The 72,089-nt window shown below is 44.8% G+C and overlaps 2 long non-coding RNA genes across 2 annotated transcripts; both read right to left on the reverse strand.

The window, feature by feature from the left end:
- Positions 1–31,218: 31,218 nt before the first annotated feature.
- On the reverse strand, positions 31,219–33,908 carry LOC121143780. Its single transcript, XR_005881104.1, has 3 exons — positions 33,208–33,908; positions 31,933–32,185; positions 31,219–31,465 (listed from the first exon to the last, which is right to left on the reverse strand). It is a non-coding gene; the product is annotated as an uncharacterized LOC121143780 (long non-coding RNA).
- An 8,484-nt stretch (positions 33,909–42,392) lies between these two features.
- Positions 42,393–43,765, reverse strand: LOC121143781. The gene is made up of 2 exons (XR_005881105.1): positions 43,637–43,765; positions 42,393–43,125 (listed from the first exon to the last, which is right to left on the reverse strand). It is a non-coding gene; the product is annotated as an uncharacterized LOC121143781 (long non-coding RNA).
- Between the last annotated feature and the right edge of the window lie 28,324 nt (positions 43,766–72,089).

Consider the following 72,089-nt stretch of genomic DNA (forward strand, 5'->3'; position numbering starts at 1 on the left):
TTCCTCCTGATTCAACCCACGGTCATTTAATACGAGGCCAAGTCTGCTGAGCAGACCCCTCCTGCGGTGGCTTCCCAGATGAAAGGCTATTTTCTTTGGGTTATAATGATGCACGCCTCCAGGCAAGGCTGGCTGCTTTGCTGTTCCCGGGCTCCCTTCCCTCCTCAGCTGTACTTGATCTGGTACATTATCCTGGTAGCAGGAAAATCCACCCACTCCTTTAATCTGCAGCATCACAGAGGCGTGCGCCTTAAAAATCCCATCATTTCCTTTTCATCTGTAGTCCCCATTTTAACCACTTCATTTGCCGAGTTCCTGTGAGCTTCCTATTGATAATTGATAGATTGTTTCTTCCTTCTCAATTTCCTCTATTAGTTATTCCAGGAAGTTGATTTGTGTGTTGCGTGTAACCCAATAGTTTGGTGAATACTGGCTCTCTCATAGGCCTGTGTAAATCAATCCTGTCCAGCAGGCCCTGGGTCCAGGAAGCTATCAGGTTGCACCCTGGCAGGCTCCTCTCTGCTGAAGGAGCCTATAGGGAAGCCTGGGGACTTCCTCTTGCATTAATGGCTAGGAGTGGCCATCTGGAGAGGACATTGATGCCAGGCCTGGCTCCTCCTTCCAGTTGGGAACTCTCCCCATTTAATAGGCATCATTAGTTCTTCTGAACATTTGTTTCTTTTTTCAAGAACTCTTTTTTAAAATGCATTTTATGCATTTATTTTGTGTGTGTTGACAGTAGAGGGTGTTCATGTCATAACACACATGTGGCAGTTAGAAAACTACTTTCAGGAGTCAGTTTTTCCTTCCACCAGGTGTGCTCTAGGGACAGAACTCCAGACCTCAGGCTTGAGTGCAAGCATCTTTATCTGCTGACAGGTGGGAACTCTTAATGACAGAGCAGGTGCAACTGAGTCAGACACAGTGACACAGTGTCTAATCTGCCGAGCAGCTGAAAATAACCAGATTAGCAAAAAGTGGAAAGTCACATTTAAAATATTTTGCATCTTTTGTTTTTTGGTTTTTTGTTTGTTTGTTTGTTTTTCCGAGGCAGGGTTTCTCTGTGTAGCTTTTGGAGCCTGTCCTGGCACTCTCTCTGAAGACCAGGCTGGTATCGGACTCACAGAGATCTGCCTGCCTTTCTCTCCCAAGTGCTGGGATTAAAGGCATGCATCACCACCACCCAAATGATTTTGCATCTTTTAAAAGAGTATGTATTTTAACCAGGCTTGGTGATGCACTTAATCCTTTAATCCCAGCTCTCAGGAGGCAGAGGCAGGTGGGTGTCTGTGAGCTCGAGGCCAGCCTGGTATAGGCAGTGAATTTCAGGCTAACCAGAGCTACATTGTGAGACACTGTCTCAAAAAAAGTATTTATTTGTATTTGCATAAGTGTATATGATGCATTGAACATCTTCCCAACAACCCTTTTCTCACTCCTCCCTCAATAGTCCCTGTTGGTTCCCCAGAAAGTTTTACTTCTATGTTGCAGGAATAATAAAAACCCAGAGACAGATGTTGGGGTTCAAACTGAAGATCAGAAAAGCAAAGTGGCCAGCCACTAGCTCTTACCTCTACCAAAGACGGAAAGGGCGATCCTGTCTTCACGAATCCTCAGATTGAATCTGACTGCATCTGTCTCCACCAAATCTCAGAATCCTTCTGCCTAGACTGCATGAGCTCCTGTCTCCTCCCACCTTATATTCCTCTCTGCCCAGCCATATCACTCCTGGCTCCACCGCCCTAGTGCTGGGATTAAAGGTGTGAACTCTGTTTCTCTTTTAGTGATTCACTCTCATGTAGCCCAGGGTGGCTTTGAATTCATAGAAATCCATTGCCTCTGTCTCCCGGGTGCTGGGATTAAAGGGTGTACCACCACCCCTGAACAGTCTCTATGTCTAGGTGGTGTGGCTAGCTTTGCACTCTGATCTTCAGGCAAGCTTTGTTAGATCATAAACAAAATATCACCACATTTCCCCTTTTTTGTCTATTAAAAAAAGTTATAACTAGTATAAGAAAACTACATACAATAAGTACAATAACTACATAAAATATATACAGGTAATAAATAAATGAACAATGCCTGATCTATTTGCATTGGACAAATTCAGAAAAATACTCCATATCTATCCTATCTTAGTGAGTCCAAAGGCTGTATCTAATTCATTTTCTATTCTAATTTGCATTATCAAATTATCTTTTAATGTCTCTCAACCTTTTGCACTTTACACCTCTTTAGTGAGTTTTTTCTATATCATCACACTTCTATAGTCATATTATATCACCATATATGTAGTCATAATACATCGCCATACTTCTGTAGTCATACATACATACATACATACATACATACATACATACATACATGATTTTTGTATCTGTGTAAGATCTAGGAACCATAAATGAGAGACAATGAATAGTATTTTCCTTTTGGGACTGGCTTAGTTCATTTGGTATGATTTTGGCCAGCAGTATCCACTTCCTGATAGGGTGTAACTTGATGGGGTGTTTTCCTAATTGGTCTGTATATGTTCAGAATTGTAAAGTTCTCTCCTTAGAAAATAATAATTTTAAAATTACACTCCGCTGGGTGGTGGTGGCGCACACCTTTAATCCCAGCACTCGGGAGGCAGAGGCAGGTGGATCTCTGTGAGTTCGAGGCCGGGCTGGACCGATAGCCTCCGAAACAATACAGAGAAACCCTGTCTCGTAAAAACCAAAAAAAAATTACACTGTATTTGTGTGTGTGTGTGTGTGTGTGTGCGCGTGTGTGTGTTCCACAGCATACGTGTTGAGGACAGTTTTTGGGAGTCAGTTCTCTTCTTTCTTCACTTGGGATGGAGGATTGATCTGGATCACCCTGCCTGGTGGCAGTCTCTTTAATGTAACAGCACCATCTTCCCAGCCTGTAATACCGTCCTGATGGGGCATTTATTTAATGAATAGTAACTGACTGTCTGTGTTGGGGAAGTTTGATTTTAAGTCTGTTTTTAGCAGATATTAGACCAGTGACTCCTGCTCCCTCTGCTTGTAACACCCTTCCACACTCTTTCTTCTGAAGGCTGTGTTGTTCTTTTACAGTGGGGTCCGAGGAAGCCCTTGGTGTAGTAGGAGCTTGAGAGATGGCCCAGTGGGTAAGTGTGCCTACACTCCTTCTCTAGCTCAGGTAAGAGAGTCTAGCTAAGCTCCGTCCACAAAAGGACAGCAAGAAACTAAGAGGGGACTGCTGAGAAGAAGGCTGAGAGGGAGGCAGGGGTGTGGAAGTGACAAACATCCGTTACACAAATGTACTAAACTGCCAAACAATGAATCTTTAAATAAACATTTGCTTTGCAAGTATGAGCACCCGAGTTCGAATTCCAAGCAGCTACACAAAAGCTGTGTGGCAGAGACAGGCAGCTATAGATGGTGTACTGGCCAGCTAGCTTTTCCAAAATGGCAAACTTCATAGGAGACCCTGTTTCAAGACTGTAACACGGAGAACAACAAGGAAGACATTGAATGCCTTGCTTTGGCTTCTGAATTTGCACACATGGGCACATGAACTCACATGTTATATGCATGCTCCCCCACCCCCACCATAATAGAAAGAACACCTTGACCTTAAAAGCTATGTGATCATTTACTGTTTTCTTAGCAACTGTAGAAACGGAATGGGAGGAGGGGTCCTAATTTAGAAATTTCCGTTTCTAAAAATAGAGTGGATGGAAGCGAAACAGTGATGTACGCAAGGGAGGTTTGGAAAGGATGGCTTGTCAAGGGATACAGGGGACATAGGAAAGCTTCTGGGGTGGTGGGTGAGTTTACAATCTTGATGGTGTCTGTCACAACTCTTCAATTGTACTTTTACAGTGCGCTGTGTGTTAGCTGCCAGTCATGCTCCATAAAGCTGTAAACAGTGTCAGTCACTTCCTTTTTAGAGAGGCTTGAACTCAGGGTGTTGAGCAGGCTAGGCAAATGCTGCACCACTGAGCAACATGTCCAGTTCAAATTCCTTTTCCGAAAAAAAAAAGATAGCTTAAAACAATGTGCTGGAAATGTTTCCAGATTGAAACGTATGAACATAAGATGCATCTTCCGTCAAGAGGAAAAGACAGTGCTACTCCGTGGTTAAACCCAGACCTCAGCAATGACCTGGGAGGATGCCCTCGGTCTCACCACAGTTTTCAGAGATGCAGGTTTCCTCTAAAAATGGGAAAACACCGCTGATGAGATGGCTCAGTGGTTAAGGGAACTTGCTGCATTTGTAAAGGACCTGGGTTTGGTTCCCAACAGCAACGTGATGGCTCACAACCACCTGCTACTCTAGTTTCATGGGCTTTGACTTAACATTGTCATTTTGGTGCTGAGGAAACTGTTTAGTGGGATCCCAACTTGGGTCTCCTACAAGAGCAGCAAGTGCTCTTCACCACTGAGTCATCTTTCAGTCCCTCTTCTTACACATTTGAAATCATAGCTAGTTTTCTTACAACACCCAAGTGCAGTAAAAATACCAGGTATATAATTGTTATGTGACTTTTAGGGAAGAAGGAATGAAAGATTATATATTTTTCATATGGATGCGATTACTTTTCCTAAATATTTTAATCCACAGTTGGCTGAATTTGTTCATGTGGGTTCTGCAGACGGGTAAGTTGCTTGTAATTCAGTATGACCAAGTCCAGAGATGAGAGAGAGAGGACAGATGTTGCAGCTGCAGAAAGGGGTGAGTTCAAATTCAAAGAGTCTTGTGAACTAGGGACTTGCAGTTCCAGAGTGTCTCGTCATCTGATGGTGTTAACCCCTCACTGTAAGTTGAAAATAGCCTGAGCTTAACTACTTAACCTACTGTACATCACAGTATAGCCCCACCCACCTCAGAACTGCTGTGCTGTCTCAGTGTACTAAGTGCTTGGGCATTAACTACTGTTGTTGCTGTCACCTTGAGCCTCAGGGCTGAGACGTTCTCAGAAAACCAGATCTATTCCATACCCTCTGATGTTACCTGTCAATCTAACATTCTTAGTAGCCCTTATCACTTGGATCAGAGTTGCTGTTCTGTTCCACCTAGAATGTTCTATCTGTTCCCTACAGCAAGAACTCTGGTCAGCATTGCATTCCTCTTAGCCATGTGTTCCAAAGATCCATTAACATCTGCCTTCCTCCACAAGTCAGCTGGAAACTTGGGGACAGGGAGTATATTTGTAGTACTTTCATCCTAAACGCAGAAAGAGATGAAAGGATCCACTCATTCTGGTGACATTGCCGTGTCCATTCTAAGCCTAGGCATTCAGGATGACTGTAGCACGGAGCCTATCCCTGGAAATCCTCTGAGTCAGGTATGAAGAGATTGATGGATAATGGCCTACTAAGGTACAACTCTTGCCAGAAGATGGATATAACTGTATTTATAAACTGAGGAATTAAAACTTCACAGGGGGAGTAGTGCCTCAGCAGTGTTTATCAATTCATTATTATACAGTATTTCTTATGTAAGTGATAAATATTCATACATAAAAACAGTTGAAATTGTTCCAAGGTAGTTAGAATGAAAGCTATGTCTCCCTCTAAGTCCTGTCAATTTCCTTCCAGAATTAGCTTCGTGCCTGTGTTGTACCTGTACACGTTCCTACAACTGTTGTTGGTACAGACTTGGCTTCAAAGCGTGCTCTGTGGTTTGATGAGATCAACAACTTGGGGATCATCTGATGTCAGGGAACAGTGATTCCTGTTATGATTTGGTTGGCCTCTAAATCTGTAGGTCCAAAGCACTTGGACAAATATTGCTTTTCTACTGAACATGTACAGATGCTTCTCTTGTCATCTTAGCAATAGAGTATAACAACTGTTTATACAACATGTATATTGGATTATGCCTCGTGTCATCTGGAGACAATTTAAAGTATATTGGAGGATACACACAGAGTTAATGCAAATGCTATAATTTCAACTCACCCAGGAAACGTTCCCTTCCTGAGGATAGTGAGGGATGACGGTATATTTAATTGTGTTTGATCAGAATTAGGACAGAATGACTGCTTGTTTTTGTTTTCAGCCTAAAAAATATATCAAGGAATATCTTTGTGAATTTCTTTGAGCACTTGTGTGAAAACTGAAACGACAGTGAGTTCTCATTGGGTAAATTTCTGGGTCAAAGTATGGGCTATTTTGAGAGCTATTTTCAAGTTGCCTTTGTGATAGGGTGTATATGCATACCACTTACAAACAGTGGAGCTGAGCAAGACTTGAAGGCATTTCAAGCAGTTTTCTCTTGGCCCAGGAGGATCCTGAACCTCAAGGAAGCGGGAAAGAAGGATGCGAGGTAGGGGACGTAGTTTATGTGTGGATGTGGGCCTGGAGCGACAGGGGAGAGCTCAGTGGTTCCCTCGCCTGCAAGGAATCCTCAGTGCATGTCTGAAGCCTTTAGTAATATTGACAGGTACTGTTCCCCAGGGTTTTCTCCCACATACACACTTAGAACAAAGTTTAATTTATAAATTAGACACAGACTTAAACAAAATAGAACAATTACAACAAAATATTATTATGAACATTATTTGAAAGTTATGAATAGCTCATTTCCAGAATTTTCCTCTTGCTGTGTTTGAACTGATTGACCACAGGTAGCTAAGCCACATGGATGAGGGGCAGCTGTTTTCAGAGCAAGAAAGCTGGAAACAAACTAAGGCTGAGGTAGGGTTGGATCACCAGGGTCCCGGATGTTCCATTCATAGCTGTGGTGTTTCCTTGGATACATTTGGAAGCCTGGAGATGTTTCAGGCGAGTTGAACACACTTTTAGAAGAATGGATCTGGCAATGCAAGGATGTCTCCAAGGGCATATTAGGTAAGAGAATTTTGTGATATGTGGTGAAAATGTTGAGAACTGAACAGATGCAGAAGTTTTAAGAATCTAGAAGAAATCATACTTTAGAAAAATACTTATTTTTACAATTAACACACAGTAATACATGTTTTATAGGGTAAGATATTGTCTGTCATCTATCTATCTGTCTATCTATCTATCTATCTATCTATCTATCTATCTATCTATCTATCTATATCAAGACTCATGAGGAGCCTTCTATCCCCTCAAACATTTATTACTTCCCATATAGGTCTTCTAGCTAATTTGAAATATTTTATAAATTAGCGTAATACATATTTGCCCTACCGAGCTTATAGAAACAAAGGGTAATTTCTCTTCTTAACTGTATTTGTGTTTGAGACAGAGTATCACATAACCTGTACACTAGCCTTGTACTCTCTATGTAGTAGAGGCTGGTTTTGAACTCTTGATCCTCCTGCCTCTATCTGCTAAGTGATGGTATTATAGGTATGTGATGCCCCACCCAGATTCAGCTGTATTTTAGTACCTATTACACATGATCACTATCTCCACCCCATTTCTTTCTTTTTCTTTCAAGTTCCAGTCTTTTTTATAATACATTTTTTATTTAACTTTTTGCACATGTTACTCCAGTTCCCTCTCCCTCCTCTCCTCCCTCCACCTCCCCCAGCCCTCACTCCAACCGTCCTCTGCTCCCCAGGGAATGTAAGGTCTTCCATGAGGTATTTTCAGAGTCTGTTATATCATCCCGGGCAGGGTCTAGGTCCTCTCCCATGTGTCCAGGCTGAGAGAGCATCCCTCCATATGGAATGGGATCCCAAAGTCCATCTGACTGCCAGCAATAAGTACTGATCTACTCCAAGGTTCCACAAATTGCCAAGGCCTCCTCTCTGACACCCAGGTTTGGGGAGGGGCATCTGGATCAGTCCCATGTTGGCCTCTCAGTCATCAGTCTGGGGTCCATGTGCTCCCCCAAGTTTAGGTAAGCTGTCTCTGTGAGTTTCACCATCCAGGTCTTAATTTCTTTGTTCATCACTCCTCTTTGCAATTGGGTTCCAGGAGTTCAGTTCGGTTTTTAGCTGTGACTGTCTGCTTCTGCTTCCATTAGTCACTGGATGAGGGTTCTAGGATGGCATATAAGGTAGAAATCAATCTCATTATTAGGAGAGGGTATTTAAGGTAGTCTTAATGCCAGTTGGTGTCATTCTTGTAGATCTCTGAAAATCTATCTAGTGCCACATCTCTCAAACCTATAATGACTCCCTCTAATATGGTATCTCTCATCATTCTCTCCTTTATTCTTACTCTGACTCAACCTTCCTGCTCCCCCGTGTCCTCCTCTCCCCTCCTCTTCTTTCCCTCTCTTTCTCCAATCTCCCTCTTCCCTCCCCTCCCCCCATGCTCCCAATCCAGTTAGGAGATCCTGTCCCATTCCCCTTCTCCAGGTTACCATGCATATGTCTCTTAGGGTCCTCCCTGTATCCTAGACTCTTTGGCGGAGGGATTGTAGGCTGGCAATCCCCTGCTCCATGTCTAAAATCCATATATGAATAAGTACATACCATGTTTATCTTTTTGTGATTGGGTTACCTCACTCAGGATGATTTCTTCTAGTGCCATCCATTTGCCTGCAAATTTCAAGATTCCATTGTTTTTTTCCCCCCACTGAGTAGTACTCCATTGTGTAGATGTACCACATTTTCTCTATCCACTTTTCAGTTGAGGAGCATCTAGGTTGCTTCCAGGTTCTGGCTATTACAAATAATGCTGCAATGAACAAAGCTGAGCAGGTGTCCTTGTTGTATGAATGTACATCTATTGTGTATATGCCAAAGAGTGGAATTGCTGGATCTTATAGTAGACTGATTTCCATTTTCCTGAGGAATCTCCATACCCATCTCCAAAGTGACTGTACAAATTGGCATTACCACCAGCAGTGGAGGAGTGTTCCCCTTTCTCCACATCCTCTCCAGCGTAAACTGCACTTAGTGTTTTTGATTTTAGTCATTCTGACTTTTCAGTTTCATAATGGCACATTTATTAATTGTGGATCTCAGTGCCTGCTCTGTTGGTGTTTTGTTCAGAATTCATCTCTTGTGCCAGTGTATTAAAGTTTATTTTCCACTTTCTCTTCTATCAGGCTCAGTGTATCTGGACTTATGTTGAGGTCTTTGATCCACTTGGACTTGAGCTTTGTGCAGGTGACAGATAAGTATCTATTTGCATTCTTCTGCTTGTAGACATCTAGTTTGATTAGCACAATTTGTTGAAGATGTTGTCCTTTTTCCAGTGTGTGTTTATGGCTTCTTTATAGCAAAATCAGATATCCACAGGTGTGTGGATTTATACTTGGGTCTTCAATTCATTTCCATTGATAAACATCTGTTTTTATGTAAGCACCATGTGGTTTTTATTACTGTAGCTCTGTAATACAACTTGAAATCAGGGATGGTGATACCTCTGGAAGTTCTTTTATTGTACAGGATTTTTTTATTTTTCCACATGAAGTCGAGAATTGTCCTTTCAAGGTCTGTGAAGAATTGTGTTGGAATTTTGGTGGGGATTGCATTGAATTTGTAAATTGCTCTTGGTAGGATCGCTATTTTTACTGTTAATCCTACAGATCTATGAGCATGGGAGATCTTTCCATTTTGTGATATCTTGTTCAATTTCTTACTTCAAGGACTTGAAGTTTTTATAATGCAAGCCTTTCACTTGCTTGGTTAGAGTTTCCCCACAATATTTTTTTTATATTACTTGAGGCTATTGTAAAAGGTGTTATATAGGGGAAAGCTCACATTACCAAGATACTGTCCATGTCCCTTTTGGGGTAGGTGGGACAGGTGAGGAATAAAAGGGGAAGGGAAAGAAAATCTTGCTCTCTTGGATCCTGGCCGCTGCGGGACAATAGAGAGCTTCTCACATAATTTCCCGTTTCAGTGTTGTTTCCCTAATCTCTTCCTCAGTCCATTTGTCATTTGTGTATTGGAGGACTACTGATTTTTTTTGAGATAATTTGTATTCAGCTACTTTGCTGAAAGTGTTTATCAGCTGTTGGAGTTCCCTGGTGGATTTTTTAGGGTCACGTATGTATACTATCATGCCATCTGCAAACAGCTATTCTTTGACTTCTTCCGTTCCAAGTCATATCCCCTTCATCTCCTTCAGTAGTCTCATTGTTCTAGTTAAAACTTCAGTTACTATATTGAATGGCTATGGAGGGAGTGGACAACCCTGTCTTTTCCTGATTTTAGTAGAATTGTGTTGTTTCTCTCCATTTAATTTGAATCTGGCTGTAGGTTTGCCATAAATTTCCTTTATTGTGCTTAGGTATGTCCCTTATATTCCTTATCTCTCCAGGACTTTTATCATGAAGGAGGTTGGATTTGTCAAAGGCCGTTTCTGCATCTAATGAGATGATCATGTGTTTTTTTCCTTCCAGTTTGTATATATGGTGGACTATACTTACTGACTTTTAAGTATTGAACCATCTCTGCATGTCTGGAATGAAGCCTACCTGATTAGGGGAATGATATTTTTGGTGTATTCTCTAATTTGGTTTGCAAGTATTTTATTGAGTAGTTTTGCATCTACATTCATAAGGGAAATAGCTATGAATTCTCTTTCTTTTTTTAGTCTTTATGTGGTTTGAGTATCAGGGTAATGGCGGCTCATAAAATGGATCAGGCAACATTCTGTCTGTTTCTACTTTGTGGAATAGTTTGAGGAGTATTGGTGTTAATCTTCTTTGAAAGTCTGGTAGAATTCTGCATTAAAGTCATCTGGTCCTGTGCTTATTTTTGTTGGGAGAGTTTTAATGACTGCTTCTATTCCACTAGGGGTTATAGGTCTATTTAAATTGTTTATCTGATCTTGATTTAATTTTGGTAAGTGGTACTCATTGAGAAAATTACCATTTCTTTTAGATTTTACAACTTGGTGACTTACAGTGTTTTAAAATATGTTCTTATGATTCTCTGGATTTCTTCAGTGTCTGTTGTTACGTCCACCTTTTCATTTCTGATTTCACTTAATTTGAATTCTCTGTCTGTCTAGTTAGTAGGGATGTCTATCTTATTAATTTTCTCAAAGAACCAACCCTTTGTTCATTGATTCTTTGCATTGCTTTCTTTGTTTCTATTTTATTGGTTTCAGCCCTCAGTTTGATTATTTCTTGCCACCTACTCCTCTTGTGTGTGCTTATTTCCTTTTGTTTGGACTTTTCAGATGTGATGTTAATTTGAAATCTCATCAATTTTTTATGTAGGCAATGCTATGAACTTTACCTCTAGTACAACTTTCATTGTGTCCCATAAGTTTGGGTGTGCTGCTTATTCATTTTCATTGAATTCTAGAAAGTCTATAGTTTCTTTCTTTATTTCTGTCTTGATCCAGTTTTCATTCAGTAGAGTTGTTCATCTTCCATGAGTTTGTAAATTTCCAGTTGTGGTTGATATCCAGCTTTAATCCATGATGGTCTTGCAGGATGCAAGGAGTTATTTCAGTTTTCTTGCATCTGTTGAGACTTGCTTTGTGACTGAGTATGTAGTCAATTTTGGAGAAAAGTCTATGAGGTGCTGAAAAGAACGTATATTCTTTTGTGCTTGTGTGAAATGTTCTGTAAATATCTATTAGTTCCATTTGTTTTATAACATCTGTTAGGTCCAGTGTTTCTCTGTTTAGTTTTTGTCTGGATGACCTGTGTTAGGATTCAGGTAATATGCTGGCCTGCTCCCTGTCACCAGGATGCACTCAGGCAGTACCCTGGTCAGCCCAGTGTTCTATGGCTGCTATGTCACTATGAAGTTTGCACACAGGTGCTAAGGTTTCTTTAAAATGCAAACTCCTTCTACTTCCCCCTTCTCTCTCTTTCCGACATCTCTCTGAGGAGGCAGAAAGACCTCTGTCTGTCTTTCCCCTTTCTCTTTTTCTCTCCCTTCCCTTCCCTTCCCTTCCCTTCCCTTCCCTTCCCTTCCCTTCCCTTCCCTTCCCTTCCCTTCCCTTCCCTTCCCTTCCCTTCCCTTCCCTTCCCTTCCCTTCCCTTCCCTTCCCTTCCCTTCCCTTCCCTTCCCTTCCCTCTCCTCCCTCCCCTCCCCTCCCTCCCCTCCCCTCCCTTCCCTTCTCTCCCCTTCCCTTCCCTTCCCAAGAAAACTTCTTTCTCATGTAAATTCTGCCTGATGTGTGTTTGTCCCTCACCATGGGATTTGCCCAGGTCCCATTCCTAACAACCTGTCCATTGGGATATTAAAGTCTTCTGCTGTCAATGTGTATGAATCAATCTGTGATTTGAGCTGTAGTGTATTGCTTTTACAAATTCTGTTGCCTTTGTGTTTGGGGCATAGATGTTAAGAATTGGAGTGTCATCTTGGTGGAGTTTACTTTGATAAGTACGTTGTATTCTTCTCTATCTCTGTTTTTCTTTTGCTTCGTTTACTTGTTTTGAGACAGGGTTTCTCTGTGTAGCCTTAGTTGTCCTGGAACTCACTCTGTAGACCAGGCTGGTCTTGATCTACCTGCCTCTGCCTCCTGAGTCCTGACATTAAACATGTGTGCCACCACTGTCTCTTGATTAGTTTTGTTTTGAAGTCCATTTTGTTAGATATTATGCCTACACCAGCTTGCTTCTTAGGTCCACTTTCTTGGAATATCTTTTCCCAGCTCTTTACCCTTAAGTAATGTTTATCCTTGATGTTAAGGTGTGTTTCTTGGATACTGTAGAAAGATGGATCCTGTTTTTGCATCCATTCTGTTAGTCTGTGTCCTTTTATTAGGGAATTGATATTAAGAGATATTAATGACCAATGATTGTTGATTCCTGTTATTTTGTTGTTGTTGTTGATGTGTGTATGTGTTATTCCCTTCTTTTAATTTTGCTTGATGTGAGATTATTTATTTCCTATGTTTTCATGTGTGTAGTTAACTTCCTATATGTTTTGTGCCAGGAGTTTTTTTTAGATTTAACATTTTCTTTGACTGATATATCCTTTTCTTCTTACTGTATCTTTAATGCCTGATATTCTCTCTTTCATCCTTTATACCCTGCTGGTAAAACTTGTCTCTGTAGCTCCTGTTCAAATTCCTGCATTTTTTATTTCCAGAATTCTCTTAATTTGAATTTTCTTTATTGATTCTAGTTTCAATTTCAGGTCTCAAACAGTTTTATTTATTTCCTTATATTATTTTCTTGTGTTTTCCTGGATTTCTTTAAGGGATTTATTAATTTCCTCTTTCAGAATCTCTATTATATTCATAGAGACTGTTTTAAGGTCTTTTTCTTGTACTTCAGCTATGTAGACATATTCAGGGCCTCCTGTGGTAGAACAGCTGGGCTCTCGTGGAGACATAATGTCTGGAATGTTGCTGATGGTGATTCTACACTGCTGTCTAGGCATCTGAATTTTGGGAGATCAAAAGTATAGGGTCTGATTATTGGATTTGTCTTTGTTGTGTGGGCGTTTTGTTCTTTGGTTTCTGTTTTCTGTCTGGATTTTCAGAGTGTGGTGACTGTGCGTTGCCTGTTTTCCTGTCCTGTTCAGCTGGTGTGTTCCCAGGGAGTGCCTGCTGGTGTTGGAGGTGGATAATTGACGAGCTAGGGGAAGGATGGTTGGAGGAGAAGGTCTTTGTGATCTGCTGGGGATTGGCTCAGAGAGGAAAGGAGACCCCAGTGAGTTTCCAGCCCCAGAGCTGGGGGTGAGCGCATGGGATTGGATTTTAGGAGCACTAGGAGAGGTGTGGCTTTGCCTTCAGAGTAGCTGTTGCTCTGGGAGGGATGGCCCCTGGGTTAGCAGGAGGTACCTGATGGAGTTGAAGTCGGGGACACAGTGACAAGCTGTGGGGTTAGGTGTGGATGGTTTGTGGGATCCACAGGAGATGTGGGCAGGGGTGAGGGAAGACTGAAGCTGGTTTTCTGGTACAAGACTGGGGATTGTGTTCTGCGAGTAGAGAGAGACCAGGCAAAGTCTGCAGAGTGCCCACTTGGTCTTCCAGCAGACATGGCCTGTCCTTCAGCAGGAGCTGGTACATTTCCATTTCCAACTCCTGGAACACAAAGCCTTTGAGGGAAGGGGTGAGGAGTCAAGGCTCTGAAGGGACGTTGTCTAGCTGTGTGTGAAGGTAAGCCCCGGCAAACTCATCTCTGAAGTGGCAGCAATATGAAAGCTCCTGCTCCTTGGCTGGCCTGGAGCCTGGAAGATAAGGACAGAGAGAAAACCTGACCATTGGGAGACTCTTTGAAAATGTCCACTCTCATTGTTTATATTAAATGCATAGTAAGCTGCACGCTTTCAAATTCCTTCAAACATTAATCTTTATCATCTCTGATCTCATTGGCAACCTTCTACCATCTTGGCCTTTATTACTTCTGCCTATTTCTTTGTCCTTACAGGTAGAGGATTTTTTGTTTTGTTTTATTTTATTTTTAAAAAAATCAGGACGAAATGATTGTATTTAACCAAGCCTAATTTATTAAAATAATTGCCTTAATGAATACTAGTTATTAAATGCTCATTTAGCTAGTGCTGCCCTTTGCTGGTACATGTAGTTCATATTAGTCATTATTAAACAAGACACGCAGCAAACCATGTAATTATAGACAAAGCACCTATAAAAATCAAAGGTAGGAGAAAAATGCTTTGAAGAGAGTTAAGTAGTTGTTGAGACTTCCTGTGCCCTGCCAAGAACCCGTAGCAAGAGGTAGGGACAGGTGACTGGGTGTTGGTTGATGGTTCTAAGTCAGGCATGCCAAAGACAGAGAAATAAGAAAAGGTTGGGGAGCCAACGTGTTACAGTTATTAAAAATTTTTCTCTTTTAGGTTAGCATACAAAGAGGCAAGTGTCATTATGGCATGTTCATTCCTATGCATGCCACACCTTCAAACAAGTCACAGGGCATGGATTCAAGGCTCAGAGTCATCTTCTCTCAGGATGAGCCTCAGTGTGTAGATAGGACAGCACTGTTTTAGGAGCCAGATAAAGAATGGGCTCTTGTCTTCTCTACCCTAAAAATGGCTGGGTACTACTTACAGATTGATTTGTGTTCCCCTAATAAATTCACCTACTCTAACTCCTAACTGCCTCAAAATGTAGCCTTATTTAGACACAGAGTCTTTGCAGGGGCCATCCCATTAAACTGAGGACAGAGGGTGGGCCTGGGTCAGTGTGATTAATCTCTAAACAGGCACATGTACACACACTCTCTCTCCCTCTCTCTCTCTCTCTCTCTCTCTCTCACACACACACACACACACACACACACACTGACAAACTAACTGGCATAAACAACATAGTTTTATGGGGTCACAATCCTTCAAGTCTGAGATAAGTTATTAGCAAAGTTATTAGCAAAGTTAGTTGGAGAACTAAGAGCTTGGAGTTGGAGACCTGAGAGCTGGAAGACTTGCCCTATTCCTTTTCCCCCAAATTCTTATGATTTGTTGTCAACCTTAAGTTTTCCTTGGCTTGGACAAACACAGCCTTTCTGCCCTCAGTTTCCTCCGAGATTCTTCCTGTTGTATGCCTGTATCAGTTTGCTCCCTTAATAAATGATGCAGTCATGTTTGAGTAGAGCCTACCTGAATAGCCTCCGTGTAAAGACATCTCCACATGTTCACGGGCTGTAGGGTTAGAACTTCTACATATGGATTTTGGGGCTGGGGAAAATAGACACAATCCAACCACACTCAGTGACCCTGCATAAGTATCTGCCTGTCTCTGAGTTGTTTGCTTACCTTCAAGGTGAGATGTGGCCAGAAACCCTCTGAAGCCTGTTCATTTTTATGTAGCCCAAACAAAGAGGGGCCCCAGCTTTGAAGAGGACCGAGACAGCCACACTGGAGAGAAATGGCAAAGATTCAAGCCAGGTGAGGGGGAAACATCTGCTGGCTATGACAGACATGCCATTCTCTGAAATTCTGTCACGAGATCTCTGACATACCAGGATCAGGCCCTAGTCACTCTCAAGATCAGTCACCAAGGTGACCTCAGGCTGGGCAAGAGTCCTTGCGCAGTAAAATTAAGAGTCCTATACTTCCCCCTGGATAGATATCAAAAAGGCAACAGGTTTAATCACCCAAGTCAAGCTAGAGCCCAAAGCTAGAAAATGATACTGTCAGATTCTCCCTCCATGCATTGCTTCAGCTGAAATGATTCCTGTCATACCTTCTTGGTGACATATAAGCTATTATCTCAGGCCACCGGAATACTCACAAGTGGAATGGGAGTGAAAAATCCCATGGTGTACCTCTTAGAAATTCATGTCAGAAACAGGTTGGTGGTAGTGCACACTTTTAATCCTAGCACTCAGAGGCAGAGGCAGGCAGATCTCTGTGAGTTCAAGGCCAGCCTGGTCTGGAAAGCAAGTTCCAGGAATCCATAGCTATTATTAAAAAATAAAGAAAAGAAAGGAATGTGTGTCAGGCTTGAGTTTGCCTTCAGATAGTGGGTTAGCTTTGATGGATAAAGGAGCAACTTACATTTTATATAAACCAGAACCGCAAGCTATGCAGGTAAACTAAGAGAAAATATTTAAATCTGAGGTTTACAGGATACTTCTTGCCAATTGTCAGCAGTGTGGAGTTGCCTGGGGGATAAAGTCTATGACAGCTGGTCGCCATTATTAATCAAGACCCCTTCCTGAGCGTCACCCTGACCCTACCGTCCCCACCAGAATCTACCCCCTATCTCCTTACTGTGGCATACCCCTGGGTCCGTACAAGGGCACCAAATTCCCTGGTTGTCCAAGTGAAAGTCTCATGGGCAGGTGGTTCCCCTGAATCCTAAGCAAAGTGACATGACTGATCATCTTATCACTCTAGTCAAAGGCCCCAAACGCTACAGTTACACATTCTAAAGCAACTTGGCTAGGTCCCCTTGATAAAACCACCATCACCCCCTGCAGCTCTCCTCCAGGCACCTTGCTTCCTGCCCTTCCTGGTAAGCCACCCACACAGACACTGTTGTGACCGGATTTTGTCTCATCTACCAGATGACAAGTGTCTTCAGGCAAGGGTTCTGGAAAAGACAGGACAAGTGACTGCCAAATAGATGGAGGTATCAAAGGGACTGGGTATCAAAATTGAGATGCAGTCTATCCCTATAGCTGTCTGCCTGTGTGAGCACAGGCAGGGCTATGCTAACGGCTTCACGACTGTCCTGACGAGATGGTAAAGAACATCTATCTGATCATCTACGTGCTGGAGCACAGCCCCCTCCCCACATCTTATATATGGGCTACAGTCCAGGCTGGCCTCGGACTCACAGCTAGACAGCTGAGGATAAGCCTGAACAGTTGACCATCCCACTTCTTCTTCTCTTGTGCTGGACATGCAGCCCTGGACCATCTTACCGAGCACACACAGTCCTGGGAGTCAAACTCAGGGCTTCATGCACACTTGGCCAGCACTCTGCTAACTAAACTATGTCCCTGCGTTACTTCCATATCTCTTTTTGAAATACAAACACTATTTGCCAATTAATTTTTAAAATGTATTCATTGTCCAAGAGTTTTGTCCATGTACACAATGTAATAGGGTTCTATTTACTGAAGTTTGTTCCCTCTGTTCCCCTTGGGTTCCTTCAACATATCAAATACCCTTGTAAACATCATGCTTTCTTCTCCATTTTAAAGATACCTCATTGTGTACAGTTAGTGATGCCTTTATGCTTGTGGGTGTGGGATCATTCATTGATATATGCTATGGTCATATCCTAAAGAAAAATTACTATCCTTTCTATAGCCTCCATCAGCTGTCAATCAATCCTCAGGAAGGGGCGGGGCCTCGTGAACTCTGACACCCATTGGAATTTTGACTGGTTTGGTTTTGTTCAATCTTGTGTAGGTAAACACAGCTCCTGTGAGTTCATGAGAAGCAGCATGACACACACATGAAACAGGATTTCACGCCACTCTTCTTCACCCTCTGGTTCTTACACTCTTTCTGCCATTCCTCTTCCATGATGTTCCCTGGAGTTACTACAGATGTTTCATTTAGGGCTGATCACCCACAGTCACTTTTTCTCATTGAGTTGTCCAATTAGACTGCATTTCCTCTGCAGAAAGAAGTTTCTCTGGCTAAGGTTGAGAACAAGATATTCTTCCCGCCCTCTGAGACTTCAAAGGGGTGGTATGACTGCCGTGTTTGGGTATGAACACTTCTCCATCACTTCTTCTTGGACAGCCTGCATTCATCTACTTTTCTTGAGAAGTTTCTCTGATTAAGACTGAGAGTAGCATTTGTGTATGTGTATAACACAAGTATTTATAAGGCAGCTTGGTGCTACAGTAGCAAGGTTCCTGGCTAGGGTCTCTTACCTTCTCAGTCACAGGTTTTAAGCCAGGTTACAGTACCAAGAATGGTTTCCCTCTTAGTAGGCATCAAGTTTTTATGTTGTTGTTGTTTTGGGTTTTGTTTTTGTTGTTTGTTTGTTTGTTTTGTTTTGAGATTATTGTGACTTCTTCCCTCTCAGCCTTCTTTCTTCCCTCTTTCCCTTCTCTGCCTACCTGTTTCCCTTCCCTCCATCCTCTCTAAATTATTTTTGGTACCTGGCAATGAGTAAGTAGGCCACTAATAAATATTTATTGGCTGAAAAACAAATGAATGCATGTTCTCACCTTACTTCTGTGCAGCTCTCACATTCATTAGTCTAGGGCAAATAAATCCTGGGCTGCCTTGCTATAAGGCGGTAGAAAAGCGTGAAGTTGCCAGTCAAAGACAGGGCCTCTGGCTCAGCTGGTTGAGCTGGTTGTGTCACCCTCAACTCTCCCTGCCTTTTCTTTATTTAATTTTGTTTATTTTTTTAGTCTTCCATCTTGCTGAAAGTTCGTGACTACTGTTCACAGAGACAGAAGGTGTTTCCAATGACACTTTCTCCTCCCCCCTCCTTCAATGTGCTGGTGAAGAAGCTTGGACTCAAAGGGGTTAAGTGTCTTTTCCCAGATTCACACAGTGTCCTGGATGACAATAGGGCCAGGCGCATCAGCCAGAGGAACCGGTGCTACCCAGACAACCTGTGCCTTGGATAAAGCCAGGTTTACAAGGATCCTGCTCCTTGACTTTGGCAATGATGCAAAAGTGTACTCATATAACCATTCCATAGTTTTTCCTTTAGAGCAACAGTCAATCAGTGAACACTTTGCTGCATTTGACTGATGTAAGTGCTCCGAGAACATGCAAAGTAGGTGACTGTGATGTTCAGCTGCTTGTACGTATAGTAAACACAGTCCCATCTCCTAATAGTTCTGCTAAGAATGGGGTCTCAGTTCACAATGAGTTCATAAGGATATAGCTGCATTATGAGTTGAGGAGGCTCTGTAGATCCTTCATTGGCTAAACTTCATGGGCTTGATCAGAGCCCACGAGAGACCCCAAATCAGGACACTGCAAATCTAAGTAGGGAGTTGCCATCTATAGACACTGTAAGAGAATCAGCACTGTCTTTTGAAGCCATAAAATTTCCGGATCATTTGTTACACAGCCATAGGTAGTTAAGAGCACACAAGGTCAATGAGAATATTCATTTAGCAAGTATGAGATGTATGGGGACTGTCTGGCCCATAGTTATCTTCTCAGGCCACACTGGTTTAGATGTACAATGTACCCGCATGTTAATATGTTTTACATTTCCGTCTCTGGGGTTGGGCCTTGAGGTTTATAGCTTAGTCCTAACTTTCTGCCATCACAGCTTCCTGATCCAGCCAGATGTGAGCAAGCAGCTGTTGTGAGTTCAGTTCACCATAGAGCTGCTTGCTACCCTGTCTTCTCTACCATGGCGGGCTCTAACCATCAAACCAAGAGCCTGAACAAACATCCCTGCTAGTAAAAACTGTTCTCAGGCCATTTGGTCGCAGTGATGGGAGAAGGTGATAATGCTAGGAAATGGGGAGTTGCTGTGACTACTTAGCTCGATGATTTGTAAGCCTTTAGAACTGGTTTGCAGAACAGACGTGGAGAACCTTGATACTGTGAGTTAGGGATGCTGTAGAAGTGCTCCAGGCAGAGTTCAGTGTGCAAGACCAACATGCCAAAAGAAATGTAGACAACAAAGACCACTCTTATGAGGTGCTGAGATTTCAGAGCTGAAGCAGGACTCTATTAGGAGACAGGCTAGAGTCGACCCACACTATATTCTGGCAAAGAATCTGGCCAGACTCTGCCCATGTCCCCCAAAGTTAAAGGCAGCTAAATTTAAAAGCAATTTAAAATTATAAGATTTGTATAATGGAGGATGTTTTGAGAACTGTAACATCTAGGCAGTGCCATGGTTATAACTCGTTGTAATGTGATGAAGAACGGGAGAGAATCTGGATCAACTGTGCAGTTTGATGAGGAAAGTGGCCGTGGTCCCGCTAAAACTGAGGACACAGTAGGTAACGGCAAAATGGTGGTAGTTGGTAAGGAGATTTGTGTTGGTAAGGAGAAACCTTTACTTGTAGTACAACAGGACTCTTATTTAGGTCACAGAGTAAAAGTGAGGTCACCTTCCACAGTGTTGGCTGAGGACCGCTTCAAGGCTCATCCCCATGGTAATTTCAGAAGACGCCTGGGCAGTATTATCTTCAGGCTGGGGGACATCGACACGATCATGCATGACTGCACCTCAGACTCACACACGTGAAAGTTGACACAAGTCAGTTCCTTGGAGGATCAAGAGCTCAATGCCTTGATGATGGTCAGCTGAAAACCAGCTGGGGTCTGCCACAAGGGCCTCTTCAATATGGCATCTGGTTTCCAGAGAGGACAGTTCAGGAGTATTAAGGGCTTCTTACTTCCACATCGCCCCAATTCCTAGAAACCACCCTTGTATAGTCCGTGGCTGAACTATTGTGTAGTCTGTTTAGAACACCTGTCATCTGCACCACAGCATTCTTAGCTTTGTAGAGGGCTTGTTACTCTCAACATGGTTGCAACATATGTCAGAATGTCCTTCCTGAGTCCTGTTTGAGTCTGAATAATAATAATGCCACTTCACGTGTGTGCTATGTGTTGTTCATGTATATGCTATGTTTTGTTTATACGAACACCTCTGTTGTTTCTACTCTTTTCTTATAATGAATAAAACATATTATGAGCATGAGTTTTGAACAAGAACAGGCAAATATTTCTTTGGAATACTTTCAGGTTTGTTTTGTGGTATAGGGGAAGTTACTTGGTGGCTCTGTTAGAATTTAGCTGCTACTCTGATTTCCACAGTGATGGCATCATTTCCCATCACCACGAACGAGGGACAAAGGCTTTAACTTCTCCATCCTCACTAATGCTTGCTGTCCCTGTGTTGGACATCCTTGCAGGCATGAAGCAAATCTTACCATGGCTTTGATTGACACTTATATAGATGCTGGGGTTCTTGTCATGAGATTTAGCCTTCTTGTATCACTCTCAGAGAAATTCTGGTTGAGCTACTTTGGCTTTAACTTGTTAATTAGATTTGTGTATTGGCCTCAGGATTTTAATATCAATCCCCTTTCAGACATATGATTTGTGTTTCCCTCACTTTATGGCTTAACTGTCATTGTGTTTATTGTGGTTTTGAACTTTTACACAGTACAACTTACTTATCTTTACTCTCTCAGTTTGGGTTTTTGTTGCTGTGAAGAGAAACCATGACCAAGGCAACTCTTATGAAGAAAACATTTAACTGGGGTAGCTCAGTTATGAGGTTCAGTCCATTATTGAGTGAAACTTGAGAAAATGACCTCAAAATCCACCCTCACATTGACACGCTTCCTCCAATAAGCCCATGCCTCCTAATAGTGCCACTCCATTTGGGGGTCATTTTCTTTCAAACCACAACATTTACCTTTATCGTCTGTGTTTTTGAGGCTATAGTCAAGAAATCCTGGCTGAATACAGTGCTTTAGGATCTCCTCTTGTTTTCTTCTAAGAGTTGCACACTTTTAAGTCATGAGTTTGTCTTTGATCTGTTGTTAAGTTCACTTTGTCCTCCTATGTATGGAGATACATTTGTCTCAACAATTTGTATTGAAAACACTGTCTTTTTCCTATTACATTGTCTTGCTGAGAAGGTACCAAGGACTTTTGGTGGGTTTGAATATGTTTTGAAATCAGGGGATGTGAGACTCCCAACTTTGTTCTTATTTTTTAGGATAATTCTGGCTAGTTGGGTCCATGGTGAATTTTATAGATTTTTTTCTTCAAATTTGATATAATTTTTATGGGAATTGCTTTGAATTTGATAAAATGTGTAAGAACTATGTGTTGTATTGATATTTTAGTAATAGCATACCTTCTAATCCATGATTACTGGCAGTCCATTTCTATTTACTGATTCTTTTGAGTTTCTTTCATTAATGCTCTTGAATTTTCAGTATTTAGCTCTTTAGGTGTCTTATGTTTACAGATGCTGCTATATATGGAGTTTTTTCCTTACTGTAGAGTTTGGTTTGACCAGTGCTCATGAATAGAATCGCAGTTGGTGCCCATGTGCTGATCTTGTATCCATCACTGAATTCATTTATGACTTCCATAAGCTAATTAACAAACACCACATCTCCATTGGACAGGTTTAGTTGGGTTTTCTTTCTTTTGGGACTGCCAGCACCCAAATAATAACATGGAGACTTAGTATTGGTTATAAAGGTTTAGGCTTGTTCCCAACTAGTTTTTTTTTTGTTGTTGTTTGTTTGTTTTTTGAGACAGGGTTTCTCTGTGGCTTTGGAGGCTGTTCTGGAACTAGCTCTTGTAGACCAGGCTGGCCTCAAACTCACAGAGATCCACCTGCCTCTGCCTCCCGAGTGCTGGGATTAGAAGCATGAGCTACCACCGCCCACCCCCAACTAGTTCTTATAACTTAAATTAACTTGCTCTATTAATCTACATTCTGCCACAGGACTTCTTATCTCTCCTCCATTCTGTGTGTCCAACTCCTTCTGTGTCTTGCTGACATTCCTCTCTCTGCCTGGAAGCCTAGGCAGGACCTAACATGTCCTGACTAGCTATTGGCCATTTGGCTCAATTAAACCAATCTGGTGCCTAAGCAGGTATGGTAAGACAGTGACATATCTTTACACGGTTTGCTCTAATATCCCACGACAGATGAGAACAGTATTTTGCTTGCCGCTTGCTTCCCTTTCTTGCCTGATTGCTGCATCTAGGACTTCCTGTACTATCCTGAGCAGAGAGGGCAGGTGTGTGTGACTTTTCTTCACGTCAGAGGACAGATTGTATCCTTTTACCTCTGAGCACCTTCTCATCTAGGACTGTTTATCCCTGAGGTGGCTTGTTTGCATTGCTACCTTCCTCTCTATACCTCCCTCATGAAATCGTGTTCCGTATTATATAGCACACGCCCTTCTTCATCAATTGAGAAGATTTCTAATTTCCTTCCTGAAGTTTGCTGATGCAATATATGATACTATTTCTTATTCTGTGTTGAACCATGAGTCCCTCTTGGTCATGGAGCCTGATCCTTTTAACACCCAAAAGAAATATTTTGTTTGCTGAGGATCTCTGCATGGATGCTTGTCAGGGAAATTAGTCTGTAGTTTTTTCTATTAGTATCTTTGTCTAATTTTGATATCAGCAAAATGCTAGCCTTCTGGAAAGAGAATGGAAAATCCTGCCCTTTTCAATTTTTAGAAGTTTGAGGAGGATGGACATTAATTTTTCTTTTAATGTTTGATAGTGTTAGAGTGAGTGACAACCTGGTCCTGTGTTTTCTTTGGTCAGGAGGTTCTCTCTGACTCCATCTGCCATCTCCTGAGATTTGTTGTATTCACTGGGATCTATATGGACTTTCAGGATGAGGGGAAAAAAACAGGACCACCCTAGATGCCTACCAAGCTCAGTCTTTTTGTATACAGTGGAGCTAGTACCTCTCAACTGATGAAACAAGTCAGAACCATCAGTCTGTGGCTGGTGTCTAGGAGGTACCTGGTGAGTGGCTGTTCTCCTTTCCTTCTGATGGGTTTCATGGTGTAGTTTGGCAGATACACAGGGTTGTTAGTCAATGAGAATGTCTGACATCTTTGTATAAGGTTTGCACTTTGACACAAGGCTTGTGCTCCCTCATATCAAGGCCATTTAATCAAAATTTCAGCTGTATTTTGTGTTTGTGCACTCAAGTCCACAAACATCCTTGTCATGGTTTTGTGATAGCTATAATAGTGGCTGTCCCTTGACCTTGGTACAGTCCCTTGTGTACGATTCTTAACATGGTGGACTTCTAACATGATGCTTGTGACAGAGAATGGAGACAGTCTCTTTCAGGCTGTCTTCCTCATTTCGAGGTGATTTGACAGCAGGAGAGATAACTCACATTCCTTCTGCACCGCTTGCATTTCCAGATACAAGTGGATGCCCAGTAGAGATTTGTTGTGTTCTGTGAGTGAATAAGTATTATCCTTGCTTGCACATACATGCTTGTGTCTATCCATCCAGTGTTGAAGGCATTGACTCAACAAGCTCAGTGTCTTGCCCAGGATCTTACCAGCACAGATGGTCAACAAATGTCATGTCGACATGATAGTCAAAGCCAGAATTATTGTTTCATTTAAACCAAGATGATTGTTTCACATCCCTTTGAGTTAATCCTGGCAGCAACTGAAGTGGCCATAAAGTAAAGACTACTTTTAATCTATTTGAAGGAATCATAATTAGAGAGTCTCTGGCTTGATGATTTTCCATGTGCGTTTTTGATTTGAATTTCTTTCTGGGCCACTGACAATGATGTTGGGAAATAGCAGTAAGCCACTTTGGTCAGCCCTTTGGTCATGAAGGGAAAGGTCCAACACTCTACAGTGGGCTGTGTTGCTCCAACAAGATGCCCAGAACATTGGGTTGATTCTGTGTATTGTCAATTTATGGTATTTTCAACTTTTAGTGGCCTTATCATCATCTAAACCCACTGCAAGTTGAGGAGATCTTTGTTCGAGATGTCATCTGGCTATTGTCCTTATCCACAGGAGCAAGAAACTCCTTAAGCCATTGCAGCAGAATACTGACACAGAAATCGCTTATAGCTGAGTTCTCCAGAAACTAATCTTGAGACCAAGACTAGAGTGCAAGTGGCCTTTGGGGACGACCCAGGAACCATGGTTGAGAGGTGCAGAAGGTAAGGAAGCCAACACAGGTCACATTAGTAGGTGAGTTTTAAGTGGTCACTTGAAGCCTTGTCTTGCTGGGAGCTGTGCAGAGTCTGTCTTAGAGCTGTTTCCTACATAGCATGAACTCATGTTTGGTCCAGTTCCCAACCTTCTCTTCTGGAGGCTGTGTGGGGACTGTGGACTGCTTATGGCCAGAGAGTTATGAGGAGGAAGGCCTCAGGCTTTGTTGGAAGGAGTTGCCTATGGATCCTGAGTGCTCAGAAGACAAGGTAGAACACAGATACCATTCTATGAAAAGCAATAAGGTGATGTATACAAACTAGCATCTATGACCCCTTGTTTGCCCCTAACCACAAGTTCCTCCAAGCTCCAAAGTCCTCAGTGTTCCTACCCACCACATCCTTTTCTGCTCTTAGAACGTGAGACTTTCTTCTGCAAAGGCCTGTGACTTGGGACCTGTGAGGCCTCCCCTGTCAACACTCAAGGTCTATGGTTTTGGAGCATGTGGGCTCTTCCAGTTCTCTGTTCATGTGTCTCCCCCCCCCTCCCACTTCAGGTGACTTACTGTAGAAGCACGTTAATCTCTGCAGCTGGATTGCATCTGTCTAACCACAAATGTGGCTCACACCTTCCCCTAACGTAGTTGCTACATCATTTGCTATTTGGCTAATTTCTTCACTTCAGTATCAATAGTTTATGAGCATCCATTAAGTCCCCAGAGTCCTCTTCTCTCCCCGCTTTCAGATCCCTGCTTTCTAGATAGAGTTAGGTCTGCTGCTGACTGGGCCAGCATAGGGCGGTTAACACGGTACTACCAGCCACAGATTTGTATTTCTTATAACCAGTGCAAGGGAAAGAACAGAGCAAGTGTGAAGACTGTTGCCCTAGTTCCGAGAGCAGTTACTGAGACACGTATGTCTGTATGTAATGAAGCTCCTTCACTGTCATGCACATTGCGGTCCTCTCCTTCGTGTTCACCCCCATGACACTGAGAGCAGATACACTGCCTCCCAAGTGTCCCAAGGTCTGTAAATAAATGGCGGGGTGGGGAAAGGCTGTGCAATCTCACAGATACATGTCTCTGCTGGAGGGCTTTTTCAGAGCCTTGACTGTGACAGGCGCATTGGTGCTTAGTAAAAAGTCATGAGCTGTGTTCAATAAGTGACTGTTGTCCTCCAAGCACTTATGACATCTGGGGAAGTGTTCTAAGGAATGGAGCTTGGGGGATGGAGCGGTGGCTCATGGTTAAGAGAACTTTTGGCCCTTGCAGAGGACCCAGGTCCCCACCCAAGCACTAAAAATGGTGGCTCACAATTGTCTGTCACTCCAGTCCCAGGGGAGCCACAGCCCTCCTCTGACCTCTGAGCACCAGGCATATACATGACACACACACACACACACACACACACACACACACACACACACACACACACACACACACAGTAAAAGCACGCATATGCTCAAAGTGACACATAAGGAAATCTAAAATATTTTGATGAAAGAATGGGGTTTGGAGAATACTTTTCTGAAGTATGTATTTGTCATGCTAGACAGTTCAGTGCAGAAGTTCACACAGTTTGCAAGGGTCCTGTGGATGTCCCAGACTGCTGGCACCTGTCGTTTGTCTACTGTCTGCTGGGTGCTTTATTGCAAAGAGCAACTCGCTGGTGAAGGGAAAAATAAAGAACCGCTAATGGAAAAGGCTTCCTGCTAAGGCGCAGACTCCAGGAAGAATGATGAGACTCTCAGGGCATCTTTGGTGGGGGGGCAGTATTCACACCCAGTGACGACCCTCAGTCCCAGGATCAGATCCATGGGTTGCAGGGGACAATGTAAAATGAAAACATGGGGCCATTGTTTCAATACTGTGAGATTTAAGCTGTTAAAAGCAGCATGGAACCTTCTAGCTTTTTTTATTTTTAAATTTAAATTTAAATTAGAAACAAGGTTGCTTCACATGTCAATCCCAGGTACCTCTCCCTTTTCCTCTCCTCTTCCCACACCCTCCTACCAACCACCCCCACCCCACCCCGCCAATACACCCTCCTTTCCCCAGGGAGGCTGAGGCCCTCCAAGGGGGTGTCCATAATCTGTCCTTTCATCCAGGGCAGGGCCTAGACCCTCCCCCAAGAGTCCAGGATGAGAGTGCATCTCTCATTGTGGGATGGGCACCCAGAGTCAATTTGTATGCCAGGGATAAATACGGATCTACCCAAGGCCCCATAGATTGCCTAGGCTTCCTCACTGACACCCATGTTCAGGGAGTCTTGATCAGTCCCATGCTGGATTCTCAGCCATCAGTCTGTGATTTGAGAGGTAACCCTTGTCAGGTCAGCTGTTTCTGGGGGTTAAACCAGCCCAGTCTTTACCCTTTTGCTCATCAGTACTCCCTCTCTATCACTGGGTTCCTTGAGTTCAGCTCAGTGTTTAGCTGTGGGAGTCTGCCTCTGCTTCCATCAGCCATTGGATGAAGGTTCTGTCTCCCAGACTCTCTGGCCATGGAATTGTAAGCTGGCACTCCCCAGATCTATGTCTAAAATCCATATATGAGAGAGTACATGCCATGGTTCTCTTTTTGTGACTGGGTTACCTCACTCAGGATGGTTTCTTCTAGTGCCATCCATTTGCCTGCAAATTACAGGATTCCACTGTTTTTTTTTTCTGCTAAATAGTACTCCATTGTGTGAATGTACCACATTTTCTCTATCCACTCTTCAGTTGAGGGGCATCTAGGTTGCTTTCAGGTTCTGGCTATTACAAATAATGCTGCTATGAACATAGTGGAACAGACATCCTTGTTGTATGAATGTGCATCTTTTGGATATATGCCTAAGAGTGGAATTGCTGGGTCTTATGGTAGACTGATTCCCATTTTCCTGAGGAATCTCCATACTGATTTACAAAGTGGCTGTATGAGTTGGTACTCCTACCAGGAGTGGAGGAGTGTTCCTCTTTCTCTACATCCTGTCCAGCATAAACTGTCCTTGGTGTTTTTGATTTTAGCCATTCTGATAGTAGTAATATGGTATCTCAGAGTTGCTTTGATTTGCATTTCCCTGATGGCTAGGGATGTTGAGCACTTTCTCAAGTGCCTCTCAGCCATTTTAGACTCCTCTACTGAAAACTCTCTATATAGTTCTGTAGCCCACTTTTTAATTGGATCCTTTGGTGTTTTGGAGACTAGCTTCTTGAATTCTTTGTACATTTTGGAGATCAGCCCTCTGTCAGATGTGGGGTTAGTGAATATCTTTTCTCAATCTGTGGGTTGCCTTTTTGTCTTGCTGACTGTGTCCTTACAGAAGCTTCTCAGTTTCAGGAGGTCCCATTTATTAATTGTTGATCTCAGTGTCTGTGCCACTGGTGTTATGATCAGGAAGTGGTTTCCTGTACCAATTCATTCAAGGGTACTACCCACTTTCTCTTCTAAGAGGTTCAGTGTGGCTGGATTTATGTTGAGGTCTTTGATCCATTTGGACTTAAGTTTTGTGCATGGCAATAGACATGGATCTATCCACATTCTTCTACATGCCAGCCTCCAGTTATGGCAGCACCATTTGTTGAAGATGTTCATACATGTATAGGTTAATATCAGGGTTTTCAATTCGATTCCATTGGTCTACCTGTCTATTTTTGTGCAATACAAAGCTGTTTTCAAGACTACAGCTCTATGATAGAGCTTGAAGTCAGGGATGCTGATGCCTCCAGATGTTGCTTTGTTGAGTAAGGTTGTTTTGGTTTACATAAAGCGAACCAAAAAACTCTACCAGGGAACTCCTACAGCTGATAAATACTTTCAGCAAAGTGGCAGGATACAAGGTCAACTCAAGAAAATCAGTAGCCCTACTATATACAGATGATAAAAGGACTGAGAAAGAAATCAGAGAAACATTGCCTTTTACAATTGACACAAACAACTTAAAATACCTTGGGGTAACGCTATCCAAACAAGTGAAAGACTTGCATCGCAAGACCTTAGAGTCTTTAAAGAAAGAAATTAAAGAAGACACCAGAAGTTGGAAAGTTCTCCCACGGTCTTGGACAGGTAGGATCAACGTAGTAAAAATGTCAATCCTGCCAAAAGCAATCTACAGATTCAATGCTATCCCCATTAAAATCCCAGCACAATTCTTCACAGACCTTGAAAGAACAATAATCAACTTTGTATGGAAAAAGACATGGGGGTCTTCAGCTGGGTGAGCTTCACTGGCTCTCAGGGACCAACCAGCCAGTGCTGGCCAGTACCTCCCCCCTTCCCACTGTGTGCCACTCCAAGACAAGCGATCTCCTGCACAGCTTCAGCAGGAAGCTCCTTTGGCCAAGTCTCAAGGAATTCACCACCGCTTGATTAAACAACAGTGTGTGTAGAGTGACCCAGGAAAGCAGCAGACAGCGTCACTTGGGGATGTGGATTCTTATGAGGGGGATGGGTAATTTCATAACCTCTTCCTGTGCGTTAGAACCCCTTTGGAAAAGGGGGGCATGGGGATGATACCTATAGGAGAGACAAGGTTGTGGGAGGGGCCAATCAGGCTCCCAAAACAAGGGCGAGCTTATTACCTACAGCCTGCCCTTCTTCCCAAGGTGGGATTTCATATTCCTTCTTCCTGGAGACTCTTGGTCACTTCTCTCATTTTCTCACTCAGTCAAAATGTGGAAGAACGAAGGACAGTCACACAAGGCTCCCATTTGGAGGGAGAGGAATGCTCAGAGTGGGAAAACCAAGCTCTGGAGTTAGACAAAAGTCCCACTGCGCCTCATCATGCTCCCCTGGGTCTATGCAACCTTGACGGATGGAGAAGCTAGACGCTAGTGGCACACAAGAGCCACTGGGTCGTCTGGACTTGAGTTATCTCTCTGTCCCCACTGCACAGTAGACCGAATAATTGACATTGGCTACAAACCAGCCTCGGGAGTCTCTAATCTCCCAAGGCCTCCAACCATCTTCGGCAATTAAGCTCAGTGTGACAGTTGTTTCAGAAACAAGAAGCCAGATGAATGGAATTAATCTCCCTGATTTAAATCCATTAGTGCCTGTGCTACACTGGTGTTTAAGAGGCTCTTCACCTCACCGGGTCATGCCCAAAGGGGTCACAAGCTGACTCATAGTTAATGGTGGGGAAGGTTTTAATGGAGGGGGCAGCTTTGAAGAGCGCAGGGTGTGTTCCGAAGCTTGAAGGTTTAATGCACTTTTAATTAAATGTGTTTAATAGGATTCAGCACCAGCTATCATGCCACTGCAGATAGATTCATTATATGTGTTCACTTAATTACATGTGTGCTATTACCCAAGTGTAAACATTTGATGACACGGAAAGCAGTGTGGCCTCCACAGACTCCTGAGAGTTCTGCTGGGGCTTCAGGGCTGGTTCAAACCTTGTCCCACATTTCAGCCTCCATATGTGATTTTATTTCAAGAAAAAATTCCTTTTTATCATTTTAAAAGTGTGTGTGTGTGTGTTCATGTGTGCACGTGTGCACAAGGCAGGTGTCTGTGCAGCCAAAAGGAATCAGATTCCCCGTAGCTGGAATTACAGGAGGTTGTGAGTCACCACACACAGGTGCTGGGAACCAAACTCCTATCCTCTGGAACGGCAGCAAGTGCTCTTAACAGCAGCCACCCTTCTTTCCTCGTCTTGACAGTAATGTGTTGTCTGATGTATTCCAGGCTAGTCTTGAACTGTGTAACCAAGAATGATCTTGAACCTCTGATTGTTTTCACAGGGCTTCCTTGATTCAGATAGCTGTTCTGTAGCAAGAGGGGGCCAGTGCCACACCGCCAGGGCCTTGCCAAGCCAGTCCTGACTGCCACGTCCATGAAGTATTTATCTGTCCTTACTCACTGTTTTGTGGACCTTGTTTTTATTAACAACACTAAACATTTCGCCACTTGCCCCCCCTGCAGCCAATGGTGTTTCTCTTTTCTTCTTGACCAGGTGTATTTTCTTTCTATACATGGTTCTATTTTTTTAATGCAAATCTTCCTATATAGTTCTTTTTGAATAAATGTGTTTATAAGAAATAATAAAAGAAACAGGCAAATTAAGTTTAGTGTTTACATCACAAAATAATCCCTACATATCATCTCAATATGTCACTAGAATTGTATATATACATATATATTAAATATTGTGTAATTGTAGTCCTCTCGGTATCCATTTGGCTCCACCCTCCAAAGATGCGAGATCCCTTATGTGAGGCAGCCGGGTGTTTGCATTGGCACGTGTGCAGCCACCCGTGCTACTTAAGCACCTCTGCATTATTCCTAACTGAACACAAGGGAGACGCTGTGCATATAGTTGCATTATCTCAAAATAATGACATGAACACAGTCTGTTCGTGTTCAGCTCAGATTCATTAAAAACATTTTCTGCTTGACAGTGGGTGAATCCCAGGAGATAGTGCCTGGTGCTCTGAAAGATGGGACCCTGCAGCTGGCCCCTGACTCTGTGAATTCTAGAGTACACACGGCAGGTCTCAGTTCACAGGGGCTCTGCAGGGACACAGAGCTGGGCTGTGGTAACTGCCGCACAGTTTCGCGTCTTTGACGGCCGGCGTGTAGACTTTACATTGTATTTGCTGCCTGTTGCCACCCATTAAAGAGAGAAAAGCAAATGAAAAACCATCTTTCAGTGGCTGAAACACAGCAGGCAGATCTCGTCTTACAGTGAAGTAAATACGGCACGGTCCCACTCAAGCACCCTGTAGACAAATACTCCTTACATAAGCGAAAGTCGAGTGTATTTCAGGTCGTGCTTATTCCGTCGGTCACAGAGGAGGCTAAACAAAACTTTGTTTTCAAATGCCTCCAGGGCCAGCAAGATGGCTCAGTAGGTAAAGGCACTTGCTGCCAAACCAACAACCTGAGTTCGATTCCTGGAGTCCACGTGGTAGGAGGAGAAAACCGACTCCTGGTAGTTGTCTTCCACCCTGCTTACATGCACACCATGTGCACATGCACGCTCACACGCACACACACCCACCACAGAGTTTCTTAAATGCCTCTGCAGGCTACTCTGCTCTCCTGGGGTCTCCCATGAATACTCTTACCTCTGGCAGTCAGATGCGACCTTCACGTGGGACTGGGTGGGTGAGAGTCCTCCTTGGAGAGGCTACGGGATAGGACATTATCAGTGTCTGTTGGTGATTTATCTTTTGGGTTCTTGTAGGGACTTTCGTCAGATCCTGTGCAGACCCAGATGAGCCCCAGCCTCAATGCTTCCGGCACAGATGCCCTCACTGGCTCGGGATTAGTTCCTGGAAAGCAGACGGGTTTCCTAGAGACGCCTTGTAGTCAACACGCCTGGAAAGGAGAGGCAGGAAGCAAAACTGGATCCAAGGAGACAGGGAGTTGTGACGTAATCCCTTTTTGTGAAAATTCTGAACGTGGATTGAGAGTGAAGGCTTTGCAGGTTAAATAGGAGTAGATGAAGTCATGAGATACCCTCAGTGCCTTCGTAATCTTCAGAAGATGATGAAAAGAGAGTCAAAATGTCTGAGTTCTGTCTCACCCAAAGGTGCAGTTTACAGTGGTGTCCTGCAGCATGATGCTCTTGCCAGGTGTTGGGCAGGCTAGCAAAACAACCTTGAGCTCTCCAGCCTCCAGAGTCGTGAACTAAATAAGCTAAATATGCAAAGTGCTATTGCTATATCACCTGGTCTCAGGTATTTTGTTATAACACTAGAAGTATCTGAAGACAAAAACTGGCCCTTAGAAGTGCATCAGTTGCTATGTCGAGCTCCTGTAGGTGTGGAAGGGACTGAGACAACTTCTACCATGACAGGTCAGACTCAGACCCTTCAGGGGACCTGACCACACACTTCTTCCATGGTGGCTCACAGGACACCTCATTCTTCAATAGTTCTTATATGTAAAACTAGCACCATGTAAATGGAGACAGGGCTTCTCTTTTGTTCTGACCGCCCAGTTCCAAACAAGCACACAGAAACGTATACTAATTACAAGATGCTCGGTCTGTAGCTTAGGCTTATTGCTACCTACTTAGCTCCTACAACTTAATTAACTCAACTCTACTAATCTATATTTTGTCACACGGCTCACAGCATCCCTGTCCTCCAGCATCTTGCTTTTCTGGCGGCTGCTCACATCTCCTCTGACTCTGCCCTTCTTTCTGCATTCTGTTTGGCTTTCCTACCTAGCTTATTCTAACTTGCTATAGGCCAAAGCAGCCTTATTATTAACCACTGGGAGGATTACATATTCACAGGATCATCCCATAGCAGCACCACAGGGGCCCTGTGGTGGCAATCCACAAGGATTGGGTGGCCGGGTCAGAGATGGGAAGCCATTCCGCCCGTCATTACCTTGATCTTGAGACTTCGGCTGGTGAATGCAGAGAATCACATGGCTGAGGCACTGTGCCTCTGGGGACTGATCTGCTAGGAAGATGACTTGATGCAGCAGTGGGAGGAGAGACAGGCCCTGCTGTGTAGGTCAAGCAATAAGGACCACACCCTCCTCAGCAAGCCATGTCCACCTACATGCACAGTGAGAAAAAAATCACACAGAATAAGGGCACGGGAGGCCTGAGTTCTAACTCTTTGTTCTTACCTCAGTAACCAGCAGCCGAGAACTATGGAGTACCATGTGACTGCAGATGTCAGAGGCTTGAGGGAAACAAATGTAATATATTTGGTTCTGCGCTGGGGCAAAAAAGAAGAAGAAAAGAAAACAGTAAGACAGAATAAAGAGAGAAAAAAGAAAGAAAAAAAAGGATTTCCCTCCCTTTAAACAATGTATCTGTCTGCTAGTAAATCTTAAGGTCTGCCATTCCTCAAGGCACACCACATCTGTCTGGCACAGAGCGGCAGCTGCCACTTCATAACCTGCATGTTCCTGCTTCCCTGCCTCTCCCAAGCGTCAGTGCTGACTCCTCTGTTGTCCCTGTGTATCGCCCCCTACTGTGATAGTGCCTCTTAGCTCCAGGTATGGAAAGTCTCACTCTAAGAGCCAGCCTGTAGGCTACATAGAGTTCTCCTGGCCATAACTTGGAAATGAAAAGTAGCAAACAGAAGATTCCAGAAGCATTCCATTCCCTTCTGTGACCAGGGACCAGAATCCAGAATCCAGATTGCAGGACAGCCATTTCCTTTCTTTAGCCTCAGTTTCCTTAATGTTCTTTTACTCTCTCTCTCCCCTCTCATTGCCCGTCACTCCCCCAAACTCACACACACACACTCTCTCTCTCTCTCTCTCCTGGGTTAAGCACACACAACATATTGCATTCTTAAACACAAACACACATCTTGCTAATGACCTCACCTCTGGTAGCCTCTCAGCCTTGACTCCTCACCACCCTGACGTCACTCCCTGCCCTGTCCTTCCTTTTGGTCAGATGTGTCACCAAGCCTCCAGTCAGTCATTCACGGCCATTGTGTAAGGGCAGCAGGCAGAACCAGCCTCCAGTCTCAAGCTTCATCCGTGCTCTCTCACAGTGGGATTGTTCCTAAGGACCAGGCACCCAGGACACAGGGCTAAGACCCTGAGTGCTGATGATAACTCAGAGAGAATCAGCATGGCTTTGCTCTTGCTCCATTGCACCAGTGAGTTTATGGGGGATGGGCATTAGAGGTCCTTTTGTGGTACCAGGGCTGTCAGCTTCCAGGCCTAGTCTCTGGTTGGTTTGGGATCTTTGTGTCCTCTATGTAAAAGGTAGGCTTACCTCTGTCCCCAAGTGTTCAGGATTCTTCACAGAGAATGAAGGATGGCTTCCAAGATGATTTCACTGTCTTTGCTATTTCCTTTTGGGGCTCTCAGAAAACGTGTAACCTTTATACCTACAGTGGTTCCTTCTACCTATCATGTGACCCAAGACCAACAGGATGCCCAAACCACAGACAGGACCCAACTCTGGGCATGCCATACTCTTTCCAATACATACACATCTGCAATGAAGGTTATTCTTTAATTTCACTCTTTTATTTTTTATCTTTAAGTAAACCAGACACATAAATGAACAATGTAGTAGTAAAACAGAACAATTATAACAACCCTACCAACATAATATAAATGTGTTTTCTCTATTCCTAAAAGCACACTACCATACATAGTAATGGAATATGTTTGACTAAAAGTAGCTTCAAGCACGGATAAAGAGGTCTGCTGTGCTGACACAAATTTACACAGACCCATTCCTGAACACCTGGTACCATGGAGATCATGCAAAGGGCTGTTATACCACATTCTTAGTGCGTGAGATAGGGAAACATCTAGGCCAACTTAATACAGATGCAATTATAAGGATGTTCTTTATTCCTAGTCTGGAATCTCCATGGGGGAGGCTGGAAGAGGGTAGTAGGTGACAGGAACTGCAGGTTTACAGGCTACAGGTGCACACATAGAGGTCTGAAGGATAGCAAGGTGGCCGGTGTCTGCAGTGACACAGGTCAGGGGTCGTGGGCTCAGTAGGTTGGTCGAGAAATCTGTGGTTTAAGTTTGATATGCACTACAGGATGCTCAATGCCGATGAAGTACTTTTAATAGAGATCAAAGTGAGTTTCAGACTCAAAACCACAGTAAAGGAACACTAACTACCCTTATCACAGCGCAGCGAAGGACAACCGTTCCTTAGCCGTGGACTCAGCCAACTGAGGAGCAATGGCAGTCGGTCTGTGTGCAAACCTGGCAGCCTTTCTGTCCATCCCAGCCTGGTCCAGGGCCTCTGCTTAGGCAGATATGTGTACCTCTGTCACAGGAGGGTCTCCCACCCAGGCCGCAGGCTCCCACGGGAGGCGTGGTGCACAAACGCTGGCAGTGATCAGCTGTGGAGCAGCAGTGAAGGCACTGGAGCCGCTGCCCACTGTGGAAGTACTCAATGAAGGATTTTGGAAGCCCTGCACGATTACCAAAACCAATCTCATTGTTTACCAACTGTCGGTTCCCTTTGGATATTTAGGAGGGCGAGAAATGGGCACATTTGTTTCTCTGCAATGTCACTCTTCGGTCATGTGGGATAATGCTAGAACCTCAGCTTGAAATCTGCTGATGAACATCATTTGTTAGCAAACCGGGAAAGTCCTGGGGTGACGGAGGGAGACAGCAGTCTGCATCTCCCTAAAACGATGGAAGCCCTGTGCTCTGTCCCTACATATGATGGTGGAGGCTGCACATTCCTTGAGTTACAACAATGTCCTAGTCTACTAGGTAATAGCGTCTAGACCACAAGGCCGCCTCTGTCCCGCCACCAGCCTTTGACAAGCTGCTACGACTGTCCCGTATGAGGGGTGCTCTCCTTTTCTGGCGGTATTGGCAGGTGGCATCTTTAGGGGGCGGTTCAATCATTATGAGGGGTCAATATATTATTTCTTGGAGGACTAGGTTAACCCACTCTGGATGAAGTCAGTTTCCCCAACACCTGACTGCTATGCAATGAAGCCACCCTTGTGTTTGCCTCTTCCCAGTGCACCTGCTGCCTTTCTGCTTTCTGCTGTTATAATTGAGCATGAGGCCCAGGCCCATGAACAGACAGATACACCACTGAGCTCCTGGCTCCAGTGCCAGAATCATGGGCAAAAGTAAGTCTTCCTTGGATGTTTATACCCTCAGAAAACAGACAAGGAAAGGAAAATGATCCCAAACACCCCATATTCTGACTAAGAGTTGTACCCGGTGCTAACCCTAAGCTTGTGTAGATGGTACGTTCCTCACGAAGGTCCTTCAGAGGCTCACTGTGTTCTTCTCTGTGCAGAAAGATCATCACACACAATGGACAGGCAAGGTAGGACACAACAAGAGGGAAGGGAGGAACCATGAACACAGAGGCAGATGGGGACTAGCCAAAGCATCAGTGTCAAGGAAAGATGTCAGACATAAGAGACAACTCCATTTCTCACAATATGAGGGATGGCTTGACAAAACAAACCCTTAGAAACAGGAAATGGCTGAGAGTCTGTGGAGAGCAGGGTGTTGACAGTGAGTGAAGACCAGAGAGGCATGATGGGAATTAACATTGAGTGAGGACCAGAGAGGCATGATGGGTTTTAACAGAGAGTGAGGACCAGAGAGGCATCATGGGTATTAGCAGTGAGTGAGGACCAGAGGGGCATCATGGGTATTAACAGTGAATGAGGACCAGAGGAGCATGATGGACATGTTTCCAAATGGAGATGTCATGGTAGAGTACACAGCTTTGCATATTTCCTAAAACATCACCAAACTACACATGAACACAGGATGACACATGATGGAAAATAAGCCCCTGTAAGTTATTGTAAAAACACTAGCACACTGCTTATAACACATTTAAAAATAACTTACAGGTAATTGTGGCGATATGTTATTTATGATTTATTAAACCTTGCCTGAGGATCAGAAAGCAAAGCCAGCCACATAGAGTTCAGGAGGTGGTGGCACACACCTTTAATCCCAGGACTCGGGAGTTAAAGGCAGATGGATCTCTGATAGTTCAAGGCCACCCAGGGATACATTAGAGTGAATCAGCCGAAAAGAGAATTAGAACTCATACCTTTAATCTCAGGACTCTTGTGAGGTATTTAAGACAGGAACGGGGTCTCCGAGCTGAAGTCATTCTCCAGCCACATTGAGGACAGGAAGACACTGAAGTCTCAGGAGTCTCCAGCCATGCTGAGGAGAGGCAGCAGTTTGAGGTTTGGTGGAGCCAGGATCACCTTTCAGTCTGAGGCAGAGTGAGAGCTAGTGACTGGCTGCTTTGCTTTTCTGATCTTCACCTTGAAGTTTGAACCCCAATATCTGTCTCTGGGTCCTTTTATTTATTTGTGGTATAGGTAATGTTGCACAAAGAAAGAAAGGGATACCCAAGATTTAGAACGATCCATTTTCCTATTTATACGTTCAGACTCATTCACCACACATGCCATTCCTCAAAACACCCCTAAAAAATTATCTGGCAAACATAATCATTGCTACTGAGATGTCCCCTGAGCCATCTTCTGCCTCTCAACCTCACACATCTGCCACAGGGAAGATGAGCTTAGGAAGAAAGGAAAAATACAAGGCGAACAAGTTCACACTAGATGTCCCTGTAGGGAGAGATCACGTACCTGCAGTGCTGACCACGCCCCAAGGGCGCTACGGGTACGAGGTCTCTCCCTACGTGTCACCAATCAGTTCTTTGGCATCAGTTTCTTCCACGCAGAGTGGGGCTATTGCCAGGTCTTTGCCGGGCACAGCCCCTGGGCTGGACTTGCTCATGGCAGAAGCTGTTACTACAGGAGGCCCTTTGCAGAAAGGCATTCTACGTGCTATGCTGGAGTCAGCTTCTCCGCTCACGGGCCAGGCTGTTCCACAGGGTAGCCAAGCTCCCAGTGCTGGGGGTTGTGCCCTGTGGCAGTCTGATGCAGGCTGACCCCCACACCTTGAGTTGCAGTGAGGAATACAAGCTCTCACCTGGAGAGGCCAGCAAACTTCCTGTGCCCCCTCAGCCACATCCGCCATGTCTTGGGGATTACTTGAAGAGAACAGCAAGATGGCTTTGCCAACAGATCCACTGGTCTCCGGGGCAGGTGTCAACTATTTAAAAGCTATATGGCTATGGTTATATGACGCCCCCTCCAGAAGCTATGGAAAAACCTTCGATGAAAGAAGTGGCTTCCAGTCCTTTCTCTAGCACAGTGTGTCCTTGGGATCCATGCACATTTCACGATCGTGTGCCTCAGTCTCCCCATCCGGACAGAAGTGGGTGCTAAGAAAGGGTCCTGCCCACTTCTGCCCACTACTCCCAGAGTCCCAAGACTTCTTGGCTTACTTCCAATTTTCAATTGACCGTGAATCTCTGTGACTCCCGGGGTCAGGCCTGGCAGCTGGGAAGTGGGAAGCAGAGGGCTGGGTGCCAGCTTTCCTGCCCCTCTGCCACGGGAGCTGGGCGCAGTTCTGGGGCCATTGTGCTCAGGGGAGGTCTTAGCTGGCAAGGCTGCCAGCCCGACTGCTCAGGCGCCAGGGTTGTTTCATTATTTCATCAAAGTTCATTATGCTGGGGCGGAGACCAGTAATAAACCATGATTACAAGTGTCTCCAATGAGCACTTAAAGACATAATTCGGGGTGTGGACTTTCTGCTGCGTCCCTGTTTGTGGTCACACAACGCACGGAGATTTGCACCTCTGATATACAACAGTCTTGGCGTTCATTAAAGTGAAAAGATGCCCGAAGAACTTGATTCAATTTGTCTCGGAACTGAGTTTGTTGTTTTATATGGAGGCATGATTTGCCACTTTTGAGAACACAGTTAATTATGTGTGTAAAAGGCAGGTACAGGGACACAGGAGACACCCAGCGGCTGAATGGCAGCCAGACATATCAGGTGTCAATAGCGAGGGCAGAAAAGGCTCTGCTGGCTTTCTCTCACTTGGCAGCCCCCTTCCCAACCCTAGCTCCCCAGCCCTTGTGAAACAGCAGCTTTACTGGATACTAGGGAGGAAGCAGGTGGTACTGTGTAGGCCAGAGCCAGCTAATAGTATCTCCTGCTCCATTCTCCAGGCTGGAGGGATGGCCAGGCACACTGCAGTACTGACTGGGTAGACACTGATTGATAAAGCAGGCTGTGGACTGGGGTCCAGGGAGGCGGTACGGATGGGAAGGACCTTCTGCAGGTATGTGTGGGGTAGAATTCTCCTGGGCTGGCTGGAGGTAGAATTCTCCTAGGCTGGTTGGATACGTCATTCTCTGGGGTTCAGTTTTCTCTGACTGTTTATGGACCCTGCACCTGATCAACACAGGACATGTGCACCCTGGGATGTGAGGCCTGATGTCAGCAACAACTTTACCCATGATACATTGGGACTCGTAGACAGCTGTCTCCTGTGGACCATGACTTCCAGTCCTTGTAGAATTGGAGGGTTGGACCATGTAATGTTCCCTAAAGTTGTCTAATCATTTTAAAGAAAGATTTCATTTTTCTTTTCGGTTGTGTATTTCATGGGAGGTGTGTTTCTCTTGAGCGTATAGAGGCCAGAAGAGCTGTTGGATTCCCTGGAGCTGGAGTTACAGGCAATTGAAGTCACCCTGTGTGGGTGCTGAGATCTCAGCTCGGGTCCTCTGTAAGAACAATACATTTTCTTAGCCATCGAGCTGCCTCTTCAGCCACAAGCCACCTAATCTTGAGACGTAACTGAGAGAGTTGTCAAAGTGTTATTTCCCCAACTCCACATCAAAGACATCAGGTCAGAATTTTCTTCAGGAGAAGTCAGAGAATCAGAATTCAATATGTCACCCAGGCAGCCCATACTATTTTCATTTAATTGCCTGGAAGACATCCCATCATTTGAAACTGATCTACTACTAATGAAAAAGAGAAGTTTCCATCTACTCTGCCCCTCAGCATGCTTGGTTCTTGCTCTCAATTGCAACCTAAACTTGTGGCTTTTTCTCTCTGTGTTAGTAGCTCCATGGGTGTGTACAAGTGTATCTTTTAAGAGAAATTTGTGCTACAACTGTACATTGGGTATTTTTCTCATTGTTGTGGCCACATATGTAGCAATAGTTCATGTTCTGTGGGTTTGGTCCACCATAGCAGAGGCAGTGGGAGCCTGAGTGTGAGGCTGCCTGCTCACATCTTAGTTGAAAGGAATACCTGTGTTCTACTGGCATTCTCTTTTTCCTCATTTCTGTCTAAGATCCCAGCCCCTGGACGGTGCCATGCACATTCAGGGATCTCTGCCCTCTTTAGTGGAGCCTCTCTGGAAATACCTTTACATGCATACCCAGATATGTGTCTTCTAGATTATTTTAACCCAGTTGAGTTGACAGCGAGGATTACCCATCACAAGTCCATACCTTGTTAACTTGGTATCACCATTGATGTCTTTTAAATGATAGAATTCCTTCCTTAATCCTCAAAAGCTCATGGCCACCACATAATCCGAGATGCATCTAGTTCATCTACAAGAATCCCTTAAGTGCTAACAGCTCCAAAATTCCTCAGAAAGTTGAAGTTCAGAGTCTCCTATTGGACCCAAAGCAAACGTTTATCTGAGAGTCCCTGTAAAATCCTTCCATTCTAAAAGGAAGGCATGAGGGAATCTCAAGGAGAGATCTGACTAAAGCAAGGGAGGAAACCTAGCAAAGGAAACACTAAGCCCTGCAGCACCATGTCTGGCATCACCGGGGCTCCAAGAGCTCTGTGTATCCCTGCCCCTTGCTGTAGCCTCTGTGACCTCTTGGGTTGGCTCCACTTCGTGCCCGTGGCTTTCTTTGATGAACATCTTTCTCAGCCATGCCCATCACTCTAGGGTCTCCATTACAACACGATTAAACTGCACACATTGTCTGACCTCAGTGGCTCCCTGGAACCTTGACATAAGCATCAATGACCTTATAACCCTTTTATATTGCCTGAAAAACCATCAGCATGAGGCTGGAATCAAGCTTTTCTGCCAGCTCAAGGTGTAGCCTGGCCTCCTATCATGGAGCCTTCATCGTTGAACTTGGGAAAAGAATTCCTGAGGTAGTTATCTTGAAGCAGGGAACTCCTGCAGTGGAATTCTCAGGTTAGAATCTCACCTATGACATAAATTTGCAAGGATTAGGGTGTGTGGCTTTGTTGAAGGAAGTGTGTCACTGGAGGTGGGACATTGCAAAAGCTCGAGCCAGGCCCAGTTCTCTGTCTGTCTTTGCCTGTGGATCAGGGTGCAGCTTTCAGTACTTCTCTTAACACCATGCCTGCCATAGACGTGCAAGCCAGCCCCAGTCAAATGCGTTCTCTCTTAAGAGTTGCTGTGTTCACATTGTCTCTTCACAGCATGGAACAGTGGCTAAAATACCTTGCATGTATTTCCATACTACTGTGAGAATTAGTAACTGTCCTCTGTGAGGACAAATCCAATACGACCAAGTGCATTTTGGACAGGTATGCCACTGACCCTCTCTGTTAAACCTGAATTGTGGCAGATTTATTTTAGTAGAAAAGATTTCATCTTCTTTTTCTCCTATCTCGTTACACTCTTGATGCAGAGGCACAGAATTGAAATTGCCTAAAAAAATGTAGGAGTGAGTTCAAAGTCTGGCCTTTCCTTGCTCTCTGTAAGTTTAGTCAAGATATTGAAGGCCTCTGAGTCCCTAATTTCCTTATCTGCAAGATGAAGAATAAGACCCAGGGCCATTATGATGATCTGTGAAAGAGTGCAGAAGGCTGCAAAAGTTGAAAAGACTTTCGACTCTGCACGGTGGTGCAGGCAGCCACTTAAGCCCAGCACTCAGGAGGAGGGTAGACCTCTGTGGGTTTCAGGCCAGCTTGGACTACACTGGAATTCCAGATCAGATGGAGCTGCTTATCAAGACCCTGTGTCAATACAAAACAAACAGACAAACAAAAACCCAAACCAACAAACATAAAACAAAACAAACAAAAGCCCACCCCAAGCCAAAACTGAAACAAACACCACCACCCAGAATGGTTTTTTCCATTCCTCTAGGTTTTTTCCATTCCTCTAATGTATGAGTTTGATCATCCCACACCTCCCAACCCCAAGAGGAGTCAAAGATGCCCTGGTTGACAGAAGATTCACACACATAAATCACTTTAAACCAGTGTAAAGGGAAGCTTTTTCCTTGAGAACATAGGACTTCCCCCATCAAACCAGCATGTGGATTCCAGCCCCACAATTTAGGCTTGTGTGATCCTGAGAAAATTGTGTCTCCCTGTACCTCATGCTCTTCATTTATGAAAGAGATAATCCACTTCGATTGGTTCTGTGAAAGTCGGAAAGGCAAAAGGTGCCACTTTCAGTACTGTGGCAGGAAAGAGGGATGAGGTACCAGAGTGGTAGGTGCCGTTAGCACATCTTGTACCTTCTGGAAATCATGGTGAGGCTACTTCACTCAAGTTCGCATCCTGAGCGGCATGTCCCAGGGGCCCCCTTTAAAATGAGGGCGAGGCTGTGATCTTTCCATCCGTTGGGGATCAGGAGGATGATAGACAACTGTCACACGCAGGGACCTTTCACTGTTCCTTTAGAGAAAGATTTCTTTCGTCATTTGAATGACCCCCAGGAAGTGAGAGTCATCTCTTGGAACGATCAATGTTTCTAGGTCAAAGAAGCAAAGTAGAGACAGTAGTGGTGGAAGAGGCTGGGTACCAAGGGATGGACACGGGCACTGTCAGTAAGATCCAGAGGGATCCGTGGGTAGAGGAGGAGATAGGGCCGCTAACAGGAACATACACGAGGTGGATTGAGCTCATCGCCATGAGCATTTTATGTTACATCAGGTGCCAAGGTTGGCCTGGAGGTCCCATTCCTTGGTGGGCTCCTAGAGAGGGGAGATGGTGGGCACACAGAGAAAGAGGAGTGAATGCATGGAGTGAAACTATTGCTGGTGGCATCATCTTTGCTAAGACCTTGGTCCCCTTTCCACTGTGATTCCCCTGGTACATTATAAGTCACAAATCTGAAGGGATAGGTTCACATGTTTCTGGTTGGGCCAACGAAATGTGTCTTGTCTTGAAGGGGCCTCCCAGGAGGCCAGGCAAGTGGCCTTACAGAACAAGGCACAACTCTCATTCTGGCCAAGCTCAGCTATATCAGCTGGACTAGCTTTGATTCTAGACGTTAGACCAGGCACAGGGACTGGGGCAACTTCTTCCCAGCCCATCCTCCTTTCTGGGTTTAATTACACAAATCCTTTACTGCCTCCCTATCCTGCTGAAACAAGAGTCCTTATGAATTGTAACTGAAGGACCACAATCTGTATTCCACTGAGCCTTATCTCAGTCACTTCAGAAAGTAAGTGAGCAAGAGATGGATGGGGATCAAGTACTTACCCAGCTCTCTCCCCCTTCGTTTCCTGGACAGAAGGCTCTGGGGCAGCTAATCCACACCGGCTCCACTCAGAACACATTCTCACTTTTATCAGCCTTGGAAATCGCCTTTCCAGATTACACGAAAATATACATTGCCCCCCCCTGTAATTAGTGTGGAGCCCCCTCCTTGCTCCCTCCCCATTTTTATCTCAGGCAAACCCAGTCATTACCACTGTCATTGTGGCTTCCCAGAATGCCAAGATTAAAATGGACCATGGAGACTTACGCAAGACTGAGTCTCCCTGGCCTCTTGAACCAATAAACACCCAACTACTGTCTGTAGAGGCAAAGGACAGTTCACCTGACCTATACAGACAGGCCTCCACCCCATGGGTGGCCCTGCTTGCTCTTGCTTCCTATTCCATAGAGAAGTAAGAAAGCCATGTTGTAGAATGATGTTCTGAGTTGAAGATAGTACCCCACGCCTAGGCAAGGGACATTTGGCTGCTGAACTGCCTGCTCCCACCGCTATCTTAATGGCTTGTTCAGATGCCTCAGCTGAGCAAGCGCACCCTGCAATTAGCAATTCATTTTTATTGGTTGATGTGGGCTTTAGGCCAAGAGAAGTTGGGATTAAATCAATATTCCTTTTATTATGTCATCACAGGTAAATGAATTATGAAAACAAAGGCTCAATATGAAGCTGCCAATGCTAATGACGGGGTAGGATTTGGAGGTACAATGAACAAAGGGTGCTCTGTCCCAGTAGGAGGAGTGGAAACCACCCATTACTGGATCTGGGGGCTGCAAGGCCCACCTTTCCCCCACCCTGCCAATCCTGAGCTCACGAAAAGGGGTTGGAAATCTGGCAGGGATTCCCACACTCGGGTCCAGCCATCTTAGAAACAGAATCTAAACCAACACAATTAGACATATCGAAGCATCTCTATCAAGCACCTGCTGGATCCTAGACTCTAGGCCTGTCACTCACTGAGTGATGTGCTGTCTTTAGAGTCTGATGCTGCACAGGGTGTGTCTTTAGAATCAGACGATTGGCTTCAGGTCTCAGTCCGTGTGCTCGTCACTGTAGAGACCCCGACTCTCTGAGTATCCACTTCGTCACGTGTAACATGTGGCCAGTAATACGCATGTCACCAAGGGAGACTGAGAAGGTAAGTTCACATGACTGGTACAAAGTACTCAATAAATGTCATTTACAGAGGTAAGTTTCCCTTCCTTCTTTTATTCCCTTTCTTTCATCTTACCATCACCATCTCTACCACCGTCATTATAACCACCATGATAATCATGATTATCATCATCATGACCTTCTTCTGGTTACCCCGGTGTTCATTGTTAGACGGTTTTATGGATGAGTGGGAAGAAAGAAGGCAAACGTGGAAGGCTATCAGCCTTGGACCCTGCAGCTGATAGCCCAACCAGAATGCAGATGTAGTCCAAGAAGCTATCCTACAAAGTGGAGGGAAGACTGTGCTGTGTTGCAGGAGGGAATGCCCATCTCCATTTGCCCCCATTGGAAGAATCTAACCAACCCCCTTTGCGGGGGGGGGGGGGGCCCTGCTGACTTCTGAAGTGGAGGAATGCACCAAGTTGTGTCTGTCCTTCAAATCGTGGGTGGGAGGAGGCAGGCATCCAGAGGCAGATGTGTGGAGGGGGTAGAACAGGGTGAGAGTACTGCTGTCAGCCTCTCCCCAGCACAGAGATCAATTGTTATGCCATGAATACGAACTTCCAAACAATTGCTTTTGCACCTAGGAATGGGAAGCCTCTGTGGTGGGGATGAACATATGAAGATATTCAGGCGGAATGTTGAGGCTCTGAAAGGGAGACTGAGTGGCCACGTGTGACAAGCTTTTTGGCACCCTTAATTGGGTTTGGTGCCTAACACACCATCCTTCTGGAAGAAAAGCACTCCACTTCCTGGGTCACCTGTAGGAACTCCCAGGCCACTGCTTGTTTGGGGGAGAAGAGTGCATGAAGAAGACCTATGCATAGTTAATTAACAGCAAATGGCTTTAACTTCCTAGTCACCCCCTGGAAGTGCCTCCCAGTGATAGGACTAGGTAATTTTCTTTGAATCCTGGGTTAGAAGAATCTCCATGATAAAGGCTCCTGGGAGGCAAAAGAACTGGATTACGAATGATTCAAGAGTCCCTGAAGTATAAGAAGAGAAATGGGAAATCTCATGTTTTGTTTCTTCTGTGTGAAACCAGGAGTTCCAGGGACCTAAGGACTCTGGGCTTCACATCCTTCAATCCTTACTCATTTTATTTTTATCTTTGTGCTTTGTGCGGCGGACAAGGGAGCATGTGTTGATGCGTGGAGCATCCTAATCCTTCCCAACTCAGCAGACTTGCATCAGGCTTGCTGGTCTCAAAAAGTGAATCTTATCTGACTGGCGTTATGCTTGAGGAAAAGGCTCAGAGAGGTTTGGGGACTTGTGCAAGATCACACAGCAGTCTCTTCTCACCTGCCTCAGTGTCCCATCCCTCACACCTTCACGGGTAACACTTGTGCTAATCCATTCATAAAATGACACACTTGATAATTTAAAGGGCAATTCACTGCTTTGTTAGAGCATATTATTACCACAGATAAGGAGCTGCAACAATCTTACATCCTCAGGGAGCTAATTGAGCAAAGGACACACTGAGATGAACTAAAACTTGTTATTAAGCTCCAGCTTGTCCCCACTGCCAGGTTTGGGTGGCACTTGAGGGGCGTGATGCTGAGCCAGGCTGGTACCCAAATTACCCCTGACCTTAACAGAAGAAAGGGTGGAAAACTGAGAAGTGCTTCCTGGGGGGTGAGTAGCTTCCCCACTCCCGCTGCACCAGGGTGTCTGTTAGCCAACTCCTCTCCATCCCCATGAGCGCATGGCTGTCACATAGCCCCCATGCTGGTGCCGAGGACTGTGTGAGACTGCTCCATCTCAAGCCTGCTACAGTGGTGAGCTCTTAGTGGAGGGAACCTCTTCCTGCCCCTTCTCCTCTCCTATACGAATGGTTATAACACGATTACTTATCATAGCCCTACAGTGGAAACATTGTGTAGCATACCCTTCAGTAGACAGGCATAAACACAACACAACCCACAGCTGCAATGGAATATTGGTTGCTCGTAGGAGGACATGAAATGCTGACACTTTGCTACAGTGTGAATAAACTGTGAGGCGCTAGGTGTAAGAAATCGTCTGTAAGAGACTGTGCTTGACTATTCCATTCACATGGAATCAAAACACTGGCATCTCTCGAGGCAGAAAATTTCGAGTTGCTTCATAAAGCTGGGTAGCAGGATGGGGGCTTGCAGATGGGTGACACATGATGGGTACTGGGTTGCTTTTTAAAAATAAGTATTTTTATTAATTCTTTGAGAAATTTGTAATGAATACAGTGTATTTTGATCATATTAAGTTGTAACCCCTACCTCTAACTCCCCTACATCCACCCTACCCATAACCCTTCCCAGCTATGTGTTTTATTATTTGATTTTAATAACCCTTCTTTTATGCTTTAATAGCCTATAGAGTGCAGTTTCTGCTGTTAATATAGTCACGGGTGCGTGGACATCTACTGGAGCCCTCGAGTTGCTGGGGCCCAAACCCTTAAAGGAAACTGACTGTTTCTCCCCAGAAGTCATCAGCCGTCAATGGTTCTGCAGCTAGAGATGGGTCTCATAAGCCCCTACTCCTCCAGGCTACACTGTTGATTGATTTGGCCTTGTACAGGTCTTCTGTCGGCAACCACAGCTGCTGTGAGTCCACGCGAGCAGTGGTCCTGTGATGTCCCAAAGACACTGTCTTACTCTAGTTCTCCCCCAAACCCCCTCTTTCTGTCCCCTCTTCAGTGATGGTTCCTGGGTCTTAGGGGAGGGGCTTCTCTTTGTCCTGCCAGGTCCTGCTGCTGCTTCAGCCCCAAATAAACACACAGATGCTATATTAATTATTAAACTGTTGGCCAATGGCTAGGGCTTCTAGCTCTGTATTAATTATTAACTACTAATCTATGTATTTCTACATGGCCTTATCTTACCAAAGGACACCCGGCGCTTCCTATCCTTCCAGTCTCTCCATGGTATCTCCTTCTGGTGGGCTCTCCCTGCCTACCTCTCCCAGAATTCTCCTCATCTCCTAGCTCCACCTATCTTCCTGCCTTTACTGGCTATTGGACAAACAGTGTTTTATTAATCAACCAATAAGAGAAGCACATATGCAGAAGGACATCCCCCATCATAGATGTCCCTATCTGGACAGAGAACTCCAAAATCACTTATTCTCTCTTTACTTTGGCCATCTGTGAATTTCTGGATTAGCTACTGTCTTCTGTACAATGAAACTTCTCTGCTGAAGTCTGACAAATGCTAATCTATGAGTATAGAGATACAAATTTAGAGGTTAGCTTGATGCTATTTAGCAAATAACAGGAGATTGCGAGTTCCCCATTCACATGTTCTTGGCCAGATTCACAGAACTAGGCATGGGTTTTCTCCTGTGGAGAGGGAGGGCCTTAAATCCATAGAAAGGGGTTGGTTATCCCCACAATACTTGTACCACTCTTACGTACATGGGATATCTAGAGCCACCCAGTTGTTGCTGCAGTTCATAGACTGAGTTTCTTCTGAGGTGAAGGGAGCACTCTAAAAGTGATGGTACTATTGGTTGTGCATACCTGTAAGAGCTATTGAGTTATTGCGTTATAAATGGATGATTTGAATATGAATTTCATCTTCATAAAACCATTGAGAAATTGTCAAGTAAACAAACAAGTGCCAAGTCTATGTCAGCCCCTTGTAAAAAAATCTTATTCTCATAAAAATCACTTTCTAGGATGGTTGGGAGGTGAGTTAAACATGTATTTGTGTGTGTGTGTGTGTGTGTGTGTGTGTGTGTGTGTAACAGTGGTCCTCATGCCATATGTCATATGTCATTAATCTATGTTAGGAGCATATGTGTGTGCACATATATGTACATATGTAATAAATTAGGCATTGTAAGAGATTAACAATAACTAGTAATAAGCTCAAACAATTATGGTAACATACTATAGTAATAGTTGCATAAACTCTGTCTGCATCTTTTGAATGGTGTATTCCTTTCTGTACAGGATTCATTGAAAGACTCCCCAACAGGTGTCTAACAGTACAGATGTCACTGAAGCCTGTGTGTACTATGCTTTCCTCTGTGTTATAGCTGTGACCTGTTAAGTTTGAAGAGTCACAGCAAAGCTGGAAGAAGTTTCTTTTCCTTCTCATTTCACAGAGGAAGCATTTGTTCTTCCTATAGACCTTACCATCCTCGGCATGCTGCTGTTTTCTTTCCTTGTTAGTTGGTGTAGTGGTTTGAATAAAACGGCCCCAGAGGCTCATAGGAAGTGACACTTACTGGAGGTAGTGTGTCACGGGCGCATTTGGAGGTCTCAGATGCTCAAATCCAGGTCCAATATGGCTCTCTTCCTGCTGCCTGCTAATCCAGACGTAGAGCACTCAGCTCCTTCTCCAGCACCTCATGTGCCTGCACGGCCACCAAGCTTCCCATTGTGACGACAATGGACTGAACCTCTGAAGCTGTAAGACAGCCCCAATTAAATGCTTTCCCTTACAAGAGTTGCGGTGGTCATGGAGTCTCTTTGCAGCAATAGAGCACTGCATATGAAAGGTGGTAACCTCTTCCTTTCACTTAAAGGAACACCCTAACATTTCCTCTGTGGTGTATTCAATTTCTGGCATCGTTAAGTCACATAAGGAACTTGACAGCAAGCACCATGACACTGTCATTTCCAGTCTGAACTGCCTACTAGGTGACTAATAGGTGGGTAGTCTATAAAGAAGGATTTGCTGCACTAAGGGACCATCTATATCTTGGGTAGAAAGAAGCAAGATGTCAGGAGACTCCATCAGACTACTCGAATGGTATGCTATTTAAAATGCATACGCTTTCATTTATCGAGTTCCTAGAATTCTCCAAAAATGTCAATAGTCCTGGACTGTGCTTGCACATGACAAATCAAACCATAAAAATGTCATTGTGGATAGGAGAAGATTACCACACAAGCCCAGTAGGGACAAAATCCCTTGCTCTAGCCATCCCTCATCTCTACGTCCTAGACAGAATCACAGGACAGGGGGCTCGCAGGTCAGGAGACTTTCAAAGACGTTATTCTGACATGTAAGTGCGCTCAGCTGACCCACTGATGCCTGCAGTCTGTTTACTCACGTTTCTTACCCCTTCACCAGCATCCCAAGGGCTCCTCCTTCCTGCCCGCCTCTTCTCCATCATCCCCTCCCATCACTGCACTTGAGTTTTGTCCAAGAGCAGAAAAGAGATACCCAGTGCCTCTGAGGTGTCTTCCCAGCTCCTCGGAGAAGGTGACTGGGAAAGGATGACAAGCTTGTCAAGAGCAATGAGAGACCGGCAGAAAAGGAAGGGACAATATTGAAACCGCGGAGTCTGACGTTCTTTGAAGTTATTGGCCAGGCTGGCTGAGTGTGAAGCTGATAAACTTGTGTGTGTGTGTGTGTGTGTGTGTGTGTATTCATGAATGTATAAACTTATGTTTACACAAACACAATGACCAACCAGAGGCAACTGGTTTGCTGTTCCCAAGCAAGGAGAGAGAAGAGCGAGGGATGGGAGGGATGGGAGGGATGGGAGGGATGGGAGTGGTGGGAGGGGTGGGAGGGATGGGAGGGGTGGGAGGGGTGAAAGGTGGGAGGGGTGAAAGGTGGGAGGGGTGGGAGGGGTGGGAGGGATGGGAGGGGTGGGAGGGGTGGGAGGGGTGGGAGGGATGGGAGGGATGGGAGGGATGGGAGGGATGGGAGGGGTGGGAGGGGTGGGAGGGATGGGAGGGATGGGTCCACCTCAGCTTTTCCCTCAATAGTGGTGTGGGGAAGGGCAATCTCCTTCTTGCGTATCTCAATCTACATACTTATATCCCAAGGTTCAGATTTATTCTTAGAGATACGAGGGTGGTGACATGTCTGCTTTAGACAGTAACTCCTGAGAGTCTAAAATTGGAACTACCTTATTAAAAACATTTTTAGCAACAATGACAAAAGTTTAGTATAAATTTAGCTTAACAGAAAAGTAGCGATGTCAGAACAGAGTGTTCCCATATGCTTCACACCCAGGCTTTTCTGTAAGTAGCGTGTTACAGCAGTGTGTGACACTTGTCACAGTTAATGAACTGACACAGACATGGTACTGAGAATTAAAGTCTGTGTCTTCTCTGTGCTCTTACTTTTGTTTTTAATGGTGCGTATTTGCCATTTCAGGATCTCATTTGGGATGTTGCCTGTAGTCACTCCGTCCCTCGGGCTACTTTTGACAGTTGACAGTTTCTCTGACTTTCCCTTTTTGTGCTGTTCTTGAGATCTGATGGTTAATCTTCGTTTTCAGCTTGCGTAGCGAGAGCACACGTCTGGGTGTGTCTGTGAGCATGAGGCTCAACTAGAAAACTTGAGGGGCATGGGACTATAAAGCTGAAAACTGGTTCCTACAGGACCAAGCCTGTTCCTTAGAGTTTTAAACGTGCCCTGAAATAAGAATGGGATCTTTGCAGATATGACTTCAGATAGAATACCCTGGGTTGTTGACATGGCCTAAAGTTCAATGACAAGTGTCTTTCAAAGACACATGAAGAGGAGGTAATGCAGTGACAAGTGGCCATGTGGGGATCAGCCACAATGCAAGGGATGCCTGGGGATGCAGGAAGCAGGGAGAAACGATGAATGGACTTAACTTCTTGGTTTCCACCTAGCCATGCTGGTTTCTGACTTCTGATTGCCATTCCTATAAGAAGATAAATGTCTGTTATCTTTAGGCTGTCTAGTTTGCAGTGGCATTAGAGTAGCCAAGGTGTCTGGGGAATTATCACAGGGGAAGGACAAAGCGAATCTATTTTAAAAGTGGGCACTTTTAGTAGGTGTAGAAGTAGAATTAGATCCTGTCTGGAGACCTTGGATGATAGTAACGCGAGCATGTCCAGGACACATGGCTATATACAGTGGCAGATAGCTGTGGCAAGGCCCTGAACAAAGCAGTGTGGAGGGAAATATCAACTGTGGCTCACAGTTTCAGAAGCTCCAGTCCAAGGTCAGCTAGACCCGTTGCCGTGAGTCCGAGTCATAGGCATCACCACAGGAGAGGAGGGGGGGCTTGGGTCACTGTGATGAGGAGGGGACTAGACTCACTGTGATGAGGAGCAGGGGGCTCTACTCACAGTGATGAGGAAGAGGGGCCTCGGTCATGGTGATAAGGAGGGGACTAGGCTCATTGTGATGAGGAGGAGGGGGGCTTGGTGCATGGTGATGAAAAGGAGGGAATTTGGCTCATGATAATGATGCTGAGGAGGAAGGCAAGTGTGACAGGACCAGGGCTGCCCCCAGTGACCTACTTCTTCCAACAAGGCTCCACTTCCCAATACCCCACAATAACACCATCAAAATATGAGTGCATCAGGTATAGCACCAATCTCCTCTGACTGCTTCAAGCTTCAATGTATGGCCTTTTGGGGAAGCACTTAGCACCCAAACCATTACACTGGTACCAAAGCCAAACTTCTGAACCATAAATCCTTTCTGCTTTGGTGTACACTCGCCAGGTTTTCTGAGCCTCAGTTTCCCCTCTTTGGATCAGGGCTGTTTATAGCTACCTCCAAGTATGCGCATGAGGATGTGGAGAGATCATTACCAAAGGCCAGGGACCCAGGATCCTGTGTGGCTTAAAGCCTACACGAACAAGACTAGCTGCCCAGCCCCTTCACTTCTATGCGGTAGACAGGCAGGCAGGCAGGCAGGCAGGCAGGCAGGCAGACAGACAGACAGACAGACAGACAGAGCCACACACAGAGAGACAAACAAGGAGAGACACGGAGATAGAGGCCCTGTGAAGCAGAGCCACAAGCTAGCCTTACAAAGCACTTACTAAGCAGTTGTTTGAAAACCATCCTATTCCCTGACATATGTCAAACCCACAACTTGGCTTTTTTCCTCTGCTTGGAACACACCTGGTGTGGGGTCACCTTGACCTAGGACAGAGCACTTAGTAGAGTCAACATGACTCAGGGTAAGGAATTAGAACTACAGAACTAACCGTCTCTTTATCCAGGATTGGTTACAAGGAGTCACATGGCCTGGATGTGACCTGTTGCTTCTCCAATTGTGCTGAGGCAGATTGAAATCAGAGGGGAAGAGAGAAAACAGCCTGTACACTCCAGAACCCAACATACCCGGCTCTGATCCCTGCCTCCCTTCCCCTGCTTTTGCCTTGGGTGAAATGGGTCAGTGTGTGGCAGAGTAAGTGCTTGTCAGACACTAGCTTTCTCTAGTCTCCTGTTCCCCCAGGCCAAGTGCTGTCCTGGGAGGGAGGGCAGACAGCACACCCCCTCAAGAGATGCCACACTCACCCTGTCGCACAGCAGGTGGGGAAAGGTCTGGAGCTGGAGAAACTTAGTCACCAGCAAGGAAAACAGCCATCTTTGCACCTTCCCAGGAAGCCCTGGAGTCTTTAAAGAGCACCTTTAACAAGTTCTGAACTGCAGGCTCTCAGAACAGCAGGGAAATTACACTTTCCTCTCTTTATCTCAACTCATCTCAGCAGCAAATAATTGCCCTCCCTCCAGGCACCCGAGGTTGAACCTTCTAATTACACCATTGTTGGGCTTTATGTCAACTGAACAATAAATCAAACGTGGTGCAGATGTCTGGTCACAGTGTGGTGGAGAGTAAACTGTGGGGAGGACATGGCCTTAGGGACCGAATGGGAGCTGGGGCTTGGTGCTGTCTTCCTCAGCTAGGCCTTTCTTTGCTAACTCTGTTAACTTTTAGGTGGCAGACTAGATCGCCAGTGATTCAAATTCTCCTTTCTCTAAAACCGTAGGACTGTATTTGTTATCTTTCTCCCAGAGGTCCTGACAGGATCAAATCAATGAATAACTAACTGTAAAAAACTATCAAACTCTCTCTCTCTCTCTCTCTCTCTCTCTCTCTCTCTCTCTCTCTCTCACACACACACACACACACAGGCATGCACAAATGAACACATATGTGTGTATGTATTTCTGTGTGTGTGTCTGTATGTAAAATGGTAATTTCTCATCACCATTTTCCTTAAAGACAATGGGCTTCCTTTCACAGATGTTTTACTACCTCCACAATCCAAGGGCTGTCAACAGCGAAAGAAGTGTTTAATATTTAATATTTATTCCTCTGATCAACCTTCAACAGCTTTCACAGGCACAAGTGATAGACAAATACAGATATGCTGGGATATTTTGATAGATATTGGTAAGTGACTACCGTTTATTAATTGATGTGAGTACATATGAAGTGTTCACTGCAATCTGGTTCATCAAGACACCCATCTCCTCACAGCCTCTCTCTCTCTCTCTCTCTCTCTCTCTCTCTCTCTCTCTCTCTCTCTCTCTCTCTCTCTCTCTCTCTCTCTCTCTCGTTTGCTCTCCGTGTGAGCGACTGTTACGCTGCAGGCAAGCAACGTTACGGAGCTAATCGCTTTCTATTAGCTCATCTCGTTCTTATTAAAACCCCCAAGGTAATTAAGAATAAACAATATTTAAATAACGAATCGTAAGTTGCTTTAGAGAGCTGCAAATTAAAGCAATGAGTACCCTTTACACCTGTTAGAAGAGCCCAAACCCAGAGCACTTTCACCACCAAAAGCTGGTGCAGATGTGGAGTGACAAGGACCTTTGTGGCTATGACAAGTGCAAGAGAAAACAGGTCCCCTGGTAGATGGCTTGTGAGTTTCCTGTGAATTTTCACGCCACTTGGCACTTACCTAAGCGAACTGAAGATTCATGTCCATTCAAAAGCCTCTAAAGGATAGTTATAACAGCAGTGTTTAAATAGTTGCCCAAATTTGGAGGCCACTCATGTCCTTCAGATGGTGAATGGATAAGCTGTAGTACTTTCACACACTGGAATAGCATTCAAGCCTAAAACAAACTTCTAGCCACTAAAAACAAATGAGGAGCCTTAAATGAACAGTACCTCCAAGTGAACAGTACCAATCTGAAAGGCTACATATTAGAGAGGGGAGGCAGTGGTGGGCAAGCAGAGGACAGAGGATCTTAGTGAAGTACGACCACGGTTGGCAGGGGCTTGCCATTGTATGGTTGTAGGATATACAACCCAAGAGGGAACCCAAGAGGGAAGCTTCATCACTTCCAAACCATGCCGCCTTTGGGGTGACATGTTGACAGTGGAGGAAGCTGTGGGACAGGGGACAGAGGGTATATGGGAATCACCCTATTTTCTGCTCAATTTTGTTTTAAACCTTCATTTTGTCAAAAAATCAAGCCTATAAAAAATAGGAAATTGAGAATATGACAAATGTTCATTATTTGTCATATACCCATTTCCAGCCAGGCTGTGGGTTATGGACTTTGGAATCACTGTAATTCCCATGATAAACCATGAGAGTAGAAACTGTGATTATCTTTTACACTAAGAGAGAATCAAGGAAAAATGCTTCCTTGAGCTCCTAAAGGAAAAGATGGATTCAATCTTCCAATTGAGACTGTCCTGACTCCAACCTAGGCTGCTTAATCACTGTGATAGACTCTTGTTATGAAGTCCTGGCCTTAATTTCATTTCAGTACTGCTCGTGACTGGTCCACGTGATGCTGGCAGAACTTTATCATCTATTCATCACCCAGCCATCATCCAACTATTCTTCTGTCACTCATCCCATCCCACTTATCCATTAATTATTATTCATCCATCAATTCTATCTATCCACCCAATCCCATCCATCTACCTGCCCATCCACCTATCTATCCATCCAATCCTACCCATCTACCCCCATCCACTCGTCATTCATCCATCCATCCACCCATCCATTGTTATCCATACATTAATTCCATCCATCTATCTAGCAACTATAACCCATCCATTCCACCCAGCCATCACTTTGGTCAACAGGCATTTGGTTTCTCCCTTGCAGCTGCCCTTTCATGGCATTGTCTATGTAAATTTTCACTGTCCTGAGAAGTGTGTACCTTGAAATACCTTTATGCCTTCCAAGACTCTAGCTTCATAGCAGTGACCAAACGCAGGAATTCCAGCCAACCAACACAATGACCTGCTCCTAACTGGATTATTTAGAAGTGAGGCAGATTCCCTTTTGTATAGTATAGTGGTATAGTGTCAGTCAGTGGCTATCAGGAAGTTAAAAAACAAATCCAAAGTCTGAATCAGTACCTGGCAGAGTGTCAGACCGAGGAACCACCAATTCAAATGAAGCTGCACATTGCCCTGAAGGCCTAGCGCCAGGCTGAGTCAAGCTCTGGGTTGGAGTGAGAGGAAAGGCTACAGGGATTGCTTCTTGCCTTGCTCCACGAGTTTTTCAGCTTTACTGGTTTGGATTAGGAAGATGAAGGTTGCAATTGTTCCTTTGCTTTGGGAAGCGGGAAGCAGTCAGCAGGCTGGCCCTTCGCTTATAAATGCCTGGTAGTAGCTTGCAGACACAATTGAATATATACATGGGCCATATGGGGCCACCACGGGGGTTTTTATGCCCATATTCAACTGTGGTATTTCCTTGTTAATTGCTTAATGCTACTTGAGGTTTTCTCTTGTTCCTCTCCCTTGTTGCAGAGTTTGTTTCTCCTGGAAAACTAAATTCAAGGAGAACCAGGTCCTAATGGAACTTATTTGAATTTAGTAGTCTAGGAGAAACAAACTCTGCATCTGGGTTAAGTGGGTACCACCAGACAGGACCAGAACTGTGGTTTTAAATCCCTCCTCCACTGCTCACTGGCAGAGGCATGCTGGACATTTCATGTTCTTTGGATCTCCATTTTTCAGTGAAGACTGGGGACAGAAGTACTTCTGGTATTACAGCAGAGGAGGAAAAAACCCCGTGCCCATGACAGGTCTGGCACCTGGCAGATAGGAAAGAGCTCGTGTTAAAACTCACTCCCCCCCCTTTTTTTTTTTGCCTCTAATGCTCCATTCACTTCAACAAGCAAGACTCTTCAAAATCCCAGCGTAGGAGGTAGAGCCGTGGAAAGTGAAGCATTTCGGATAGTTTGACATGTAGAAAACCAAACAGGGGTCCTGGATGAGGCTACTGAGTGAGAGTGGATGGGCTAATCCTCTGTGGGTGCGGTTCACGTACCTTGGAAGTCTGCTGCCTAGGGAGTGAAAGGACCCAGCTGGAACCAAATTCCTATGCCTTTCTTACCCTTCTTTCCCAAGCCACCGATTGTCCTTCCAACCCCAGACCCCTTTCCACCCCACCTGACATGGGCCCCAAATCATTATCTACCTCTGTCATGCGACCTGGGCAGTCTGCCCGCAGGTCAGTGCGCACACAGTTTGTGGTGCCCGCCTAGAGCCTCTGAAAGATCCATCACTCTATCCCCGCGCAGGATGACTACACTCCCTCTCCCCCTCCCCCTCCCCCTCCGCTTCTTCCTTTCTTTTAGAAGCACAGTAAGAACTGGTGTTTTCTTCAGAGTCCTCCCTTCTCCCTGTAAGGAGAAGAGTAATCAAAGGGTGCCCACTTCTTTCAGATTGCAGGGTGGTCTTCCGTGGACCCAGGGTAAGAAGAAATACAAGGACTCATGTCTCTGGAGGTCAGGGTGGCCTGCCTGAGTCCTGGGTGATGTTTCTCATGGTGAACAGGGCCATGCCATCCTGGGTGATGTGTTTCTCGTGATGTACATGGCCATTCCTGTGAAGACTCCAAGCAATAGTGTACCACCCTGGCCACCACAGAGGTCACCAAGAGTCACAGTTATCCTGTCCAGTGCTGTTTTCCTCACCAAAGGCACACCAAAGACTACTTGGTCTTCAGGGACTCACATCTGAGTAGCCAATAATAATACCATCTATCTGTGAGGTGGGGGAGGGGCTGGGGTGGGAGAAGGGTCCTGGGGCTGAGCTGGGAGGTATTGGATGGGAAGTTCCACGCACTTGAGTTATGAACTCTGACTGACTAAAGAGGGAAGGAAAGAAACATTATCCAACCAGAATTTAGACGCCTAAAATATAGCCCCATTTCGCCATCTATTTATTTGCTTTTTATTTTATATGTATGCGTGCTTGCCTGAAAGTAGTATGTGTGTATACCACATGCTTGCAGTGCCCACAGAGGCCAGAAGAGGGCATCGGATTCCCCCAGGACTGTAGTTACAGAAGGTCACGAGACACCGTGTAAGAGCCCAGAACTGAACTGAGGTTCTCTGAAAGAGCAGCCTGTGCTCTTAAACACTGACCCCTCTCTCTGGCCTCCTAGTTATTTACTTTTTAGGGATTGGAAGTGTTATGAAAGCCATGCTTTTTTTCTAGAGATATTTACTGCAGTTGAACACATAACTTATTGTGAAAATGGGATACGTTGCAGAACAAAAGTGAATAAAGCCGATGACTGCGTCTGCGCACTGGGTATGAGGCAGCGTCCGCGCACTGGGTATGAGGCAGAGAAAGCTGGTCTAACCCAGCATCTTCGTGTGGCTGGAGGAAGAAGAGTCTTGCAGGGATCTAGGCAGTTGTCACAGAGCCCAGGCAGGAGAGCAGCCATGTGGTGTCCTCAGAGGGGACTGTGAGCCAGTCTTTACTCGGGTTCTGTTCTTGTTTTGTTTTCATTTTCTACAGCCTCAGATCACAAAGGAGCTGAGCGGAAAGGAGCTGCTCCAGGCCGGCAGTAATGGATCTATAGCTGTGTTTTCGCTAAGCAGAAACAGGGGAGAGTGTTCACTGCTTAGGCGAGACAGCCCTCCAGCTTGCCTGCAGCACTAAGTTAGAAGCATCTCTGGTGAAACGAAGCGATCTGTGCACGTCAACACGTGTTCAGGAGGCAGCTTGGCAGCATGATCATTTAGCGCAAAATTGGTAGTGGAATCCCTCCAGAGCCTCCAGTACCCACGGACTCTTAGCTGGGTTTACAGTATGAGGCAAAAGCCCCTCCTGGAGTGGGCTTCAAGTCCCACCAGAAAGCAGCTGGTTACCCCCATAACAGACGTGCCAGCATTACACTAGAGGAACATCTTGTTTGGTAGGTCATGATTGTAGCCTGGAAGACTTACAGACTGTTGGTGACTTTTCTCTCCCAGCAGCCTGTACAGTGTTTCCTGACACTATAAATACTAACCATGTCTGTAGAGGTGAAGTGTCTGTCTCAGGCCTGGCTGTATTTCTCTGTGTCCTGTAAAACAGTGTGTGGTTTCTCCAGCAGTAGGGTCATAGCATCAAGTTTTGGTGGAAACCAAGAACAATGGCAGTAGCTTGGATCCTTCAGGAGGGCTTTGGTGTCTTCCTGGCCAAGAGCTCATCGGGAGATAACACACACACTCGGCATGAGGACTTTTGTTTAGTAATCTATGGCTCCTGGGAGGAATGCTAGTCATCCATGGAGGGTGTCTCCCTTAAGATCCTTGTGGTTTTGCTCAATTGTATTTTTAAAAACAAGTTTATAAAGCAGTCGGCTTCTGTATGGCCTTTTCACATTCTCAGCTTGGTTCCCTTCCCTTTCCTCCCTCCTCTCCCCTCCCTTGTGCTTAGACTTTTCTGTCTCAGATTTCTCCTCCTCCACTTTCATCCCTGGTGCCCTCTTTCCTCTCTTTCTGGCTTTTACCAGCACAAAATGTTAAGCACATCACTCTACGAATTCCCAACTGAGATCTGCAGGCGATGCAGGCTGTGGGACAACAGTCTTTCTGGGCTTCGGTTACTGGATTCAGCATAAGGTTGTCGAAATCCATCATTTCCCTGAGAAGTTTGTGATTTCCCTTTTCTCCACAGTCCAATGAAACTCTCTTTGTGTATATGTACCTCATTTTCCATTCATCAGCTGGCGGACATCTAGGCTGGCCCTGTTTCCTCACCATTGTAAACAGAACCGCAGTGACTATGGGGATATATCTCTGTTGTACTGTGTGGGGTCCTTGTAGTATGTGCTCAGATGTGGTCTAGCTGGGTCATGCAGCTGTTCCAGGTTTAGCTCTTTGAGGAACCTCAGAAGTCATTGTGGCAGTTCACACTACAGTGGATAAGCACCCCCTGCACATGTGCGAGCATTTGTTGTTAATGGTTTTCTTGATCATAGTATTTCTGATTGGAGTGAGATGGAATCTCAGGGTAGGTCTTACTTCCATTTCCCCGTAAAGAGGTTGGATATTTTAAAGGTATTTATTAACCGTTTGTGTTTTCTTTTGAGAACTATCCAGTTCTACAGATGATTTTTTAAAATTAAATTCTATTTTTAATGAAAGTTTTGGGGATTTTATTTATTCTTATTTTATGTATTGGGTGTTTTGTCTGCATGTATGTCTATGTATCACATGCATGCAGTGTCCAAGGAGACCAGATCCCCTGGCACTGGAGTTACAGATGGTTGTGAGCAGCCATGTGGGTGTTGGGAATTGAACCTGGATCCTCTGGAAGAGCAGCCAGTGCTCTTAACCAATGAGCCATCTCTCCATTCACATAGATAGCTTTTTAATCATGTTGTTTGATGCTTACTTTGTAAAGCTATTTTGTATTTTAGGCACCAACCCTCTGCCAGAAGTTTTCTTGATTTGCTGAACTGTCCCTGTGCGCCTGGAATGAAACCATCCTGAGGATGGCGAATGACAAATTTTCTGTTGTGTTCTTGAATTCATTTTTGCATTATCTAATTGAGAATTTTACCACCAGGGAGGTTTGTCTATACTCTTTGTGATGATAGTTTTGTCTCATTTTGGAATTAGGATAATACTGGCTTCATAAAGAGTGTTTTGGTTCATTCCTTCCCTTTATTTTTATGTAATCATTTGAGGCGTATTGGAGTTTTTTTTTCCAGGAAGATCAAGTAGAATTCTGTGCTGCCATCGAGTCTTCTGCCCAATTAAATCTCCGTCTGTATCTCTCACAGGGACACACACCATTGGGTTTACAGCTTGCTAAGAAAATCCAGGATGATGGCCTCATCTCAAAATTATTAGCTTGATTATTTGTACAAGCCTTAACTTAACCAGTAGGGGCACATTAACAGGCTCTAGGATTCCTCTTTGAGAATTCCTGCTTGTTATAACTGGGGTATAGGATGCTTCCACAAACACGTCAAGGCAGAATTCTCAGATGCAAGGGTGTTGGAGGTACATCCTATTGGGGGCACCTGAGTAATGGAGGGGGGGCGCCCGCACACCTCACAACATTCACGATGGAGTTGGATTAGTTCTGAGTGTGAATTGCTGTCAAGCTGAGGAACCCTTTCATGTCCTATCTCTTTCGCATCCACCACTTCTCCTTCCACTCTGACCCGAGGTGTGGTTGTACCAGAACCCCAGAAGCAGCGGATCAGCTCTGGCCACCATGTTATTTGACGTCATGTTTGCAGCATCAGGAGCTGTCGCCAAATACACTTCTTTCGTTCATTAAATTACTCAGTCTCGGAAATGCTGTTTAAAGTAACAGAAAATGGGCCAGCGTGCCAGTCACCCTGTGCCCTGCACACCAGAAAGACTTATTCAAGCAGGTACTCAACCAGGCTGGCCAATTTCATGGCCAGAAACCTTCCTGAAATCACAGACATCAGAAAGAGGGGCTCTTTTACAATCCCTTCTTTCATTTACGTTGTTGAAACCATGACCCAGAAAACTCAAGTTTCTAGATCATGCAGTGAATCCCCTGTCAGTGTCATCTAACATCTTGGCACATCTAGAAAGTCCTCAGATATTCTTCCTTCAGGACGATGGCTTAGACTGGCTCAATAGCTCATCCGAGATGACCCTACAATCTGCATTGTTCTCTCCAGTGCCGTTTTGGTGGAGGGGGACACATCCCGTTGCATGGAATTGTTGTGGTGCATATTTTGAAAGGCCAGCTCCACGCATGATGGATCACCCGACACACTTTATTAAAAGGCATTACAATCTCCAGCATTTATTTGTCATATTAAAATATCTTCTAACAAATACCAGCTTGTTAGAGACTGCCTGTTAGGAGTCTAGGTTGGTCTTGTTGAGCTCTTACCTTGTCAGCTCCGACTCTTGCACTCGATCAAACTTTGGCAGCCAAAACCCCACATGGGTTTCCTAATGGATGTGAAACAGGTGGGGACAGCACGGTCTGCAGCAGTGGTGCCCAGACAACGCGAAATACATCAGCATTCACCCCCGCAACACAGACTTGCTTCTGCACCGAGAACGTGGGACAAGGAGCAGAACTAAATGAGCCGTCCCTTCTTGTGCAAGTCATTACTATGCTAAATGACTTTCGAAACCAAAATAAAACCCAGAGCAGCTTGTGTGGAACTTACACTCTAATGCAAAGCAGCATGGTTGTAGTGTTGGTGGTTACACACAGCCCAGCGCAGAAATCTTGATCAAAGCCTCCTGGCATCTGAAGCCATCAGTAACTCGACAGCCTATTTGGGTGAAAAGGGCTCTTTGCGGGCTGTCCTGCATCAGGCCCACCCCGGAGACAGGCCCAACTCAAGCAAACAAGACTGCTAGCGAATCAAGACGCCTCTTCTAGAGATCTGATGCTAGGTACAGGTCTGCAGAGACAGCTGGACAAAAGATCACGTTTCACAGAAGAGTGGTGTGTACACTGCTCACGCTGTTTGCGTGCCTGACACGGAGACACGGAACAGCGGCCTTTGACCCACAGGAGATGGTGGTCGCCGGTCCAAAGGAGGGGTGTTGGTGCTATGCAAACAGAAGAGCTGGATGCTGAGGCCAGGGAGGGATCTCACTGCATGATTCCTGGTGTGTTCTTGCACAGATTCTCGGGCAGTGGACATAAATCATGGCTCAGTGTTCCTTATCCTAAATGCTCAGGGGTAGTATTCCAGATCCGGGATAGTCTTTCTGGTTTTCAAGTATTTCCCTGTTGCACAATAAAATATTTCATATGCTTACATATGAAATTCAATTATGTTTCTGGAAGATCTTGCATGTATGACTTAACTAGTTTTATATCATAGTTTTGGGGAGTCTGCCTTGTGACCACAGCTCTCCATCTGAGGACAATTGTCGAATATGCTACTTTTTTAAATCATCTTGGTTCTCAAGTGTGTGTGTGTGTGTGTGTGTGTGTGTGTGTGTGCTTAATTTGGTAGCATTTTGGATTTGGGAATTTTGGATTGGGGATGCTTAGTTAGTGTTTGCAGTCTTTGCTCTTTAGGAGTACATTGCCCAGCCAAAGAGGTGGATTATGAAAATGTAATTACAACTCAGAGTGGTATTTTCTGCAGAAACAAAGAGTAGGGGGTGGTCTGTGAACACAGGGAAGATGCTGACTTGCTCAGAAGACAAATACCCTCAAAGGAGGTGAAAGTATCTGCACAGAAATTGCTTGGAAGCAAGGAGCAAGCAAGTCCTCCTTTTGTAGTTTTCTTGCACAAGTTTAATGACTCCAGTAAGAGTATATTAGGAGCAGTTGGATCAAATATGATTGACAGGTGAGATGGTCAAATATTCCTTCATGTTTGCTTTTTCATGAATCAGTGGTACCTTGCTTCACTCTCCAACTCATCCTTGTAAGCACACTCTCTGGCACCAGAATCTAATTACACCTTTGCTTCTTCAAGGAAGATGTCAGCAGGTGAAGAGCAGATGGAGAGAGGCCTAAGAGATATGGAGACAGGACTAGGAGATGTAGTCAGGACCAGGAGATGGAGAACAGGACTAGGAGATGGAGACATGGGGTATGGCAGGAGAGGTTGGTCAAACTGAGGAAGCAATTTGTTGTATAGAGTAAGAAGCACACAGCAAAGTCTGGGAATTCTGAGGACACACACTCGGATGAAAAAAACTTTAAGAGAATGACTATAGCAATCTTGAGAAGAGTTCAGTCACCAGAGTCCCTTCAGATAAGTCTAATGTGGCATGGGTCTCTTCGGTAAGCTGTTGGCAATGCCTCCTGAGGAAGAGGTGGCAGGCTCCACGTTGGACCCTATGAATCAGACAGTCATTCAGCCTTACTGTGGGTTTTGAGAGGAGCGCTGTTGGTTTGCTTTTGTGTGGAGACAATACTGTGAATTCCAGATGGATAGAGCAAACCAAATAAAGGATTCTAAGCAAATATAGCTTACTGAATCAAATAACGTATTGCTGTCACTTATAGGAACACGAGTGAGGGATTGATTACGGGAGGATAGGTTACAGGAGGACAGGTTACACGAGCAACTGAGTCATCAAAATGTCACAACAGCAAAGCAGCGTGGAGCTTTAGGGACATAGGTTAGGAAAATATTTTAGGTGGTAAAAAGCTGACACACACACACACACACACACACACACACCTGATGCAGAAAAGTGCATTCAATATAATTATTTTGGGGACAATGCATTGATTTGGAAGGGCCATCTTCCAGTTTTAGGTAGGATTTGACATTGCAGTGGAATCCTCAAATAAATATGACGCTTCCTGGGAGAGTTATAAAGAGGAGAGAGCAGACTCAGTTGGTGAAGCATGTAGTGACTCCCCAAGAAAGGCAATCTGGAGGTGTGATCCCTCCTCGGAGCTTCCAGAAAGTTCTGCAGAGACAGAAGAAGACTATGAGCTGCAGTTGGCTGGTGTCTACGGTGAGTGACCCCAGGGAGGACAGTGAGTGTTAGGGAGGGACAGTGAGAACTAGGTAAGCAACCCCAAGCAGGAGTGAGTGCTGTGAGTTAGCTAGGGTGAGAACCAGCTGCTGGAGCTGAGAGAGTTCTGAAAAGTTTGATGAAGAAACACAGACCCCAGAGCTGGCATGGGAATGGCGGCCTGAAACTTGCATCAGCTGACATGTAGACAAAAGAAGGCCTTGGGACACGGTGTCCCGCAAAACCTTATTGGTCTCACTTTCGTCAGGTACAGTTGACGTGCAGACACATGTTCCATGTGCTCCTTCTGAAACCGACACCTTGGGGTGTCCCAGAGGCAAAGTTCTGATGAAGCCCCTGACTTTTCAAGGAAGCATACCTTGAAATGCAGCTGTGTTGGCCTTAGGGATTATTTTAAACATGACATGGTCAAAACACAGCCATGTGGTTGTTCTTCACCACACCGTTTGTAAGAAAGAAATAACAGGAATACAAATGACCAGCAATGGGAGAATGGTTAAACAAATTGTGACACCTGCGTAAAGTGAAATGTGGTGTGTTCATTAGAAATTGTAATATAGGACTGTATTTATTGACCTATGTGAATGCCCGCCAGATAAGATTACAGAAAAAATAACTGTCAGAAACTACAAAGTTGTTTCCATTTGTACAAAAAGTACATTGTATACATATGCTATCCTCTGTGGAGACAGCTGAGAAAGACACAGAGCAGAAGGTAAATAGTAATTACTTCGGGGTGGAGGACTGGGGTGTTCTTTTTAAACATTATATTCGTCATCATTCTTTGTATCCTGTATATGGTTGTTATAATATATATCTTAAAAGCATTTTTACTGCATGTGCATGAGTGTATCGCATGTACATATGCCTGTGTACCACAGGCATGCCTGGAGATGTTCAGAAGAGGCCTTGGATCCCCTGGAACTGGAGTTACAAATGGCTGTGAATCACCATGGGGGTGCTGGGAATTGAACCTGGGTCCTCTGGAAGAGTGGCCAGTGTTCTTAACTACTGAACCATTTCTCCAGGCCCTCATAAAGCAACTTCTGTTTTTTTTCAACCCCAAACCCAACTGAAGCTTATATTGAACATGCCTAACCTGAAGATGTAAAAACCCAAAGTTTCTCCAAATCTTAATCTTTTGAATACTTGAGGTAACGTTAGAAGTAAAAAAAAAAAGTTCCTTAATTTTTGTGCCCAAAATTATCAAAATATTGTGGAAATTACTTTGGAACTGTGTGTGATGGTATATGTAAAACATAGCTGGGACTGGTGTTTTGACTTGGACACTTCTCCATGACACATATGCAAAGATTGCAAACATGAGACACTTAGAAAAAGTGTGCAAAGTCCCAACCATGACACACTTCTGGTCCCAAGCACTGCAGACAAGGAATACCCATCCTGTCCCTTTAGGTTCTGCTAGGCATTTAAAAGCACACGTTGTAGAAAAATATTTGGTGTAATACTCACTGAGAGTTAAACGTTATTATCTTTAAGTGGGCGGGATTATGCATGGTTTACAATTCATTCTTTGGGCTTACTTCTGTTTTGAAATTGTTCCACAATGGAGAGGTTTTGCTGATACAATATATGAGTGGGAGAGGGGCCTGTGGGCTGCCTGTCTTTCCCTCCTGGTTCTAATGTGGGTGGGCAGTCCTCTGTTAGACTCCTCGCTAGATCCAAGATTCTCAGGCTAAGGAGTTTTGATATGGCAAAGCCCTTGGCCAGGTCCAGCCATTGAACCCAAATTAGCTGTGAGAGGGAGCTAATTTAACCAAAGGGCCTGGATTTTTACTAGTTAGTACCCAAAGAACAGGATCCTCATTAATAGTAATCTAAAAAAGACAACTAAATTAGCCAGATGATGTCAACAGAGTGTCAGTATCCAGTGACATCTGCAAACCGACACGGTGGTTAGACGATCAGGTGGGCATGGAGCTTTCGTATAAGAAGAAACCCAAAGAAGGCAGAGACAGTGATCCCACTGAGGCCAGAGAGTCCCTATTGCCACAAACAATAGAGCCATTAACCCCATTCCAAACAGAAGAGCTCACTGGAAATATTTTGTGACCTGCAGCAATGTAAACTAGTCAGTTATCATGAAAGAAAAGAAATGAGGCTATTCCAAGGGTGAATGGCTATTAGTCCACAGCCTTCTAATTTGGGGGTCAAGGTTAGGATGAATGCCAGTGGCTCAGAGAAACCCCATGTGAGAGTTTATCTTGGTTGTCAACTTAACTGGATCTCAGATCAAGGAAGAGACATACTCTTGGCAGGTCTGTTAAGGGGATGCCCACCTTCCCCAAAGGGGTAGCAGTACTTTCCAGTTATAGACACAAAGAACTTTGATTAAAAATAGGGCTGCTCTCGCCTTTCCTCTTCACCCACTCTGCCCACTGCCCCTGCCCTGCTGCCGCCCCCTTCACTGACACCAGAACCCAGATCCATCGGTCTTCCAAAGCATCTAAACACCAGTGGTTTTCCAAGAGTCTTCCTGGCCTACATCACTATGTAACACGACTTCTAATAAGTCTCAATAATAAAATCGCAGAGTCAGATACTAGGGGGTGAAAGCTGAAAGACCAGAGAAGCAGAGCAGCAAACACTAGAGCTCTCACCTCTACGACATCCTCAGACTGCAAAGAGGCCGAGCTCCGGTCTCCTCCCACCTACATTCCTCTCTGCACGCAGTCATCTCACTTCCTGTCTGTCTACAGACCTCCAGACCACTATGGCTAGCTGGTGGCTGGCTCTGCACTCTGATCTTCAGGCAAGCTTTATTTGTTAGAGTATAAACAACATATAACCACTCTTGGGCCATGGAAACAATGGTTCTGCATGCTGAGCAGGTACTGTACTCTCATCTTCTCCAGCACATAGATGGTCACCATCGGATTACCCATACTGTATCCCGTAAGGCAATATGACGAACCCCATTGTGATGTATTATCATGCTATCCATTTTGCTTCTCTCGACTTCGTGAAGGACATTTCTGACACAACACACAGAATGATTCTGTATGGGGGGCTAGGATGGTCCCTCTCTAGTCATGTAAGTCATGGAAAATAAGCTAGACTCTCCACGATTGATTTTCTCACCTGAAAAATAGGAATGACAGTTATTCCCACCTCAGAGCTCTGAGAGCCTTGGGGAAGATTTAAATGCACCGTGTCTATCCTACTGTTTCACTGAGAAGGCTGTGAGAGCTTGGGAAGCCAGTCCACCTGCCCAAGGCTGGAGAGCGGAGCTGAGTAACCCAAGGACACCGAATCCAGTGTTCTCTATGTTATGGATGAACATTTTGAATGGGTCATATTTCCCATTGGGAAAACCAGAGCCCATAGAGCTGGAGCACAGAGTACACTTGGTCCTGGTACGTATGTATCTCTTAGATTCTGTGGCTCCTGTCGTTCCTCTTTCTTGGCTCTGTTTATGACATCTTGGGATAAGATACACATTATGTAGTGTTAGGGACCAAGTGTGGCTTGGTCGTCACGGTGAGAGGGGGCTGAGCTGACGGCTCTGTGAGGAGCCAGGCACACTCAGGCCACCAGGTAGTGAAGAGATGGATGCAAGATTAACATCTGCCTCGGGAGCTTGATGCATCTTTCTCCTTAGCTTTCCCTGGACACTGGGCAGTCACTCGCTTGTCCCCTGAGCTGAACTGTGGAGAGTCCGAGGGAAGTCAAAGGACAGGCCATATTTCCACTTTATTTTCCTAGCTAGAAGTCTAGAAACGAGTAAGAACTAATATGAGTGGACTCGCCTGTATTCTGCGCTGGAGTTGAATCTTAGCACATGTCCCGGTGTTCTACCTGCAGAGGGGCAGGCTGACTAGCTAAGTGCAGGGAAGTGGGCCTGGTGGTGAGGGGTGATGGGAGGAACACAGCTCCTGGTAGGAAAACCCCAACTGATTTCAATCCCTGATTCCACTTCTCGGGCTCTGGGCCCCATGCCAATCAGGGATGAAGGCTTGGATCTCATGGTGATTCAGGGTCAGAAGTTGCACCACTCACTCCCCAGATCTCACTAAGACCTAATATCCTCATCAGTAAAACAAGGGAGAGATTAATGACTCTTACTCACTCTGTTGCTGTCAGGCAGATTGGGTTGATGCCTGTAAATCCACATCAGGCCCAGAGCACTCAAATTATAATCATGGTTATTATTCACTTAATTTCTCTGTGCCTCATTTTCCTTATCTCTAAAGTGGCTCTAACAGCATTGGCCTCATGAAGCTCCCTCAAAGGTTCAGTGAGTCAACAGCCACATGCCTGCTTTGCAAACACCAACTTTCTTGCCTCCAGACAGCCGTCAGAGCTGTGAGTAGCCGTCGGAAACTTGCTTTCAGAAAGCCCTTGCAACATAGTAGGTATTTAACTGGAAAGGCACCAGAAAGTTCTTAGCTGGATCTTCCCAGGATCAATAAAAAAGGCAGAGCTCCGAAAGGTTATCCATAAATAGCCAAGCTAGTCATTTCATATCCAGCAAACAAGGAGCGACCCTGGTTTCTTCTCAGCAATGGCATTTCTCTTGAACCTGACGTTCTCTGGGAGTCATGCTGTGTCTCCCTTGCCCGTGGCTTATGCTGACTCTGGAAAAATTTAAGCCTACCATATACAGGGAGCCATGACCACTCTGGTCAAGTCTTTGAGCAACTGTGATGAGTAGGTATCCAACTAGGTATCCAAGTAGGTATCCACAGCATCAGTGGTGCCCAGAACCACTGGGACCTGTGACTTTACTTAATTGTGGAACAATGAGATTCCCCAAACTTTACTCCAGGTTCAGATGTGGAAAAGTGGTGCTCTCTCCAGCCCACACTCCCAGTTTTAGACAGGAGCTAAACTGGGCTTACAGTGGGCACAGGGTTTGACGGGCCGGTTGAGTCTGGAGATCAACTCTGCTTTACCATGAGGCAGGTCTATATATAAATCCTTTACCAACATCCTGTCATTCCCAGGCACTGAGCAGACTCATTCATACATCTGCCAGGCTCTGGGGCTAATAGCTTTTCAGAGAGAACCCTCATTCATCCAGGACAAGAGTCAAGATAAACAAGTTTTAGTTTATAGATGGAGAGAGACACTCAGGTAGATCCCCATGAGACCACAGAGGCCAACCTCTGTTGTCACTAGTCACTATTCCAGCCTTATATGTACAAGGATTGGGCCCTCAGAGTAATGGTCAGATCCCACAAACCGCTGGGTGCCTCTCTGCCTCTCTGTGTCATTGAATCTGGAATGTTCCACATGTCTTCCCGCTTCTTTCTAGCTTCCTACTCATCTGGCATTAATATGTAAAGGCACTTCATAGGGGTGACATTCCTCATTCATAAAGCAGCCAGTGGCTTAGACTTTATTTGATCCATTTTGAGGAAAAGGAAACCGAGGATTTGAACGATGCAGCCACTGCCGATGCAAGCAGACAAGCAATAAGAGCAGAGCTGAGATTTGAACCCGCAAGAGTTAGACTTTGAAGCCTTCCATCCCCTCTATGCCATGATGAGTCCCCTTGGCTCCGCATGTCTTTCTTGGAGAAGCCCTCAGTGACCTTGCCTGCTGGGTTATGTGCCAGAGCCTGCCCTTACCAGTCTGTGAGAGTCAATTCCTAAATCATCAGGGTTTTGCAAGCTTGTTGCTAAATACAGCAATTATTAAAGATTAAATTATAAAAACTTATAATTAAATAAATTATGTAAAAAACAAAGGCTGTAAAGACTTAAAACTCATCATTTTCTAATTATTTTATTACTTCTTACTGCTCTCTGTAGGATGAAAAGTCCACGGAATGTCACACCACTGTGCCTGTCAGTGATGGTACATGGGTAGTTCAGACACTTACACTATAGTAATTAGCAAATGAGATAAATTAGGGCTTCATTTAGTGTTGTGCTGGTTGCTTAGACTGAAGTAGGTGATAGAGAAAACAATAATAATACATCCCAAACTTTGCCTGTCTCTTGCCTGTAATTTATATGGGGATGGCCACAACGTGGAAGGAATGGGCCTTTAGTATTTGAAAACCATTGTTCAGTTTAGTAGAGTCACCGTGAACTAGAGGGGTTCCAGCATCATCTCTGCTCTCTTAATTTCCCCAGCCGTTAGTATAATTCAGAACACAGCAGAGCTGTACTTGTGGGCCAATTCCTGGGCCTTGAGTACAGCCCCGTGCAAGGGTTTCTGCCTAGCCTGCAAGCAGCTGTGCCACAGATCCCTGGGCAGTTTCTGCCTCTCAGCTACCCAGTGTTGCAGTTCTGGCACTTCCCACCCTGTCTACACTCTCTGCTTTCCTCCTGTGATCAGGGGTTGGCTGTTATCCCTCCTCCTCCTTGCCTGGCTCTTGGCAAGGCAGTAATTATTGAATGCACACATGATAATTGCTATTAGAATACTTGGATGCACACATGAGTGACTATGTATAGAGATTTAATGCTGTCCTTTGCTTGAACACAGAATTGGTAAAAAGGGAAAGACACCCAATCTTTGATCTTGAGAGAAAACCAGAATAGGCAGGCTTAGGTGTAGCATGTCAGTAACTTCTGTGGCCTAGGCGCATCGCAATGAGTCCATGAGAAGAGGGGTAAAAGCATTCTAGAGTCAAGGGGACTTTCTGTCTCATGTTCAAAACAGAACCCCAATTAATACATAACTTAGTTAGATGCAAGATTATTAACCTGGGAAGCCCTCACCCATGCCACTGACTTCAGAATCTGAGCCAGTGGAGAAGCATGCACTGTTTTAATTACCCACACACTTTCTAAGTACAGCCATGCCTGCAGAGAAGGAGGAGGTGGCTTCTGGTGACTATAAATTACTGTTTCATACCTGTGTTACCTGTGTCTGCTGGGGAAAAAAGAAAAAAATACGTATTCAAAATGACTTAAAACTCAGCTTCAGGGCTGTTCAGCTCAGTCAGGAAAGTGCTTGCCTTGCAAACACGAGGACCTGAATTAGATCTCTGGAACCTATGCTAAAACCAAACAACCTGCTCACGGTGATGGCGTTCGCTTATAATCACAGTGCTGGGGAGGCAGGTGGGGGCAGCTCCCTGGGTATTTATTTATAACAAATAAACACACAGACATAAACAAATAGTAGCTAACACCTGAGGAACAACACTCCATGTTGTCCTCTGCTGGCCGTGTGTGTGTGTGTGTGTGTGTGTGTGTGTGTGTGTGAACGTGCATGTGCCTGCACACACGCATATAAACACAAAACAAGCAAAACTAAAACAAAGGGAAAAGTCCCCCAGCTTTCAAAGGTCTCCAGGGCCAGTGACAGCCACGGGACAGAGGTGGACAGCAAACCTTCCTTTCTCTAAGCGTCTCACAGTTGTCACATGACTCAAATATCAAAATCATCTCTGCAGGCAGATCACACAACACACGTCTCATTACAGCACTGGCACAATGACAGATGACCCTAAATTTACTAAATAAATAACAGTCAGCAAATGAATCTGGAGTGGAGTTTGGGGGGCCAGCCATCAGCAGGTGAAGCCACTTGTCCAAGATAGTTGTGCTTATATTTGGGGGAGTGGACACCTTCCTGTGGCCAAGCAGGTCAGCTATTGGCTGCAACGGCCTTGGGGCCTCCCCCAGCAACTGCTTCTTTGTCTTAAAAAGAAGTGGAGGGTGGAGGGGTTAGTTGCTTCGACTTGAAAGCAAGAGCTAGGGGAGGCATTAGCAGAGACTTTCTTGTGGCTCAGAGCCCTGATTACCACAATTAAAGTCCAAGGTGTGGTGCTCTTCGCTCGGCATGCACTGACACATGAAAGAAAATGATTCAGGCAAGGAAAATAATTACACGTTAATTTGTGTTTGGCAACTGTGTTTTATTCCCTCGGCCCACAAAGGGAAGATAAAACGTGATACTGTGGAAAGTGTTTTATCCGC

This window comes from Mesocricetus auratus, unplaced genomic scaffold (genome assembly GCF_017639785.1).
Source record: "Mesocricetus auratus isolate SY011 unplaced genomic scaffold, BCM_Maur_2.0 Super-Scaffold_100013, whole genome shotgun sequence".
NCBI lineage: Eukaryota > Metazoa > Chordata > Mammalia > Rodentia > Cricetidae > Mesocricetus > Mesocricetus auratus.